At 41.4% G+C, this 70526-nt stretch overlaps 4 protein-coding genes across 4 annotated transcripts in view; 3 read left to right on the forward strand and 1 right to left on the reverse strand.

Annotated features, from left to right (window-relative positions):
• Positions 1-9037, forward strand: part of kalrna (kalirin RhoGEF kinase a) — a 140273-nt gene extending 131236 nt beyond the window's left edge. The window contains exons 58-68 of the mRNA XM_023430817.2: positions 1846-1908; positions 2121-2148; positions 3228-3390; positions 3555-3676; positions 3795-3926; positions 4017-4178; positions 4372-4450; positions 4588-4639; positions 5086-5234; positions 5635-5773; positions 5881-9037. Coding sequence (XP_023286585.1) covers positions 1846-1908; positions 2121-2148; positions 3228-3390; positions 3555-3676; positions 3795-3926; positions 4017-4178; positions 4372-4450; positions 4588-4639; positions 5086-5234; positions 5635-5773; positions 5881-6438 — 1647 coding nt within the window. The 3' untranslated portion in view covers positions 6439-9037. The remainder of the gene's footprint in view (positions 1-1845; positions 1909-2120; positions 2149-3227; positions 3391-3554; positions 3677-3794; positions 3927-4016; positions 4179-4371; positions 4451-4587; positions 4640-5085; positions 5235-5634; positions 5774-5880) is intronic.
• Positions 9038-13499: 4462 nt separating this feature from the next.
• On the forward strand, positions 13500-43042 carry abcb6b (ATP binding cassette subfamily B member 6 (LAN blood group) b). Its single transcript, XM_023430848.2, has 19 exons — positions 13500-13595; positions 15629-15827; positions 18446-18538; positions 18744-18820; positions 19474-19589; positions 19731-19852; positions 20416-20525; positions 20786-20851; positions 21015-21140; positions 22277-22353; positions 22700-22763; positions 25079-25164; positions 26149-26206; positions 26625-26729; positions 34319-34493; positions 34609-34721; positions 35209-35303; positions 40727-40795; positions 42644-43042. Exons 1-19 carry the CDS (start codon positions 13527-13529, stop codon positions 42756-42758), a joined length of 1935 nt encoding a protein of 644 aa, XP_023286616.1. The 5' UTR covers positions 13500-13526; the 3' UTR covers positions 42759-43042.
• A 2142-nt stretch (positions 43043-45184) lies between these two features.
• Positions 45185-56934, reverse strand: LOC111673164 (uncharacterized). The gene is made up of 8 exons (XM_023430841.2): positions 54722-56934; positions 53617-53886; positions 51498-51752; positions 50059-50229; positions 49556-49687; positions 48961-49127; positions 47851-48123; positions 45185-47767 (listed from the first exon to the last, which is right to left on the reverse strand). Exons 1-8 carry the CDS (start codon positions 54972-54974, stop codon positions 47591-47593), a joined length of 1698 nt encoding a protein of 565 aa, XP_023286609.1. The 5' UTR covers positions 54975-56934; the 3' UTR covers positions 45185-47590.
• Positions 56935-58439: 1505 nt separating this feature from the next.
• ttll4 (tubulin tyrosine ligase-like family, member 4) overlaps positions 58440-70526 on the forward strand; it is a 16021-nt gene continuing 3934 nt past the window's right edge. Inside the window, exons 1-21 of the mRNA XM_023430824.2 lie at positions 58440-58562; positions 59355-60678; positions 61230-61716; positions 62420-62594; positions 62702-62778; positions 62895-62958; positions 64792-64910; positions 65267-65377; positions 65725-65801; positions 65911-66105; positions 66441-66523; positions 66615-66743; positions 66831-66953; positions 67325-67423; positions 67810-67944; positions 68044-68181; positions 68363-68459; positions 68707-68917; positions 69104-69171; positions 69296-69366; positions 69733-70526. The exon at positions 69733-70526 is cut by the window's right edge and continues 3934 nt beyond it. Coding sequence (XP_023286592.1) covers positions 60031-60678; positions 61230-61716; positions 62420-62594; positions 62702-62778; positions 62895-62958; positions 64792-64910; positions 65267-65377; positions 65725-65801; positions 65911-66105; positions 66441-66523; positions 66615-66743; positions 66831-66953; positions 67325-67423; positions 67810-67944; positions 68044-68181; positions 68363-68459; positions 68707-68917; positions 69104-69171; positions 69296-69366; positions 69733-69922 — 3297 coding nt within the window. The 5' untranslated portion in view covers positions 58440-58562; positions 59355-60030 and the 3' untranslated portion in view covers positions 69923-70526. The remainder of the gene's footprint in view (positions 58563-59354; positions 60679-61229; positions 61717-62419; positions 62595-62701; positions 62779-62894; positions 62959-64791; positions 64911-65266; positions 65378-65724; positions 65802-65910; positions 66106-66440; positions 66524-66614; positions 66744-66830; positions 66954-67324; positions 67424-67809; positions 67945-68043; positions 68182-68362; positions 68460-68706; positions 68918-69103; positions 69172-69295; positions 69367-69732) is intronic.

Raw genomic sequence — 70526 nt, forward strand, 5'->3', positions numbered from 1 at the left:
AACATGGCTGCCGGAGTCTGTGACCCTGCTTGGTTTGGTACCTCATGCGTTTATGGATCCCTGCGAGTCATGAGCAAAAGCCAAAAGCACAAAGCAGCTGAACCAGAACCAAAGATTTAGTCAGGAAGTGGAACAACGAAATCCATTCGCACATTCTCACAGAACAGAATCAGCTGGAAGCCTGGTGACAACCTGCCCGTGCAAAACTCAATGACATCAAAGTTTAACTTACCTTCTGTGGTGACGCCACCAGTTGCATCAATTTCCATCCATGAAAGTGTTAAAATGCTGGTGCGACCTGACGAGGTGCAGGTTAGGTGGTGATTAAGGTAATAGAAGCGTAAATGACACTTCAACACATGTAAATATTAAATGGTTGAGAATACTGCGTGTTTTTTCATTTTTCTTTTTCTTTTTATGTTTTTACCCCAAAACCTCGACTGCACTGGTTGAAGAATAAACTCAGATTTCTTTTTGTGTTGTTTGATTGATTTCCCCTCCCTGTGCATGGGTAGAAGTAGACTCCAGTGATTTATTGTTTGACTGATCCAAGTTTCCGTTGCTGAGTCTCTGTTAACTAGTGTTTTCTGTGGTGCACTAACATGTAAAACATTTGTTTATATATAACATCATCCCGTGAGTGAGTAGAGAGATGGGAAATGGAAATAATCATCAGTCATAATGGTACCAACATGATACGACAGATATTTCAAAGTAAAAGTCCCGCATGAGAAAAGAAACATGAAACAAGATTCTTCTTCTGCAGCTACAGATGTGGGTGATATACGGAGTTTCATTCTTAAGCTCATCATGTGAAACAAACAAAGCGTCTGTTTGTTTTATCTCTTCCTGCCTCTTTATATCGTAACTACTTTCTGTTTGCATCATGTTTAATGAGCATGAAATCCCTCTGCCCAGCAACTGTCCGGTCTCAAAGGGAGTGTAGACACCGTTTCTACATGACTGACAGATGTCGGCATTTACTGTGACTGTTGAAAACATACTGATGAAAAGTCAAACTGTTGCTCACCATAGTTCTGTACTTTGAAGCACCTGAGGATCTTTTTTTTTATGTGGATTTTTAAAATCAAAAGTATTTGAACTCGGTCATTCAGCAACAGAATAAAGTTGGAATAATTATTTCCGTTGAAATCAGTGTGAAGCAGCAGCAGGTTTGTCATTCACCTTCGATACAGAGTCTGTTATCTTTTAATAAAGCGAGAACATGGATTGTGCCTGCTGTCCAGAGCAATAGGAGAGGAGGTGGAGGGGATCCTACGTTCTGCAGCATCACTCGTATTCACAAAGGAGATGAGTTATTGGAGAAACTCCACTAATGCTAAAGAGGCACTGATGCTGATATTGTAATGATTCGACACTCAGCTGTGGTTGGTTGCTGCTTCATGGACTGTGGGAGGAGCTGACCTGAGAGTCACAGCATGAGGCTGCTGTTATTTTATATTTAATCTCATGAAAAGACCGAAAACCGCGGCAGCTCTCAGGTGAGTATCAGGGTTCTGTGAAGGACGGAGAACGTCAGAGATGTTCCTCAGCAGAACCCTCCTGAAGCCATTTGTCAATAACGTTCACATTCTTAATATTCTCTCAATCCTCCTCATTTTACTCCCTCCCTCCCTCCCTCTCTCCCTCTCTCTCTCTTCAATCATTTCTGTATTTCTTTTATCTGCTTCCTTTTCCCTTCCATCCTTTCCTTCCTCCTTTCTTTCCTCGTTCTCCTCCTCATATCTTTTCTCTACTGCCTCCACCTCATCGCATCCTACACTTCCCTATCTTTTTTTTTCTTCTTTTTCTTCTTTCTTGTCTTCCTCCCTCGTTCTCCACCAGGACGTTCACACTTCAGATGAGTCAGACTGCGATGATGACCTCGACCCAAAGACAGGCATGGAGGTACTGATGCACACGTTATACTTGAGGACCACAATGTGGAAACATGTTCCATGGAGTTCATGTGTTTGTCTTCAAAAAGATGAGAAATGGCACAGAATAAAACAAAAACTTGGTGCAGATGGAAAATTGTTCTGCAGTTGCTGTTTTTATTTGTATCGTGTAGAAAACTAAACCTCACCTCAACTTTAACTTTGACTTCATCTGTTTTCCAGCTTCTCAACCCAAACTTCATCCAGGAAGGTAAGAAATGAGAAAAACCAGCGTAGCGACGTACTCATCAGCATTAGCTTCAGCCGTTGCACTTTGTTTTCTAAAATCTGTGACACATGATGAAGAGGTGTTAGAGTCATAATGGATGAAGCTAAATGTAAAGTTCACAAAGATTACAACCTGCAGATGGTTCTGATGACCCAAATGTTTTTATCTACTATATTTATATAATGATGAATAACACCAGAATCAGCCTGTTCCCACTGGAGGGCTGCTCACTGGGCCAAAGTCCACATCTCCAATGACTAGTGAAATCTGGCAGCCACATAAACCAGACTAACATTTAATCATCACTTGGCTGATTATCTGTCCGGCTTAAATACCACTACAAAGTAAAGGTTAGAGAAAACCTGTGTTTATAAGGACGAAGGGACTGAAATCATGTTCTCAAGCTGCACAATGTGCGGTCCAGTCCGTTGGAGTGTTTGGACAGTTACACATTTGTTCTTCAGGCTCTGAGCTGCACCACATTCAATTTGAAACAAAATAATAGATACGACATTTAAGTGCCAAATGTCAGCTTTAATTTGAGCAGGTTTATGTCAATATTGAAAGAAACCCTTTAAATACACCGTGACCAAAGCACAAGCCGACACCTCATCTGTCAGACACAGTGCTGGTTCTGTTCATTCAGGCGGACTGTGATCCTAAAGACAGAGCCAGAACAACCGAAGGGGTTTTCAGGACGAGCTTCTTTCCTGCAGCTGTAGCGCAGACTAAAGACACAGAGACTCCTCTACAAGGCCTGAGAGCGTCACCGGGGGGAGACACAATCTGTCTTTTCAGGCGTCATTGACTGCAAATGATTTTCCACCAAATATTAAATATGATGATTTCATGTTTATCTGTTCAATTACTTTTGAACCCCTCAAATATGATTGAATATTGATGTAAACCTGCTTAAAGCTGAGACTCGTCAGAGCCTGAAGACCAAAAACTGTCTGAACGGTGCTGTATTGATCAATATATTAAAGTGCATAAATAATAATAAAGTTACTAGAAATTGGAGTAAGAGCTGAGTGGACAGTAGCTTGTGTGTTTGTGTGCAGTGGCTCCAGAGTTCCTCGTCCCTCTGTCAGACGTGGCGTGTGCGTTCGGAGAGACTGTCGTCCTCTGCTGTAAAGTCTGTGGACGCCCCAAACCCTCCGTCACCCTGAAGGGCCCCGACCAGAACCCAGTGACCAGCAACAGCCGCTTCACCATCGACATCAGGTAACGCCAACTGAATACGTTTTAAGTCGTCTTGGTTTTATACAAACTGTGCTCGCTGTAGTTAAATGTTTATATTTCCTTCCTCTTCATCATCCTGTTCCTACTCTCCCTCCTCTTCTTCTTCATCTCTTCTCTCCCTTCCTCATCCTCCTCCTCCTCACCAGGGATACAGGTGACATCTTGTTGAAGATCTGCAATCTGATGCCTCAGGATACGGGGATCTACACCTGTGTTGCCGTTAACGACCACGGCTCTGCCTCCTCCTCCGCCTCCATTAAAGTGCAAGGTAACGCAGTAACCCTGGTCGGCACCAGGCAGTTAATCAGCTGTGATGGTACTGTGAGATTTTAGTTTTAAATTAGCCTCCATGTTTTCTAGACTGTTGATTTTGTGCCCTCTTGCAGGTATCCCAGCAGCCCCAGGGCGGCCAGTGGCTCAGGAGGCCAGCAGCACGGCGGTGATGGTCCACTGGCCGCCTCCGGCTTCATCCGCTCACAGCGCCGTCAGCAGCTACACTGTGGAGTACAGACAGGAAGGTAAGTGTCTGAAAATTGGTAATGGAACCAGAAGAGACAACCAGACTAAGCATCTTCACTTCTCCATCTCCCTCCATGTCTCATCTACAGACTCGTTGCTATGGCAACAGGTGGCCAGCAGCAGGGAGGAGTGTGTTCAGATCGACACTCTGATCCCCGGTGGTCACTATCAGTTCAGAGTGCGAGCCTCCAACCGCTGGGGGGTCGGCCCGCCATCAGAGCCCTCCAATATGGTCACACTGCCCAGCAGCAGTAAGTCTGCACACGCAGTTTCATAATGAGGGAACAAAAACCTCTTTTACCACAGAAAACATCTGCACCTTTCGCTTTCTTTCCAAGACTGAGATACAGATATTTGATAGATGATGCAGATAATAATCACATGGAAGGTTGAACATGAAACGGAGTTAATAATCCTTCCATCCTCTGCTGTTTCTCTGTCCAGACTCTGGCTATGACGGAACAGGAATCCAGTGGAAAGAAAACTTTGACTCCACCTTCTCTGAGATCTGTGAGATTGGGAGGTAAAGTGTCGCCTGGCAAAACAGCGACTTTTCAAACTGATGCTGCTTTTCACAACCCAAACTTGATTATGCAGCCTCTGTTTTTTTTTTTTTAATTCAATATCTCTCAAGTTTTGTCGCTTCTTCTTTTTTACCAGGGGACGATTTTCAGTGGTGAGGAAGTGTCTCAACAAGACAACAAAGAAAGAGGTAGGAGCCTGCAGACTAAGACTGTGTGTAATGTGTTGCAAGTGTGTTTTAAGGTTAGGTTGTTTTTTTTTCTTTGCATTAATCTTTTTATTTAATTTAATTTAATTTATTTAATCTTTTTAGCAAAGTTCTCATTCACTAAATAAGATTATTTTTATATTTGTACTGAATGTATTTAGACTAATAGTTATTTTAACTTGAGTTAAGTTTTAAATTTAACAGGTTTAACTTTGTTATTTTGGGTGTTTTCTTTTGCAGCCACATTTATATTTATTGAATTAAGGTTTCAGAGAAGTTTTGTTGATGACAGGTTTTTATCTTCTTAATGTAGTATATTGCAGTATAATCTGCATTTTCAAGTCAAGAGTTTATTTCCTTTACATATTTTTATTGACCTTTTATCTTCTGTGTCAGTGTGCTGAAGTGTGTTTCACTTTTCTTTCAAGGTTGCAGTGAAGTTTGTGAGTAAGAAGATGCAGAAGAAGGAGCAGGTGGCTCACGAGGCGGACATCCTCCGACATGTGCAGAATCACCAGCTGGTGGCGCTGTTGGACACATACGAGTCTCCCACCTCTCTGATGCTGATCCTGGAGCTGTAAGTCTGACCTAATTCAAGAAACACCCACCTTTAAACTTGAATTAAGTTACTGTAACACAGTTAACGGTTTTGTCTTTAACCCATAGTCTCTTAAAACTTTACATGTGATGAAGTTTAAATATTATATATCAGCAACTAGCTAGCTAGCTTAAAAAAAGTTGCAGAAATTTGAAGCAAAGTTTATGTCCCTAAATTGTTTTACGTCTTTTAAGGTTCATTACAAAGCAGCTATTGAGTTTTTAAATCATTCACAAAGTTTCTGTTTTTACTTTTCTGTAACTTAACTGTTAGCAAACTAGCTAGCTGGCTACATAATGCTATCAGTTATATTAGCTAGCATGATACCTAGCTACGAAGCTAACATTAACTCAACTTTGTCTAAACGTGACTTCATCAGGCTGGAGGATGGTCGTCTACTCGACTACCTCGTCGCCCACGATGAGCTGATGGAGGAGAAGGTGGCGTTCTTCATCAGAGAAACTCTCGAGGCCCTGCAGCACCTTCATACCTGCAGAGTAGCACACCTGGATCTGAAGGTTCCTTGCGCCTTCAATCTTTGAGATTTATTTACGTATCTACAGAAATGCTTTATGAAAATGATTATCTTCCATCTGTTTCTGAATCCTGTTTCTCTCTCCTCCAGCCTGAGAACATCATGGTCGACCTCCACTCTCCCACCCCGTGCATTAAGCTCATTGACCTTGGCGATGCAGTCCAGCTGTCCGCCCACCGTCGTTACGTTCACCTCCTTCTTGGAAACCCAGAGTTTGCTGCACCTGAGCTCATCCGTGGGACGCCGGTCTCCGTTGCAACGGACGTGTGGAGCCTTGGCGTGATGGCCTACGTGATGCTCAGCGGCGTTTCCCCATTTTTGGACGAATCCCCGGAGGAAACTTGTGTCAACATCTGCCGCCTGGACTTCTGCTTCCCGGACGAATATTTCCGCGACGTGAGCCAGGCGGCGAGGGATTTTGTGTCTTCGGCGCTGCAGCAGGATCAGAGGAAGAGGCCAAGTGCCACTTCCTGTCTGCAGCACCCGTGGGTAGGTCGTGGGGGTCCACATGGCGGGGAGTACTCCAAGAAGCCTCTGGACACGACGCGTTTGGCCACGTTCATTGACCGAAGAAGACAGCTGCACGACGTCAGGCCCATCACCAATATCAAAGGGCTGGTGAGCAGCAGCATGGGAAACACACTGTGACGGAGAGAAGATCTGAGTGTCCGAACACTCAGTAACAATCCACCTGTGAGGATACCAATAATAACAGTACAATACATTTTAAGCATTTAATTATCTTTAGTATTTATTAATGTGAGAGTGGGAAAAGGAAACGGATAAGGATCTTCTTGTTAGAACCACTAGGTCACTCTGTCGCCTCTAGACCAAACCTTAGAAACAAAAAGAAATCATTGAAATTCATGGCTGTAAAATATTTAAGTGTTGACCAACATTTCATCTGGTCTTTGTTCACCTACTATCAAACAATACCTACTGCCTAGATGCCCCATAAGAACCCAAAGAACCCGCTCAACTGACCACTGTGAGCAAGCACGATGGCAACATGTTCGGTTCTCTTTACATTAAAATGTTTATTTTTACAGGGAAAAATATATTTATCAAAGGCAACTGATTTGTTAATCCCAGCGTGGAGCTAATCTTAGTCTTTGTCCTTAACTTGGATCTGCAGAAGGTTGTTTCATCTTCACCTGAGTCACAATGCTCTCGCTCAGGGACACTTGGGCAGTACCAGGACTGGCCTGTTGGTGGCCTCACTAGCCAACTGGACGACAGAGTCTGCGCCAATGTGGAGCATATTACCAGCCATGCTCAGTGAATTAGGCTAATATAAGTGAACATATGAAAGAGTTATGAAAGGTTTTTGACCACTAGAGGGCACTACGCCATCCAAAACCAGAATCAAACCCTGATAATAACTGTTATACACTGTGACAAATGTGCTAGTAATGTGTTTGTTGTCATTTAATTTGAGCTAAATTAAGATCATGAGAAACTCTGGAAGAAAGAAAGAAAAAGTCTGATCAATTTAATCAGATTGATCACCATGAAGATGTTTTAGAGTAGTTAGAAAAACTTCGGTTAATGTTGGTACTTAGTGAGTTGAGGTCAGGGTTCAGCAGCACTGACAGGCTTTTCAGTCTTTGCGGACTGAACCTTGGACTGTCGGTAGACTGTAGCTTCAGTGACAAAAAGTTAATTAGGGATAGTGAGTTTGAGGAACAGTGCGATGTTTAATTTAAACAACACCATCAAGAATGTCGTAGAAAACGTCCTCAAGAATGTTTCATTCAGGATGTCTGATGTGATGAGAGATGGTCAGTACAGAGTTGCCGTCAGAAGTAGACGTTTTCTCCATTAGCAAGAATGTTTAGCTAATTGTGGTGATTGTTGAGCATGTGTCCGTTTGGTCAGTTGTGGGAATTTTCTTCACAGTGAAAAATCAAGCAAAACTGAAAAGTTAGATGCTGAAGTTTCTCCTAAACTGCATCAAGCAAGAAACCTGGACTTGTGGATCTTTAAGTTTCCTGGATGATTCCAGGTAACAGGTCCGACTGTCACCTGTAGGTGCGATCTAACCCAACAACATCAAGTTTTTTTTGGACTGGATGCAACAGGATTGAGCGTTGCTGTGATACCTTTAAATTATTGAATGTTAATTTATTTCAGGACGGCGGTTGACATCATATTTGCAATGGTGACCTGGACCAGTCTGGTCTGTGCTGAGTGCAGCTGATGTATTGACTGAATCAAACCCAAATACACTGAGCTGAACTGAAGTCACTGAGCAGCTGCAGAACTGTGCAGCAGCAGAGTTTGCTTTCTGGATATTGTTGTGGTGAACTGCTGGAGTTTACATCAAATCACTGACTGAGCTGTACTGAACCGAACTGGACTGAACCATCATGAAATACAATCACCTGGCTTGAATGGGCCAGAAGCATCACATCAGAAAAAACTGAGGACTACTGGACTTGACGCAGGATTCCCGAGCACAGAAAAGGCACCGTGGAGAATGACATCTGTTCTAAAGGACACACTATTTGTTCGTATCACTGTTTACAAAAACTTGCTTAGGTAGTTTACAAAACAGTAGAATAATCAGGGAAAACCTGCATGTAAAAATCACCAGGGATGGTTTAGAAACCAGGTTAGAAATCTGTTTCTAGAAACAAAAACCTGTGACATTTGGTGTGAAGGTGGGAGATGAACTCCACCCTGAGACTTCTTTGTTTGTACATTCGTCTACCAGCCGCTGTGGCAAATCACCACCTGTGGTGTTTGGGTCTCATTCGTTTGGCTTGTAAATTAGCTCGAGTGGCGGACGAACTGGTCTTGGATTTAGCGGCTGCTGTGGCTGGCAGACAGAAGAGTCTGTTTACTGTCCTGTTTCTATTGATGAATGTAATTTCTTGTAGAATGTGTTCTGCCATTACAAGTGCTGTCCTCTGCTTTCACCAAATGCTTTCAAAGCCCCCCCCCCAGCTATTTTGCTTCCCTCCCAATTCCCCCAATAAGCATTTAGTGTACTACAATAGTAAGCATTTATTTTCATGCAAGTGGGGATGCAGAATGGTGCAAATGTAAGCAACCCACTGTTCGGTAGAAGCAACTATCACCTTTGATGTGTAGTACAACAACATCCATACAAATCTGCAAGTAATGTGATGTAAGCCTGTGTTTATCTGTGCAGCTGTAATGAGAACTATTCAGGTACCACCGGGTGCTGTTCATCTTCTCAGCAGGGACTTTGGATCAGTACTAAGAAATATGGGACATGTTGTTTCTGCTTCATCTTTTGAACTAAGAAGCGTCCTAAAGGCAAAGACCAAACGGAGCAATCCTTCTAAATGAGGTTTTAGGTAAGAAAGACAAGATTTCTCTACCCAGACATTTCTGAGATACAGTTATCTGATCAATATATCAAGGTGTGGGTAAAGGTCTGCTCTTTGAGGGACTTCTTAAAAATCAAAAAAGATTTGCAGGAAGAATGAATTCCTCCTTAACACACACACATAAACATTAAATCTGAACGAAATCAACAAGCTACAAGGAGGAGGCAGGGCTGGTGAAAGGAGCCGCCGCAGGACATGACGTTGGTGTTGGCACTTCAGCAGAGAAACAGTGAAAAGTGTCAGACTGTGTGTAGTATGAATGTGATTGGCTGTTACCTGTCAGCTGAGAAGCCGAGCCGCCGATTGTGAAGCATGAATGAAGCAGCTGATTCCAGTCAAGTGTGACCTGAACGCTGAACCAACGCTGTGCTCCACATCCCCTGAACATACACAGCGTTACACCTCACATGTTTTTAATCCTCACAAGTCACACAACAGCTCGCTGTTAAATGGTTACAACAAAGTATAAATATGAAAAGTACTTAAAGTTAACAGCTTTCAACCTGGTCTTTTGTATGGAGACCCAAAGTGCTCAATATTATAAATGAAAGTTAATTGAATTAAATTAAAATGAAGTCAATCAATAAATTAAACAAATATTCAAATAGATAAATAAAGACAAATGATGTAATTTAATGATGAATTTGTGAAATGATTGTTATCATTGGGGAAAATGGCAATGATAAAAAAAAGATTAAAAACTGTTGGTGTTAAATAGAAATAATGTGTGATAAAAACTGGTTGAAAAGCTTTAAAACTTTACAAGGTAACAACAATTTTCATGTAAAAAACAAAGTTGCAGTAGTACGCAAAAGTAGTATGTAGTTAAGTAAAGCGCAATGAATGAACAGTGCTGTCACATGTAAAGATCTGCCTTGTTTCAGTTAAAAAAAAATAGTTGTAACATGTAAAAAATGTACATTAAACAAATAGAAATAATAATACCTGTTATAATAAAAATAGAAGACAAAAATGGCAGCAGAAATAGCAGCATAGTATTGCTATTATTTATTGAATTATTGCATAATTTCATGGTTATATTACATTTTGTCTGTACTAATTTATATGATAATGTGACATTCCTTTATTTAATATTTATCACTTTGGGTTTCCATACTTTACTTGGTGCAGAAGTGTGGCGCCAACATGGCTGCCACAGAAAACCTTCTACCACTAAACTCTTACTGCCTTCAGTTTATGCTAGAAAAACAGTTTTCACCATGACGATACATCTTTACAATCCTCATCAACACAAAAGTATATACACTGAGGATGAAGACCAGACTGTGAGACCCACAACTGAGCCTATCCTTCAAAAACCAATGAATCACGTACTCAGACTTCACTTCATTGGTCCCACATTATCTTTCAAAGAGCCTGAAACCTTCATTTTCTCTTTGTTTACATTTAAACCGAAGGAGTTAAACCTGTGCTATGTGTTATGGTATTTCAGCGAAGCACTCAGGGTCTTTATGAGGTCTAAGGTTTAACCCCGCCTTAAAATACTTCACATATTCAACTATTCACCGGAATATTTAAGCTCTCCTGAGCTCTGTACTTCTGTCTCTGTGTGCAACCTCTGGAGTTATTTTATGATCCAAATCTTTGACTCTCCAATTGTTTTCCAGTCTGCCCCTCTGGATTTAAGCCGGTGCCCAGTTGACAGCTTGTAAATGGAGAATGGACAAATTAAAGTTTGATAATGCAGTAGCAGTGTACAGAATGTAAATTACTAGCTTTGTCTTAGCGTTTTGGTTTCTCTCAGTTCTTATAACCCGGGTCTGAGGCTGAGTTTTCACTCTCTGAAGAACGGCACTCACCTGTTGTTTGTCTAAACCACATAAGAAAGGATGTTCTAGTCAGTCGGGGACTGAAACAAAACACCAGTAAGTGAGTCAAAAACATGTCTCAAATGATATTGTCACTGTCCCGTCCTCTGGAGGCCCTCTGGTATTCACGTGTGCTCTGTGTTTGTGTTACAGTTGAGTCGGCTAACACGCCTCTTATCCAGGTGTACAACTGCAACCTACACTTACCTTTGAGCTTGGCTCTTGACCGTGGGAAAGTTAGGCAGAAATTCAATCATTTCTTCTGAGTTGAAGGCTCTACAGTCAACTTTAACCAGGTTCAGTAAAACAGGAAGCTCTTTTACTCAACATTTGCATGTTTTGTGGGGTTTGACTGGACTGGGACAACTAGCCATGACTACTTTGTTGGAAGTGAATCAGTACAACACCAGGGCTAAAGAGATACTCAGAAGTCAAAACATCATCATCTCAGGATGAGCCATCAACATCTGTCTTTATCTGTTTGAATATGTGGATCATATCCAAAAATATTGTAGATATTAATGTAAAAATGTAGATGTGAATGCACCCAAGACCCATTACAGTGACAACCAAACCTCCCCCCAGGACACTGTGCACTGAGAGGAGGTTTGTTTGTCAGAATCATCCAGAAACCAGAGAACATTTAACAAGGACAAGAGTTATGAACCTGCATGTCTGGGCAGCTGCAACCAGAGGTCGCCGCTTTATTAAACCTTCTAACAGACGTCTCCCGCTGCAGACAGTCCTCCGGTTCTTCTTCTCCAAAGAGTTCAACTTCAGGCGGCGACTGTCCCAGCGTCGATTCAGTCCCAGTCCCACAATGCATCTGTCATGGCTTGGTGAGCCGCGTAGCACCGTGGTGGCTCCACCCTGTTGAATGCTAGTCCGCGCTGTTTCCTGATCGTGTCCATGCTGAGCTTTGTCCATAGAGAAACGTTATGCTGATGGCTTCATGTCGCTGTGTGAAGCAGCACACTTGTGTATAGGCTGCCTCTTCTTACCCCATACAACCTGCTGGTTTGTTACTTTACTAATAAAGAACCTGCTTGTTTGTATTTCTGCCTTTTACTGTATCATTCTCTGAAACCTTTGAAACCACTGTGTAAGGTTTTCTCTTGTCTTGTGGTGCCATAACATTTTAGATTCTTTGGCTGAACGTTGACATAGAAAGAAAGTTTAACTAGGTCACTTTCATTAATGATTCATTAATTTATTTATTCAATTATCCATTCAACATCTTTTGAAATGAGCAATGTGAGACTTACCACAAACTTTACATTACTCCTTCAGTTAATCCTTATGTATGTTTTAGGGTATTTTCTGAGTTCAGTGAGATTATCAAAATGTTCTGAACATTTTTAAGCTGGAATTAAGCTTCAAGCTCAAAGTTGTTTCAGACTGAACAGCTTTGTAGATTTTGTAGACAGTTAAACTAAGAATGAATGTGCTTTCTTTAAATGGCCCAAAGCTACAAATGTGACACATGAAGCAGTAGCTGAGAGTCCAGACAGTCGTGGTTATATTAGTCTTTCAAAATATTTAACTGGTAATAATAATGAATATTTAATACCCTATCTAGTGAACATAGTGGAGCATTTAGCAGATAGATATTTCCCTCAGGAGTTGGTGCAGACCAAAACCAGAGCTAAAAGCAAATGAATCTTCATCCAATGGACAGAAACACGGCTCCATATCACGATAACATTCCTGTGTATGTGCTGGAGTTTGCTAACAAGTTCAACAAATCCGCTTAAAAGTGATAATTTGTTAATGTTGTATTGACCACTGGTTTCTGCCGCCCCCAAGTGACCAAAGAGAAAAAAACTGTGATTGCAGGTTTTTAAAAAAAAAAAAAGCTGGAAAGTGTCTCCTGGAAATGAATAAAGTGAATGTGTTTGAGCCAAAATGAATCGGTTTAAAAAGTCAAAACTAATTTTCATGTGTGTGAACTGTAATGTTAAAACAAAAGTGATTGTGTCTTCCTTTATGTAATTTAAACTAATTTTAAACTTATTATAAATTAAATAAATACAAGCAATTCAACTTACTAAGCTGTATGCAAAGCCATAAAAAGGCAGTTTGTAGAATATCAGAGAAATATTATTTCACATATTCATTTTATATTTAAGTTTAGTTTAGTTTTTCAATCATTTAGTTTACAACCGTTCTCTTACCACATTGTGTTCATCATAGTTTTATTTTATTTTGTTTGTTGTAATGACCCTGTCACACACAGAAACACACGCTCTCTCTCTTTTACTCACACACACTGCCCTGCTCCCAGGTCAAAGCAAAATGCTGACCACGGCTACTTTAAACTCAAAGCTCAAAACACAACAGAAATGTGTGTGTGCGTGTATGTGTGTGTGTATAGTCACTCTGACTGCTTTTGTAAACCATCACAGCAGGTTAAACTCTCAGGCACTAATACAGCCTCAGTTAATGAAATATTTGCCTGTAATCTTGTAATAACCAGGGTCAGTGTGTGGTTTGTGCTGTGGTTGTTCTGCTGCTGAAGAAATGAGATTTACACCACAGTAAACTGGACATGAATCAGATGGAAGACGTCGGAGTACAGAGTGGACGAGGAGGAAAAGGAGAAGTTGTAAATGTGGAGGTAAGTTATTGATTCCTGGGATTTTCTCACAAACTTTACATTTCAGATGCACAATAGAAACTTAGATTCACTTTTTTCACAGTGAACTTTGTATGTTTGAACACAAAAAATACAACATCTCTGTGTCGCTAAAGCCTCTGTGAGTTGACAGGAAAAAACAGTCCTCTCATATGTGCCTTTGATTGGGTTAAATTGTCAGAAGATCACGTTTCATACAGTTTGTTAGTGTTGAATAGAAAATCCACTAATTTTACACAGTAAAGTGTGTTTACACATCTGCGGGTGTACTCCTACTGTTAAAAACATTATGGAAGCATCAGTGTGCTGCTCTTTGTCTGAGCTGGGAAAGTTAGCTGGACATACATTCGCCAAACCAAACCTACAAGTTCTCATTCTTGGCTTCTCTTTTGTAAACATGACATAAAACAACACTTTAGATATAGCAAAAATTTCACTTTTGTGCGGCTTGTCCAAGGTTTGTTTTCAAGTGTGGAATGGGCTCATAGTTGCCTCTTGTGGCTAATGGGGAAAACCACTACTTCAACAAGTGTCCCCCCACAAGAAGAACCAAAGCATCTGTTGTTGCAGCAAATGCCCAAAAACAGCATGTTGAGGAGACAAAGCCTTTAAGGCCTTCTCTGCAGGCCGTACCATTTTTGAGAGGCTTAATTTTTTGTTAATAAAATATTACAAATTAATAATTATAATGTTATTCAAATAATTTATAAGTTATTAAAATGATTTATTTAAAGAACACGTTTTGGTTCGATTTCAGTTACTGTCATAACCATTAACCCAGTGTCCACTGTTGGAAGTGGAACTGCCGGTTTCTTCACGTTAAACAACAAAATTGGATTTTGTTGTGGACGCACCAGTGTGACGTCATCATAATCCACCAATACGTATTTCTTCGTGCCGTGGGGCACGCGATGCTATCTAGTTGGCATGCCACGAATGGGAACCGAGAAAAATGGCGGTTCATTTTGAAATTGACATTGTGGCTCGGAATCCATTTTCCACGCGGAGTTTTCAAGATAGAAAATTAATATCTCAAAGGGAGAGACCAAAACATGAGCTCGGAGGGCTCACGCAGGAAGGCAACGGCTTCGCGAGGCATTTTACCGAAGCTAACTGTGTACGCTAACGGCTGGCTAACGGTTGGCTAACGGCAAGTGCCGGGAGTATGAACGGCCTAACAAACACTGACTGCTTGACTAAAATGTTGGTATTTCATATGACAAGATGGCGTTGGCATGATACATTTGGAAGAAGTTAGATTTTGGTTACGGAACAAAAGAATTTAAAACCAACAAAATATCAACGTCAGCTGTTGTCAGCCCTATGGCTAACTGACGTTGGCATGACTGACAGCTGCGTGCCTGCAGGAGTGACTGATGGATTTTGTTTTCAAGTGACCGGTGAGTCCTGCTGTGTAAATTATCTACAGGGTTGATTAAGGTTGTTGTTTGTAATACTTGAATTTGCTGCTGTGGTATATGTTTCCTTTCCTTTGTTGTTTGTTGACTCGTTGTTGAGTTATAACTTGGTTTGCATAGCGTCAGCGTGTTGTTGGTTTGAGCCCCAGTCAACAGCTGTCGGAAGGCGATTTTGTGATGTGCTTATTTCGAGAAGTTGGTGACATAGTTTGCTTATTGTTCTGATGTTAGTGGAGCTAACACACACGGCTGCCGCGGCTCAAGTGTAACAATGAGTTGCCATTGATCAATGAAGGACCAGTGGAAGACCCAGTGGAAGACCCCACGGTCAACTACTATTAAAAGTAATTCAAGTCCAATACATATTTACACTCAGGGCACACAACATGAAAATACACATAAACAATATAGATGATGATGATGAAAATAAAATAAAAAAACCCTGTGAAGTCACCACATATTCATGGGGATAGCACATGCATCCCTTTATGTAACTGTTGTTGAAGTCCAATCAGTGGGATCAGAATTTTTTGTGTGAGGGGGTGACGGCAATTACCAGTGCAGTCTTCCTCTTACTTCCTCTCTCTCCATCCTCAGATCCAGCACTCCTCCTCTCCCTCCCCCTCTTCTTTCCCGTCTGCCTGGCGAGGCTTTGGGAGGAAGGTGACATTGCTGCTGCCATACGTCTGGCCCAAAGGCACTACAGCGCTGCAGGGAGTCGTGCTGCTGTGTGTGGGCCTGCTGACAGCAGAGCGGCTGGTCAATGTGCTGGTGCCTGTTTACTCCAAGAACATCGGTAAGCACTAGAAACAGAGGGTACTGCTGTAAATGAAGAGAACCTGATATTTATTGGTTCACATGAATATAGATAGGGAAATTCAGGTATGTGTTGAATTGTTCAAAATCAAAAAATTGGTGATACATAGAAAAACTGAAAGAGATGGAGGCCCATTCCAGAAGAAAAACGTGAGACGGGTGTAAACTAAAATTTGCAATAACTTACTTAATATTAAGGTAAATGCTATTTTGTATGCATCAAAAAGTATTCAAATATAACTTCTAAGATGTCTGAAACCCATAGATATTTGTCTGTGCAATATTTTATTATCCAAAGAAATGAATAGATAAAGCAACAAAACAGCAACTAAAACAAAGCTGTTACCGTCAGACTCCTGCTGCATTATGCTCATAAAACTCTAGATGGTAGTGTGCTCAAATTTTTAAAAGTGTGGTCAAACTTGTCTCCATGTGGTTTTCCTTGTTTTCTTCCTTCATTTGAATCCTAATTAACAGTTTAAGTTCTGCCAGAGCTTGATGAAAGTTTGTCTACATCCAGAATTTGTTGTGTGTTTTAATTGAATACATTTTCACAATTTAAAGCAAACCCCACTGCTTTGGTTGTGATTAATTGGAAAGTTTTTCTTGTTTTTGACCCCTCATCCATCAGTTTATGTGTGTTTGTGTGGCCAACACACTTAATAAAATAAAAATGTTAGTCATGGTGTCTTTAACCGTAACTGCTCTTTCGCAGCTTCTGTGTCTTGATTCAAACCTGATTTGACCTCAGCTGAAAAGTTTCAAACTGAAGATTATTGTCACAAACATTAAGCAGGGTAAATGCAATATAAGGCTTGTGGCTTGACAACCTCCATAAATATAAATTTATGATAAAAAATTAGCTTATAAAATGTACAGGGCAAACAAAAATAAAATAGCAACTGGAGTATCAATTAAGAGGATGCTTTTTTTTCATCAATTATGGTCTGTCCATAACAAACATGCCTGTGGTGGAGACGTGGGAACAGCCACTGTAAAGCTCTACTTGAAAGCAACACATTAGCCTCAGACAGCTAGAATAAGTACAAATGCAGAAAAAGTCTAATGTACAAAAAGGAAATTTATGGAGCAGATAAAGATATAAAGAAATATTTTCTTGGCCACAGATCTGACAAAAAGGTTATTTCAAAGGATGTCAGTCAAACTGAGGTACTGAATAGATGCCAGAGATGCATCGTACATCAACATAAAGTGCAGGCTGGTTTTCTCATTTTTTATAACACATGTTAGCTATGTGGGCTGGTATCTAAGGTCTGGTTTGAAGGCGCAACCAACCTTCATTTTCGTATACGAAGGATGAGTTTTGGCACACAACGGGAGGGTGTGTCATCATTTGCCAAGGTCTTTTGTCCGCTATTTTGTACGCAGGACTGCATCCACCACAAGGCAACGACCCAGAAGCCTCCACTTCAGAGGAAGTCAGCGTTCAGTTTGTCTTCAGCTACTTTTCCTTTGAGAAAACTGCCCGTTTGGCTTTTGGAGCTACATGAAAGTATAAGCCAATGCTGCGAGAATGAGGCCGAGTGCTGCTTTGTGTGATGAGGAAGGCGTGGAAGAGGTTTCAGGGGGGGTGGGTTGCTGTTGATGTGTATGTGTGTGTGTGAGTATGTGTGTACGTGTGTGTATGTGTGTGCAGAGGGTTTTCTGGGAGGTCACCCCTCCTGCCAGTCATGCTTAGCCAGCATTAGCGGCCTTTTTCGTGGAGTTAACACACCGGTACAACAGACGTTTTGTCTCCGGGTCCGACCCCGCCTCCCACCCTCTGACTCCAGGACCCAATGCCAAAGAGTTGAAAATACCCCCTGCTGAAAACACACACTGGAAAGTTAAAGAGTGTAGAATACACACATTTCTTCATTCATTTCTCTCAATCTTTTTATCTCATTTTCTCCCTTCTATTCTCCATGAGTCTCTCTCTCTGTCTGGATCTTCTGTTTTTCATCTTCCTCCCCTCCTCCCTTTATCTCTGTCTGTTTTTTTTTTTTTTGCATTTCAACCTGATTCCCAGCACTTGTACAAAATGGTAATGAATGTGAATGAGAATGTGTCTGTGTGGCAGAAAGGGGAGTGTGTGTGAATGTTTTCACGACTGTGTCTGGATGTTTGGTTGGTTTCCACTGGGAGGACAAGATCATAGACCTTGATTAATAAAATGTTGTGGATTTAAAGTATAATAGATATTTATATAATAACAGTGAATCAAATGAACATGTGATAAAGGTGTTGCTCGTAGAGATGAACCTATGGAGAGTGACCGCCTGAATCTGTAGCTCCCCTCGGCTTTACAGAGCTTTGTAGAGAGTTTCAGCTCATTGTTTAGCTGTTCGCCTGCAACTTTACTGTTCTAAAAAGCCACTGCACACTAGCTGCTCAGCACATAACAGCAGACAGACACAGTTATAGACTAGCTGCTGAACACAGTGGAGCTTTTAGCAGCTAAAGGGCCAAACATTTCCCTCCAGTAGAGACCAAAATAAGAGCTAAAAGAGTGAATTTTGGACTTACAATCATCAAGTGTAACAAACAGGACTTCAAATCAATGATAATGTTGTTCTGTGTGTTTGTGTGTGTGTACAGTGAATGAGCTTTCTACAGGAGGTGGCTGGACTTCGCTGATTGCCACAGTCTGCGTCTACACACTGCTGAAGTTCCTTCAAGGAGGAGGGGCAGGTGCACAAGTGTGTGTTCATATATAGAGACAGATGTGTGTGTGTGTGTGTGTGTGTGTGTGTGTGTGTGTGTGTGTGTGTGTGTGTGTGTGTGTGTGTGTGTACACAAAATAAAAGGTGTTTAATATCACCGAACAGAAGCTCCTGTCTGTGTGGTTTAGAGTGAATATGAGCATGAAGTTCTTTGGCATCTCTCTTCCTTGTAGGTACGTCTGGTTTCATCAGCAACCTTCGTCAGTTTCTGTGGATCAGAGTTCAGCAGTTCACCAGCAGAGGCGTTCAGGTACCGCTCAGACCACCTCTTCTTTTATTTCTTCTTCTGTACGTTTCCTGTGTCGTTGCTGTCATTTCACTTTTAATGTCTAAATTTAATGTCTATTTCCCGCTGTTTTGGCTCAATTACATTAGATTATTCTGGTTTATTACAATCTTGGTCTTATGTTAATAGTTTTGGACTTAATAACAACACTCACCAAAGTAATTGCTGAGAACTTGGAAGACAGAAACCTCACCTATAATAAAGTCTCACGGGGTGAGAAAGCAGATCATAGATGTTAATCCATCCAAGTGTTTACTAGTTTTCTCTTCTATAATCAGAGTGACAGAATTATAATTGGATTGTTAATGCACTCATTGTAAAGACTATGGATCCAGGAGATAATAAAATCCTCTTTAAACACACTATTTATACGCCTAAAATGATTTGAGCACACACTAGTTTTGAAAAATCTGATCTTTTTCCTCCTGAGTTGAAGCCAAACAAGAACAAGATACTTTTTTTCTTGTAAATTTATCTGACAACCTGCCGTATAAACAAAGAGATTTCAGATCTAGCTGTCTTACATTGGACATGGTCTAAGTGAGATATGCTTGTATTCAATGTACATAGCTGCATAACTGGAAGTCTCTCTCTGTCCCTTTCCCTCCACACTTTAGGTGCGTTTGTTTTCCCACCTGCATGGTTTGTCTCTGCGCTGGCACCTTGAGAGACGCACCGGAGACGTGCTGAGGAGCGTCGACCGAGGCACCTCCTCCATCAACAACCTGCTGAGGTAGGACAGGAGGAGGCTGACAGATGGAGACATTTGGCCTCCACACAAATGACCAGGGTTCAATAACCAGAACAGGACATGATTTAGCGGGCATGTACATGTAGCGGGTGAGTAATGACCTGTGATTGTTTCTGTTTTTAGCTACATCCTGTTCAGTATCCTCCCTACCATCTGTGACATCATCATTGCCATCATCTACTTCGTCTCCTACTTCAGTGTCTGGTTTGGACTCATAGTCTTCACCTGCATGGTGCTCTACCTCAGTGAGTCTGTGTGTGTTTTCTTCAATTTTACTTACTTCTTTCATCCCTTTGTGGTAATCAGGACACATTATCTTGAGATAACAAGCTTCTGTATTCATCGTCTATCCAAGTTGTTTTCATCATAACAGCAACAGAGGAAAAAAAGACAGGAGAATGGCAGCAGGCTTTACCAGGACAATAACTGTTTTCTATATTAGAAAATGCAAAAAAAAGATAAATACCAAACCTTTATCTCTATGAATATGAACACAACAAAAAACAGTGTATTAAAAGCAAACTAAATATTTGTATTAAGTCATGGCCTCAGGCACCCACAGCTGCTCCCAGCTTCTGTAGGACATTAGATTTACAATAAACAGGTGTTGAATAGAGACGTTACAATCAAATCCAGGAGCTATTTGATTTGATTATTTCAGCAAAGCTTCATGAATCCTCACTTTCCTAACTGTCAACCCAAGAATCAACTACATTTGGTTAATTGTCTTTTATAAAAAATGAGTGATACATCAGTTTTCGCTTCTATTGATTAAGCTTGAAAATCAGATTGTGCTCTGTCTCTGCAGCCTGCACCATCCTGATCACAGAGTGGAGAACCAAATACAGGAGAGAGATGAACAATCAGGACAACAACGCCAAGTCCAGAGCTGTAGACTCGCTGCTCAACTTTGAGACGGTAGATAACATCACTGCACACCTCGTTTATTTTATTTAGCTGGACACTAGAAAACCCGCTGCTGCTCTGGGCAGGTGTGTCCAGGTGAGATCAGTTGTACTATTGGAAACATCCAGCTGTGATATAGCACCGGTGGAGATGCCAGATGTTTATCCACACTTACATGATAGTGTTTGTAGATATCTCAGTTTTACATCATTTCAGGAAGTTCACGTGATTTCACAGCAGGTCCACCCACTGGATTTGATTCATTTTCACAGGTAAAATATTACAATGCTGAGGATTATGAGGTCCGCTGCTTTGAGGAAGCCATTCTGAAATATCAAGTAAGACTAGCCGACAGTAGACAGACAACTAATACCTGTTTGTCATAAAAAACCCAACATTTCTTTGCTTAAGAAAAATCAAATCAATTATCAATTCTTCTAACACACTTTTTATTCGTGTTTCCTATTTTTAATAAAACATGCTGGTCGTGTTTTTTTATAGCAGTGTGAGTGGAAGAGCTCAGCATCGCTCGCTCTGCTGAATCAAACCCAGAACATCATCATAGGATCAGGACTGCTGGTTGGATCTCTGCTCTGTGCCTACCTGGTCTCTGTAGGACAATTCCAGGTAAGTGTATAAAAACTGTAGAATCCAATATTGAAATCATAAGACGTTGCAGTTTAATGACTGTTGCCTCCACATATGGCGGGAACACAAAAATAAGACTGATACTTGGATGTGCACACTGCAGATTTCAAACCAGATGTTGGCACCATTTCTGTTTTTGGTGTTTCCCAAAGTTTGCACCGGGTTATTTTGTTGGCTAAAAGTATCAGGATGGAACGGATTACAGAGGATTTTAAACCTTGATTGTGCTATGCCACAACCCATTTTAAACTTTAAATCTATGTAATGATGTCAGTGATTGTCTCTGTGTGCTCTTGTGTTATGTCTAACCACGGTTGTTTTTCTTTCTCTCTATTGTACTCAACAATCTCACAAAAGATCTTGACCGCAATGTGATAATCTGATTAAATGAAGGTTACACATCAGATGACACAAAACAGTGTGATGTAATGGATCAGTGAACCATTGTACCAGAGGAAGATGTTACAGTTTAGATAGTGAACTTCACTTACATGGATTTCACTTGGACATGACTTTAGTAACTCAGTTAACCACAATGACTCAGACTGTGACGACTTGGATGTAACCCGAATGGCTCCTGTACAACCTTCGTCACTTGAACATGACCTCTGTGACACTGCTGTTTGAATGACCACAATAACGCAGACTTGACAGTGATGTGGAGAGGCAACTCAACCATGATCTTTACAGCAGACATTGTGTTGGGAACAAGGCTAAGACTTGACCTCTGTGACTCAGATATGGTGGCATGGGTGACTTTAGTTATGACCTCAGTAACGCAGACCTCAGTGATCATGATGACTCGACTTGTTGTGGCTTGGACATGACTTACTTCACTGATTTGTTCGAATTTACTGTCTTTTAGCTTGTTTGCTAACACTTTCTCCACGACAAATTTTATAAAACGATAATATAGTGAGTCAGTTTTATGTTGTCTGCTGGTTCAGCTGCCCCCGAAATGGTCAAAACAGTGTATGAGAGTCTTCCCTCTGAGAGACTAATTAATATAGATGACTTACAGTAACCTTTGCTTATTAGAGGATCAGCAATATTCTGTGGATAAATCTGCAGGTTGCTTCATGTTCAGTGGCTGTACGCGTTTCCCTCTCCCTCAGGTTGGAGATTATGTTCTGTTTGGAACCTACATCATCCAGCTGTACACCCCTCTGAACTGGTTTGGTACCTACTACAGGTGAGATGAGCACAAAGGACAGGAGGCAAATCACTCACTCTGTTATACAATGCAAACAAAGATCTGTTGTATGTTTATGTGTCTGTCTTGCACATGGCATTTACTTGTTTATAACTAGACCTTAACTTTCAACACAGGGAGAAAACACCCTGAAATAGTTAATCAGTGTGTTGATGTGACTGTTATTACTGATGGCAGTAAAGTTTATATATAATTGCAGTATATTAATCTGAAATAAAGATGAGAAAACTGCTAATACTACTGCTCCTAATACCACTTCTCTTCTACTTCTTCTTGTACTGTTGCTGCATCTAATGACACGGATGGGGCATCGGTGTGTCTGCAGGCTGATTCAGAGTGCATTTGTTGACATGGAGAACATGTTGGCACTGTTGACGGAGCAGCAAGAGGTGAGTCACAGAAAAGAGTCAGCCTGTAGAGTGTATCAGGTGTATAGTTTTTAATGTAGTTTAATTCATATTGGTCCAAGTTAATGCTAACATGGTCCGCGGTCAGTGTTAGCAAAATCAATAACTTATTCCCTGGAGCATAACTGGTGTACTTGACTTTGATATTGATATCTATAATTGATATTTTTATAACAACGATGTATTGACGACAATTTGAAAACACTGTGAGAGGGGTGTCTTGAAGTGATGAATCTATGGATCTGTCCACTACCTGCTCAGCAGCAAACAGCAGACAGACTCGGTGAGAGAGCAGCTGGTGAACATAGTGAAGCGTTTAGCAGCTAAAGAGCCAGTTATTTCCCTCAGGTTGGTAGAAACCAAAGACAGAGCCAAAAGAGAGGGAATATTATGGCCAGAAACTCGACTCCAGATGAACACAAATGCTGGCTAGATGTGTAAATTCACAACTGTTGGCTTATTTACACAGCTCCTAACTTGTTTACACTGCCCCCGAGTGGCAGGTTTAACTTTGTTAAAAACTTTGTTACCGTTGATCATATGACTGTGTAATGACAAAAAGGTGTCACCTGAAGTGATGAACCGACAGTAAAAAGGCTCTGATAAGTTTCATGTGTCTATAAATTGTTTCTCATGTTGTTGATTGTGATTGGATTTGCTCATGTGAGCTACAGTGTGTGTTTAATGTCTGACTACAGACCATACTTCCTTTGGAATAGTAACGATAAAGTAAGAATCAGATAATGCTGATAATGTGATAAAAAGTTTTTAATTTCTTTTAGATTTAGTATACATTATATTATATATAGATATATATATTCTTCTGAATTGTTCTCTGAATTGTAACAAATTGCTATGGCTCAGGTAGAGTCAGGTATTTAGGTCTGTCTTTTCTAACTTTGAGCAAAAGTTTATGATTAATACAAAATAAGTATAAAAATTGAAAAATGAATTATAATTACATAAGTGGATAGAGAAGCTAAAATCAGTGAACAGTGTTCAGAGTCACTGTCAGTCTGCTCGGAAACAGAAACTCACAGTCAGAGGTCAGCGGATTAGGAGGTCAACAAGTGTTTGTGTGTGACTGTGTATCTGTGCGCATGCACATACTAAAACACAGAGTCTGTCTGTATGTCTGTGTGTATGTCCGTTTTTGTGTGTGTGTATTTGTGTGTGTTTCGGTGGGAAAAGGCGTCCTCCGGCTGCCTCACTAAAGGCTCCTACATTCACAGGCCCTTGATATGGTAAACAGCCACATGAATGTAGACAAAAGCATTAGAGCACCTTAAAAACACAGCGGCCCTTTTCTTTGCCTTGGGAAGCTGCAGGCGAGGGGAGTCAGGGAGGAGGAGGAGGGAGGTCAGGAAGGAGAGGGGGACTGCAAAAGCTGATGGTGATAAATCAACAAACTGCAATCAAACTTTAAGTCCCCCTGTTTGGCATTTATAAACACAATGTAAATAAACGTAATAATATAGGGCTGAGCAGATATTGTGTGTTTATTAATGTATTTGTCAACAACTATAACTCCGCCTCTGAAAAACCCATCTGTCTAAACAGATAATGAATAACAATATAGTTATAATTGACCACTTTCCCATTCAAGTGAATGAAAATGTTGTTTTAATTGTTGACAAATACTGTACATTAATAAAATGTCTTATATCTGCATTATAGTGTTTTATAAACCATTTATTTGTGTATCTTTGTGTATCCCTTTTATTTTTTCTCCTTAACCACCACCTCCTCTCTCCCTGTCTCTCCTTTAATACGCTCCTCTCTCTGACTCATCCGCTCTTTTCTAACATCTTGTTCTCACCCTGCTCAGTTCTTTTCTTTCAGTCCAATCAAATAAACAAATAGCCTTTTTAATTCTTTCAATATCAGGAATACAAATTCCGAAGAATATTTTTTCTATTGAACCTGACAGTTAATTCTTCCCTGAATTGGCAGTTGAAGTTTTTCGACCCTATCACGTGGTCTTCATCAGCAGATGGGCTTTGCTCAGTTGTCATGGAACTGTAGCTCTTAAAACTTTCCATCAGTCAGTCTGAGCTCTTTCGCTGTTTCCAGCTTTGACTCCAACACGAAGGAGAAGTTACAAAAGTGAACAGAATAATTGAAGTAGAAACATTTATAGTTCTGTGGCAACTGAGGAAATGTCATCTGCTGATTAATAACTGTGTGATATGATTGAAATAAGCAAGTAGGTGAATCTTGAGTTGAGTTTTCTTAGTATCTCTGTTTTGGGCAACAAATTAAGAAATGTATAATAATGAACCTTCTCCTCATCACAGGTTCAGGATGCTGAGGATGCACAGGACTTGCAGCTCACAGCAGGTCAGGTGGAGTTTGACAGAGTCTGTTTCAGCTACGTACCTGGGTGTGTAGCCAACAACTAATCTGTTTATAGCTGAAATCCATCTTTCTATAATTTGATCAGATTTGAATCAATTGTATATATAAACTGTATAAAAACAGAGACTGTTGTTGTTTAAATAATGTGTCTCTAAGAATCAAATGCAGCCTGAAGCTGGTATAGCTGGTGCAGCATACAAAAAGTATCTGACTATGACTCTGCAGACTACTGTTTACATCCCGTTGCCTACCAACAGTCTGTTTGTTTTAACCATAAACACAACTTTCCCTAAACTAAACCAAATGATTTTATTTGGGTAAACCTAACTTCATGTTAACCACAGAGGTGGTAGATCATTAAATTAGTCATTTTATACTGGTTATATGCATTATGGACGCCAATGGCAAACAATCTGTTTGGTCTTACAGGTTGGAGGACTTGCTGAAAATATAAGAATAATATGAGAATGTTTACAGAAAGGAGAAGCCAAGACATTTACAATGAACCTTTCCTAAAATACAATATGAAGAAACGTATGATACGTGATGTTCAGTTAGCTGTGTGAAAGTTAAAATAATTGTGATACATGTTCAGTAACAATGATATCATTTAAAATTCTAATGGGTATTCTAGGGGCTTTTATTTTTACATACAAGAAGCAGCACAGCTGGTGACCATCACCTGCTGTCTGTAGGACGACAGACACTCTAAAAAACATGTTGACTTTTATTAATTGGAAGTCTTGGCTGACCTCCTGTGTGCACTGGCATTTATCTTAAAGTCTGAGCCAGAAGGACAGGCCAGGGGAGAGTAGTGTTGGTCCATTGCACTAGAATGAACCTAACGTTTATTTCTCAATTGTTCATGTTCTCTTTTGATTTTTCTCAAATCCACAAACTTTCAGGAATCGCAGTCAGAAGAATCTCTGGCACGAATAGGGTTGGAATGAAGTTTGTTTTGATCCTGACTGTTGTTGTTTTGTACATGTGTGTGTGTTTGTGTGTGCAGCACTGAGGTTCTCAGAGATGTGACTTTCACAGTGGAGGCAGGACAAACAGTCGCCCTGGTACGTTGTCTTCTGTTTGCACCTACATTCCTATTGTTCTTTCAAGTGGTATTTAAAGGACCACTTCTACCAAATAAAAACAAATTACAGTATTTTGTTTCTGTACCTTTTTTTTTTTTTTTTTTTTTTTTTTTTTTTTTTTTTTTTTTTTTTGCTTTATTTGAGATATCTGTCTCTGAATTTTTTTCAGTTTCATTGCAATTACTTTTTTATTAAAGGAACAGTCTGTGGTGGATGAAGCATTCAGATTGTTTACTTAATAAAAGTACCAAGTACCACCATGTGTTTAAAGATAAATCTTAATCTGGAATGTAAATATAGCTTTAAAAGAAAGGTTACATATTATTTGTATGCTTTTGAAAGGTAGTAATATAAAGTAGCAGAAAATGGGAATACTCAAGTAAAGTTGTGTGTGCAGGTTGGTCCATCAGGATCAGGGAAAAGCTCCATCCTGCGTCTCTTGTTCAGATTCTACGACCCTCAGTGTGGCTGCATCCGCATAGACGGGCAGGATATCTCCAAGGTACACACACACACATGCACGCACACACACCCACGCATTCACATGCACGCAAGCGCACACACACACAGTATATATACAGTATATATTTCCATCCACATTCAGTTCAGTTCACTTAAAATCAAGCAGTTTTGAGGACCATACTTTGGCTTGTTTTAGCTCACTAACTACAAGTTTTCACAAGTTTTTAGATTTATTTGTGTCCTTCCAAACAACCAATACAATACAGAACATTTGTGAAAATTTGAACATGTATACAACATGTGCATGGACATCTCAAGAGTCAGCAGGTGACCAGCATACTGTAGAAACAAAGTACTTAAAATGACTGGCAGCTGTTGACAGGAGCTTTTTAAAATAGTTCTCAATCGCATTATGTTTGGTTAGCTCAACCTGGGTTGATTGTCTGGGACGGGCAAAACTGTGGTAAAAAATGCGTAATCTGTGCTATATACTTAAAGGAATAGTTCACCACTTTGGGAATTATACTAACCCTTCGTTACAGAGAATTAGATTGATTACACAGACGAGAGGCTGTGTTCAAAATCACTTCTTGTTCACTCATTTACTTTACTTACCCCTCATATGAGATAGTTTACTCAGTAGTGAGCAGTAAATTGAAGGCACTATAAGGTGGATAAATTTACACACTCAGAACAGTGAATAAGAATATTTCCCTCTTCTCAATATCTCTGTCTTGCTTTTTATTTCTATCTCTCACTCTTTCATTGCTGTTTCAAGCCTCTGCTTCATGCACTTTGACTTCCACTTTCCCTCTCACTCCACTTTCTCTCACATGCACACACACATACGTGCACACAGCTGGGCTGAGTGTGTGAGCTCCAGTCACACTGTGAATAAATCATAGTAAAAGGTTCCTGAATAATGCAGCAACGGGTCCAGACACCAGATGTGTGTGTGTGTGCGTGTGTGTGTGTGTAAAGATAGCTCATTTATTGTACTTGAAGTAACTCTGTTTATGATTTGCCAAAAGTCTCAATAAAAACCAAACAGCACAAACACTCTCTCACACACACACACACACACACACACACACACACACACACACACACACACGTACACATACACGTACACATGTTTTCACACAGCAAACATACTTGTTCAAATGAAGAGGCTGGTGATGATTATGAGGTCGCTTATTTGTAATTACACAGCAGGAGGGACGTTTAATCAAGACACATATACACATGTGGTATTCTTTTAAAGTCGATTCGGACTGTTGATCAATCTGAGGAGGAGGTAAGGAAAGAAGTGGTAAAACTCTTCATCCAGTCTGTTGTTGTGCTAGGCAGCATCAGGGCCGGCCCTTTTCTGGGAGCCACAATGAAACGCACAAAACTTTGTTCATCTACCAGCTCTCATAGTTGTATATTTTTGCCATTAAATTGTATTGTACTGTAATTGAGTATCATATTAACTTACTAAACTTTGAAAAAATTGCTTATTGTCATGCTTCAACATACTGATCTTGTCAATGGTAAATAGTAAATGCCCTCTCAGTAAAGGTCATATGAAGGCAAACCTGCTTGATGACGATAGAAAAAAACCTGTGTGGAGTTTGCATGTTCTCCCCGTGCCTGTGTGGGTTCTCTCCGGGTACTCCGGCTTCCTCCCACAGTCCAAAGACATGCAAAATGGGGACTAGGCTAATGGGATACTCTAAATTGACCATAGGTGTGGCTGTGAGTGTGAATGGTTGTCTGTCTCTATGTGTTTGCCCTGCGATGGACTGGCGACCTGTCCGGGGCGTCCCCCGCCTCTAGCCCGAAAAGATGCTGGGATAGGCTCCAGCCCCCCCGCGACCCTACTAGAGGATAAGCGGTAGAAAATGGATGGATGGCATTTACAACACAGTACATAGGCGTAGCCCTGCTAATCACAAATAGATCCATGAAGTGTGTGGCATCGACTTTTAATAGCCTCATGATATATTACATGAGCTGTGAGTGAGAAGTGAAAATGAGAAGCTTAAATGTAAGTAAACTCTTAAATTGGGTGGTAATTCTCTGAAATGCCTCAATCACATTTGAAAATGATGAGTCAATAAAGAATTTTGATTAGTAGCTGGCCATAAACTCTCACCTTTATTTACAGAGTTAGAGTGAGGAGGAAGAGGAGGATATTGAGCTTTGGGTTTTGATGCCAGCAGTTTTTACACACCATCTGTTTCACATGTTGCCTGTTGTCACTCCATTAAAATCCACCAAACCTTTCATGTTGCACTATATAAATACTTTTTCAGTGTGTCACTATCAAAGGACTCATTGGCCTTTTTTACCTTGTTAAACAACGTCCATCTTAACAAGTCGTTCAGTCTTACACCCAGCATTAATTTATGCTTGCATGGTAAACTAGAATGGGATTCAGTGGAGTGAGTACCTCTGTGAAGGCCAAACAATCCTACTCATGCCTGTGAGATTGCACTATTTTGCCAAAGTCACAGAACTCAACACCATTAATGTATCTTGATTTTTTTAATATCAAGATTTATTCATTATTTCCTGAGAAATTGACGAAAGTAATTTTTGCAAATCTTGAAATGTCAAGGAAACTCCTGAATCCACTTGTTCTAAAGGAGCTATTAGTAAGTTTTCCTAGTGCTACAAAGCTAATGTTAGCGTTAATCGCTGTTTACTTATCAGTCTAGAAGAAACGTTGTGAGTTCAGCACAAAACTTCAGTCCTTTACTCGCCAAGAACTTTCTCCAAGCAACCTTTTTTTAATTTTGTTTCTATTTCCATAATTTCTTCTCTTCTACTGAAGTTAGCATGCTAACCAGCTAGCCCCGTCCCGGTTGGGCCATCTCGTCACTTTCCGATACCGAGTCACTGTAGTGTCCAGCTCTGCCCTGAAGGAGTAGAGCTACTCAGAGGACGTGTCATTGCCTCTTGTATTGTGATGACTGAAGCTTTTGGCGAGACTGGTAAGGAAACGGCTGTTAATGCTAACATTGGCTGTGCAGCAATAGCAAAACACACAAATAGCTCCTTTAATTGAATCTGACTGAAAAAACACTTCAATGGTTTCCTCATATTCTTCACTGAATGCAAAAAAGGAACAAACATTTCAGCATGAGAAGATCGATACCACTCCTGTCTTTATATGCTACTGTAGTGATTAGCTTAATTTAGCATGAATACTGCAAACAGCCTGACTCTGTCCAAGAAACAATCTCATTGGAATTTCTGATTGTGTTGTGACACATATTATTTCAAATTTAAAGTAATTTTTAAACCTCTGAACAGAGCCAGGTTAGCTGCTTCCCTCTGTCTCCAGTTCTTTTCTTAATATTTACCATACAGACAGCGGCATTGATCTCTTCAACTACCTCTTGGAAAGAAAGTGAATAAACATATTTCGTAAATTGTCAAGTAGAAGTCTACTTTTTGCAATTTTTCAGCTTTAAAACAATAATTCCCCTGCTGCTTTAAAAATGTGGTACACATTTGAGGTACACACACAGCCATCTCGAAAAATCACAAATGCCTTTCATGTCGTTTGCCAAAATAGTCTTAACCTCAGGGGCCATTTACTAGAATTTTCCCATGCTTGAAACTTAATCTCAAGATTGTTTTTCTTCCAAGATCTGGTTAACAGCTCACTTTTCTCGTACGTAGAGCTTCTTTCACTTTTCTATATATTATTTTAATCTACTGCAGTTAGTTTAACATGTGATTCTTATCAATGATTTTTTTTCCAGCGGAATCTGGAAATTCTCAGGAAGATGTTCTGCTCGTTGCACACAGCTGCTTGGAGATTGGAGGATCATTTCTTTTCCCAAGTCTATCTTAACATATAGATTTGAGAGAGTTATCGGTGGCTGTAATAATTTCTCCTCCTCTGACCCATACTGGCCTTGAAGTGACCTGAATGCGCTGTAACAAATAGGGGACAAAAACTACAGCCTTTGTTCTGTGCAGAAATGCATCCTAACATCAGCTGGAGCTAATATTACGTGGTCTGGGTTAGCCAAGTCAAGTCTTTGATTTAATACTGTTGTTAAATTATTTGGAAATGAGTGGAGAGAGTTGTAATCTTGTATCTTAGTTTCTAAATGTGTGAAGTAGTGGCTTCACAAGGTTACAGGAGGTAGAATTTCAACAGCAGAGATGCTTGTTGACTCTTTTACATGTGAGTTTTGCTACAAAAGTGCGTCCAGTTCTTTCGCAACACAGCGAACACTGCTCAGCCTCTTGGACCTCTGGGTTTGTTTTTGGCCCATCTGTCCTGTGCTGTTCTGTTTGTCCCTGCATATGGCAGCCACATGTGGTGAAGCTGTGATGAGTCCAGCTCTGCTGACCCTCATGCTGATGGCTGGTTGCTGAATGCTGCTGTGATTCATCTGTTTGTTTTTGTTTTTTTTAAGGTGCCAGTCAGGTTTCCTTTTTCAGATTTTAGGGGATATAAACAGCAATCTCAATTTAGTTTAGTTCCTGTTCAGCCATGTTGGCATCACTGCTCGTAACTACCCAGTTTTTCCTGTTATTCTATGACACACCTTCCCGTTGGTCAGGAAGGAGTAGCCAGGAAGACCAGTTTTTATTAAAGCAAATGGACAAGCTTCACCAACTCTAGATGAATCATTGCTGGGTTAGAGCAGGACAGAGGGACACAGAGGGTTACTACTGTAGAGCCAGATTGTTAAAGGAATAGTTTGACATTTAGGCAAATTGATTTTCTTGCCAGTTAGCTTAGCTTTGCAAAAAGACTGGAAACATGGGGAGACAGCTGTGTTGAAATTTAACAAAGTCAGCCTCAGCAGCTTGTATAACTTGTTGTCCAACTGCGTCGGAGGGGAAGATGTTCATTGCTAACGGTCACACTGGGGTGAAAAGCTTGCTGAAATAGAGAGGGAGGCACGATAACCATTAAAATACGGAGATTATGGGCCACACTTTCAGACTGTCTCTCCCAGAAGACGTTCATGTTGTTGCCCTTGGTTGTCCATGTGAAAAATAACAGAGACAGCAGTGCAAAAAGGGAAGAGTGTCCTTGAGAGCGAAGTTCAAACCCTGCTTACTTTCTCACCTCTGCACAGCTGACCAATCGCAGTGTGACAAAGGTGTGAATGTCAGATCGTTGGTTTCAGAAAGTTAAAGAAATTGTCGAACACATATACTATGGCTGTCAGTCACCAGATCTCAACCCAGTTGAACATTTATGGCACATTTTGTACAGATGTGTTAGACAGCACTCTCCGACACCGTCATACACCAAATGAGGAATTACCTTCTGGAAGAATGATGTTCATCCCTCCTGTAGATTTCAGAGAGTTGTAGCACATGGTCGCCCAACACCTAAGACACTTTATGTTGGTTTTTCCCTTAATTTGCCACCTGCCTAACGATGTTGGTGGCCAGCTGCATGCCTGCAGCGTTGACTCAACCTCCTCTTTATGAGCGATTATGTTTACTGCTGAGTGTATTTGGCAATGCAGATTATATGAACATATTTTATAGAAAATAAGGTTTGTGAAGAAATATCTCACTACATCATCTTACAGATTTACTGTAATGGTAATCATTATCTCCTGTGAATGAGGACAGCTGTCTGACAATAAGACTTCCTCTTTTGATGTGATGCTTCAATGAAAAACATTAAAAGCGCCTTTTTTTGTTTTTATCCCCCTTTTGCCTTTTTCCCCTCCATCTGTCTCTTTCTCATTTTATAACATTTGGTGTTACAGCTCTGTCAGCCCGCCTCTATCAGAAACAGATGTTGTGTTGTTCTCAAGTGGAAGAAATAACAAAAGTAAACAGCAAAGATCAAATTAAGGGAAAGTGAGTGATTACCAGCCAAACCGAGCTGGTGCAGGAAATGGAATTTGTATTGTTGTGGCTGCGGAGGAAAGCTTTCCACAGGAAAGACTCAAAGTACTGCACACTGACCAGAGAGTCATTGAAAACCGGAAATTATTTCTGGAGAGATGAAGAGCCAGATTCACATAATACTGAGAGGTTTATTCTTAAACAGGGGAAAAACATCACGACCATTTCACTCGTACCCGTTTGGACACTGAAGCGTACTGGTGTCGGTATGGTCTGCCTGCCTCTTCTGCTCCCAACAGTCTCTTACCTCCTGATCAAATGTGGTTGATCTTTATGATGTGGCAATGGATGTAATAAGTGCACAGATCAAATCCTTTCAACAATCAAATTGAAAATAGCAATCTAAAAGAAAATAATGTGGAGTGATCGTAGTTGTTATTTTATAAACCAATTCCTCCAGGTTTCTCTACAGTTCACCACCTTTTCACTCTGCAGTGTTAACAGTCCCTCTAGCCACATTTTTTCCACCCATCGTTTTAATTGAATCTCTATTTTTCTACCGATAATTGCAGCCTAAATTAGCACGGCAAATTATTCATTGATGAATGAATTGTTTATTGACACGTGAGTAAAAGAAGGCAAAGACCACATTTTTAATGAGTTACTGTCACCTAGTTACCACGTCTTATAACAAGATGAGATGTGTTGTTAATTATAAGAAAGATGGAGAAGAAGCTAGAAGCCTTGTGGATAAGGACAGAAGCATAAAAGCCTGAGAGAGACACGCAATGATAGACATGTACAGAAATCAGTTTAGGACATGTGTGCTGTCTGTGACCTAGGGCAGCATGCATTATATAGTATAGGATGAATTTAGCCATGCAACATTTATGTAGATGTATGCTGAGTGTGTGTGAGAGAGAGAGAGAGAGAGAGGGAGAGAAAAAAGACGACCAAGTAAAGAGAGAAATTTTCCCGGCTCATAGACATATCTGTTAGAACTGTGACCTGCAGATCTGAAGATCGCTGATACTCCCTTCATACGTAGAGTCACTACACGTATGAGTCTTGTGGTGACATTGCAACCAAGAAGCATTTGAGATGGACTGAAAACCTGTTGTGAAATGCTTTCTAGCCAGATGTTGAAAAAGTTGTGAACAAAGCCACATAAGTCAACTTTTGTTTTTTGTTTAAAAAGGAAAGACATTTTGTGCTGTTGTTTTGTTTTGTTTTGTTTTTTTCTTAAATCCCTGATCAGTGAAACCATGTGATTATTCATGTGGGTGATTGGGCAGTGTGAGATGAAGCAAAATTTTATTCTAATCCGTTCATGTGATTCGCCCTTATAGCTAAACTGGTGATGTTGTTATGAAAACACTAAATCACACAAGTTATTTACCTTGCAGCCTTTTTTGTTTTTAGCTATTTTCCAACAGCATCATGTGTTACCACTATCCTCTGGACTGGTTTCCTCTGGACCCTGATTTGTATGCAGCTTGGAAAAACCAAGACAGATACAATCAGATTTGCAATCTGGTCAAAGGAGATGGAACTGGATTTTATCTCAGACTCTTGAAATTACGTAAACTGGTACATGTTACAACCCAAGTGCCATGCTGTACCCATACATGTTTGTTTTTTTAAATTAAGCATGAATTAAACACTTAATGAAAGTAGGTTCCAAAGCTGGTTCTACGTTAAATCCAGGTTAGCAAAATACCTGGAAAATACCTTGCTAAGCTCCACAGAACATCTGGTGTACAACGGTAACCACTCTCCCTCGCTGTCTTTACTGTGTCTCAGGTGCGTCAGTCCTCTCTAAGGTCGTACATCGGCGTGGTTCCCCAGGATACCGTTCTTTTCAACGACACCATCGGCAACAACATCCGCTACAGCCGAGTCGCAGCCACCAACCAGGAGGTGGAGAGAGCTGCCATGGCTGCTGACATACACACCAGGATACTGGAGCTTCCTCAGGGTCAGTCGTTTCACTTTGACTTTGCTGAAGCAGACCTGTAATATTATGTTTGTCAATTTGAATCCTGATGTTAGAGCCATCTCTTTCATTATCAAAATTATCTGTGTTTAACCAGGTTATGACACAGAGGTGGGGGAACGAGGGCTGAAGCTCAGTGGCGGGGAGAAGCAGAGAGTGGCGATAGCTCGAACCATCCTGAAAGAACCTGAGATCATTCTGCTGGATGAGGTGAGGATGGAGGTGGAACATGAAGTTGAACACACTTTGCTGCAACTGAACACATGCACCTGTTCATTCCCCTTTTAATAAAAAAAACATAAATCACATAACTGACACATGTCGCCTACTCCAGTGTGTCCATGTTAAGTCTTCTGCACTTCTCAGGCTGCCGGATTTTAATTACTTTAACGTGCCTGACCGTGTCCAGCTTTGACTGCCGTCCTAAACACTGTGTCAATAAAGTTCTGTGTCCAATTTTCACTGAGTCCAACATCCCTTTTACAAGAGAGGCCCAAACAAATTAAATCCCAAAGACAATTCAGTCACGCAGCAGTCATTAAATGCACTAGCACACTTAATAAATTCACAATAAATTCACACATTTTAGCAGTTAGTAGCTAAAATGTTTCTCTGCAGTGGAATATATGTCAACAAATAGTATTTAATTTCATTATACTACTTATTACACTCATATATACTGTGTTTGGTCCATCAGGCCACTTCTTCACTGGACACCCAAACTGAGAGGAACATCCAGGCTTCACTGGCCAAGGTCTGCACCAACAGGACGACTATAGTGGTCGCACACAGGTGACATTACTACCAAGCTGTGTCTTGTTAGGAGGGAAGTTTCCTGCTTCCTTTCTTTATAACTAGGAATCTTCCTGATAAGTTTGCTTGTTTTACTTGAGCCACAGTGTTGTGTTGAAGGAGCTATTTGTAAGTTTTGCTATTGCTACATAGCCAACGTTGGCATTAACAGCTGTTAACTTACCAGTCTGGAAGAAACGTTGCGAGTTCAGTATCAAACTTCATTCCTTCAATTGGCAAGAGCTGTCTCCAGTGGTGGAAAGCAATGCCAACTCTTCTCCTTCACGTCTTTTATTCTGCTGAAGTTAGCATGCTAGCCCTAGCCCATCTTATCACTATCCGATACCGAGTCACTGTAGCCTCCAATCTGCGCTGAAGACGTAGCGCTGCTCAGAGGATGTATTAAGCTCCTGACAAGAAACCACATTCTGTGGCAGAGAAAACATACAAATAGCCCCTTTTTAAAAACACTACAGCAGCAATTAAAACTTAATATCATAGCACACCAGTTTTATCCACACATCAACAGAGTGACGATGTTGTTGTTGTAATAATGGAAAAGAGAAAAGCATCCGTCAAATAGTAACATCCACTCATCCGTGGACAATCAGGTGAGGCATGGCTATGTTTGTGAATGCACATGGTCCTTTCTAATACTGACTGCAAGTTGTTGTGAGCAAAAAGATCCTCCAATGTGGAACTGGAGCTGGGTTTCTGTTCTTTTGACACTGAGTGAATAAACAGACATTCTGCTCTATAAATGAGAGTGGTCTGTTACAGTGTGGTTACAGTAGCGGTGGTAATACAGGACCGAACCAAAAAGAAGAACCAAATGTGAGTAGAAGAGATGAAAGGAAAAGAGGGATGTGGTGAAAGGAAAACAGGATTAGAGCGCACACAAAGAGAAGGATGGAGAGATTAAATGGAAAGCTGATTGGAGGATATGAGGTGACGCGTGATGACAGGTCAACAAAAGTAAAAGAAACAGATGTCTGGTTATTCATCAGTCGGAGTGATATTGAAAAAAGACTTGAAAGGCTGTGACACTCGCAGACATTAGAAGACATTAGGAGCGAAGCAGCCTGTGGTACTGATGCCGGCTACACGGCACGGACCCAGTTATCATCATTTCCTCTGTACAATGGATTTTGTGTTTTTTTTCTCTTTCTTCTTGTTCCATGACTAACATTATTAAATCACGGTTTCTGTTGTACAGAAGAAAGTTGACTAATTTGATCAACAAAAGCAAAAAGCTAAATGTGTTTATTTGTGTATATCAAATTACCTGTGAGGACAACCTGTTCTTTCCACATCCTGCTCTTTTTCCACATCAGGCTGTGTTGTCTGCTCCAGTAATTATAGATCTGGACCTAATGGCTTTTGGAAACAGTCAACAAACCAAAAACAACAAAACTGTAAACTTGGAAATCTCACAGTGTGTAACCCAGCAAAAATCTTTACATATAAAAACGACTTTTTAAAGCGTGAGGAGTCTTATTTTTCACAACCGAAGAATGTGCACACCTGTATGGAAACTCTGACCCATGCAAACAAACATTGTCCACAGATGTTGACTGTAACTAGTCATCTGTGACTGTTACTGACACCGAAGCTCTGAGGCATTTGTCAAACTTGCTGTTTTTATACGACTGTGCTAATTGTTGCTCCGGTAAAGAAAACCACTCATGAATTTTTGAAGTAACAACAACAAAATGAACATTGCACAAACTGGCATTGTATTGTGTTATTGAATAACTGTCCATACTCGAGATTCATTCATGGAGAAAACATATTTATATTATCCAGCAGCAACATTTTGTTTAACTGTTTTTGTTTAACAGTGTTGATACTGAGACGTTGTTCCCAGGTCTGACAAACAGACATCATCTTATCATGTACATTAATTGTCTCTCTCCTAAATCTGATGATTATTTATTGATCAGTTGTCTTTTGAATGAGTTGATCCAGCAGCTTCTTAATCTTTGAATAGCAGTGACAGATGGAGTCTGGTGGCAGGATCAGGGCTGTTTATTAACTGAATCAGTCTGGCCTTAAATTAAATTAAAACACACAATCACAGCAGACAGATGAAGATTTAGACTTTGAAGCCTTTGAAATCTCTGTTATTGGGAATTTATTGTGAATTTTTCCCTTCTACTGAACATGGCAGCAATCTGCTGCTAAAATCAAGCTCATCTAACAGAATACTGAAATGTATGTGGCAATGACGCAGTGTCGAACTCTTTGGGTAGACCTACTGCATGTCTAAAGTTTCATTGCTTTAAAACCCTCTTTATCTCATACTGTACTCCTTTCATTCAGATTATTTCCTGCCTACTCTTTTGAAATGACACTGTCTTAAAAATACAAATAACGAGTCTTAAAAACAAAAACTGAGGGAAGTTCGTTTCCTTCAAAAAGTAATAGGAGGTGATTTGACTAGAAACAGGAAGAGGAGAACTGTTTGCAGTTGGGAGTAATTAAATGTGTAGAAGATGCACAATTTTGAAAAACAAGTATATGATGGCCTACCTGAAAGAGGAGGGGATTTCCATTCTTTATTTACCATGGTTATATTACTTTTTAAATTAAAGTGTGCAGGTCAGGCAAATGTTTGGCCAATGTAAATGGTAATTCTATGGACCCAAAGCTTGACAGTAGAATCTAAATTGTACACTCGGAGTATAATAAATTATAAGTTTAGTATCAGTAGGTTGTATTTTAGGAAAAGCATTAACAATGATCCCAGGGATCTCTGTCAGTGAGCCACCCTGCATCGTACGTGGGCTCTGGAAATGATGCGTCTCCATGTAAACCAGCCGTCATTAATGTTATTAGTAACACCTGTGCTTTTCCTGCCATGAGGTGTCAAAACGGTCTGCAGTCAGGAAGGCTTCGTCCTAACACATGACACCAAGTTATCAGCTGTGGGTGAGTCTTCACTCATTTAACCAGGACTAAAACCTCAAAGGTTACACTTGTATTAATGAATATAAAACTTTAACCTCAACCTAAAAACAGGACATGAACTGTATATCCTGAATATAGTGTCTGCATGTAAACACACGGGATGTTTTCTTGGTGGTGAAAAGCCTGAATGAGTGGAGAAAAAACCCGTTGACGTCTGCAGTCTCTAGAGAGAGATATTTCTACCTGTGACCGAGGTTTTCTATCAAATATTGAAGGTGGACGTCCAAAGATGGTCTTGATGACATTAAAGCAGAGTGGTGGCTCAGCTGAAGCTTTAAAGTGACATGCAGCAGTTTGGAGAGGCATGAGGTCTGAACCTTTTTTTTTTTTTTTTTAATGTTCAATATCCTTTTTTCAGATTCGTACATTTACATGAAAGAAAATTCTGAAAATTAGAGAAAACTTTCATCTGTGCATCTTACAACACCTTGGGAATAATTTCCCTGATTCCCCACTGCGTCACATCACGAAGCTGAGAGCCATTCAGATAGCTGAGTGTGGCTTTAATCAGACTCTCATCAGGGAGTGGTCATAAATATTAACTTTAATAATTTACAGACAAGTTCATTCAGAGTTCCCCAACCCAGAGTGACATATTCAGCTCTCTTTCTGTGTGTGTGTGTGTGTGTGTGTGTGTGTGTGTGTGTGTGTGTGAGAGCTTTGGTTGGTTGAACATGTGTGACAACTGAAGTGTGCTTGTATGTCTCTGTTAGTGATTACTGAGGAATGACTGTGTATTTTTTTACTTTTATAGGACAGCTGAATATATTTAACATCAAACCACACATTATGACCACCTCCCACTCTCTCTTTCTACAGATACCGTACGTCTCAATCTTTTCCCATTTCCTCATCTTATCCCGCTCGTCTCAACCTCTGACACCTCTGGAATTACTCTCTCTATCTCTATCTCTGTCGTTCCACTCTTCACACGTGTGTCTGAAGAATATTTCCAGTTTATTACTTGGATCTTGTTTCTGTGGCTGTGGCCATCGTTTCTGTTGTTACTAATAACATTATTACGTTTGTGGCTGTACACTCACAACACAGCAACATCGCTGAGAAGGACTCTCACATTCAAACCGATTTCAAACAATCTCCGGGGCCTCGTTTCCCAAAAGCATCTTAAGGCTAAGATGGTTGTAAAATCCATCTTTCAGACCTCCTTAAGCTGAACAGGTGTTTCCCAAAAGCATCGTAACTGCAGACATTTTTATTGTAGATTAACGAGAGCCTCCTACACACTCGCAGGAGGTCATGGGAGGCTTCTTAGGAAGTTTCAAAACCTGCGGGAAGAACCAAAAACTTCAAGTTTTATTTAAGGTTATATTGTTTTTGTTCATTTCTGAGTCTGTATGTTTTTTCATCATGAACACAAGTTTTTAAGTGATGTGTGATGGAAAATTAGTCCTAGTGTTTTGAGAAAATAAGGAAAGCCACTGAACGCTTTGTGATGTATATGTTTGTAATATATAGACAGTTAAACAGCATCATCCTCATCAACATAGACGACTGATGTTGTGAAGCTCTTAATGGCTTCTGCACCTGCAGCAAAGTTTTCCTTTGGGAAACAAGTAATGTGTGTGTGTGTGTGTGTGTGTGTGTGTGTGTGTCTGTGTGTGTGTGTGTGTGTGTCTGTGTAGAAATACTCTTAGAAAACACTTAACTTCAAAGGTCGACTGTTGCTGGGAAACAGGACACTGGTTAGTTAAACTGATTTAGAAGAGGAAATGGAGGTGAACAGTGAAATTATTACCCAAATGTCTGTTAAGCATCCATCAAAGTTTCCTTACACAGTTGTGCTCACAGTTTTCATGTGAACTAGAGGAATTAGTGTCAACATTACATGCCTGCTCACTTTCAGTTTAATCTCTGAACGAAGTGGTTTCCAATAGAAACACTGGCTGAAGCTACAAAAAGGTGCTACTTCTACATCTGGGCCAATTCTGGCTGTTATCCGCTGGTGTGGCCTAGCAGCCGGCAAGATTAACTATGTGTTCGCTGAAGTTGGCCCAGATGTGGAAGTAGTAGCTGACAATCTTGCTGTATATATGGGCCAAACTGGGGCCAAGGACACAGGCGTATAGTGGGCCAGAGAAAACACAAATCCATGAAGTCCCAAGTGTTCACAAGAATGATTTTGCGCAATCCCGTCTGTGGTTATAACCATGAGAACTCTCCCTTTGTACAAAGGCTACCCACCCCAACCACCTCCGGGCAACTCTGCTGCTGCTAATAAATGAAGTGCGTCATTCATTCAAAATAAAGAAATGAAAAGAAGAAGAAAATAAAAAAAGTAGCCTCTGACCATGATCCAGTAAGCGATCACGACATTGTAATTAGGACCAGCTAACGGTTTAGCAGTGTATGACTTGTAATTTGTAGGGAACATGGTTGAAGCGACAGGCAGTGACATGAGGGGATTGAGGATTAATGATTGTGTGATGTTGCAGGTTGTCCACTATCGTCGAGGCGGACCAGATCCTGGTGGTTCACAATGGACAGATCGCAGAGAGAGGAAGGTGAGGTTGTTTTTTTTTTTCCCAAGTGTCTTCCTCCATCTCATCCTCCAACCACAGCCACTGGTAACTGTGTATGTGTGTGTGCGTGCGTGTACGTGCGTGTGTGCGTCAGTCAGTCACACCTGAATGTCTTTGTGTGTCCTAAGTGCTTGCAAATTTGTTATCTGTAGATCAAAACCTCAGAGTGTGTTTTTGTGTGTGACCCTTAAACCTCCTGCTATCTGTCTTAGCCCCAGAGGGTGATGGACCACACCACACACACACACACACACACACACACACACACACACACACACACACACACACACACACAAATGCAGTGGAGCCGTCACTTTACTGCTGATGCATACCATCTTTTGATATAGGAGCTGGCTACGAAGACTTCCTTTCTCACACACCGAGGTTACAAACACACACACACACACACTGAGCTGGTCACATCCAGATGCATGCAGGTGTTTACCCATCACTCACTGCAGAGCTTGATTTGCCCCTGCAGGCGTGTGTAAGGAACACCGTCCAAGAACCATTCATCTTTTGATTGACGCTGTGATGTAAACACAAAGCGGCCCATTTAACCTCTGGTGTCAGAGTACACACAATCTCTGCCACAAAGTGCGAGAGTGCATCATGAGACAAAGACAGGAAGAAGCCTCATCCTGTCCTGGGGGTTTACCTCCGCTCAACATGCTTTACATGGACTATCCGCTAATTCTGAAAACGCTGCTAAGGCTGTGAATCCGATCCTCCTGCTCTCTGTGGTCACCTATACTATGTGTCAGTGTAGCCAAACTCCTGATTTAATTGTTCTCATTTTCATATTTTTCTATTTTTATCATTACACAACTGAACAAGTAACACGTTTTATGAGACTGAGACAATAAATAAAGCAGTAAAATAACAATTTGTGAATGAGAGCTCAGTTTTTTGGGTGTGATGAGCGACCAAAACTGAGAGGAAAAAATGTGTCTAGCTGCCTCAGCGTGGAAGTATTTATAGGCTCGAGTGTGATATCACATAATTTAGGAAAAGCCTCAGCATCACTCTTCTCTCTCTTTTTTTTTTTTTCTCCTCCATGTCCCTGGTCAGATTGACCACTTGACCTCCTCTTTCACTCGGCACCCAAGTTTCTCTTCATATTCCCTTCATTTCTTTTCCCATCATCCCCTCTCTGCCTTTCTGTAGCTTCCATCTGTTCATGAACCTGCTCTCTTTCTCTCTCTATCTGTATCTCTATTTCTGACCCCCTCTTGCTCTCTTGCTCTCTCTCTCTCTCTCTCTCTCTCTCTCTCTCTCTCTCTCTCTCTCTCTCTCTCTCTCTCTCTCTCCGTCTGGCAGTCCAGACAGTAACAGACTTGTGGTTTTATTAATTCATAGTAAAGTTGGTTCAAGTCTGCGGGAGGATTTCAGACAGCTCAACTTTGCACTTCTTGGAGCAGCTCTAGTGTCACAAGACATTATGAGTGACCCACCTCCTCCTCCGCCTGCTCTCCTTCTCCTGTAAATTGTGTTTCCTCGTGTTTTTTTTATTTTTTGTCTCCGACAGTAACATCTGAAATGTCACTTTTGTCACACTATACTGAAGGTGCTGCTGGTCAAGTGAGTGGTCAAATGGTGAAGCCAACATGTTGTTTAAGGGACTGTAAAAGCTATTTCTGGAACATGAATGATGAATGATGAGGTTCAGATAAAGATGATTCTTTCTATTTCCTGACAGGTTTACTGGATGCCTCACCCGAGAAGCTGAATCAGAGACTCATACTGATTTTTGATTTTTTGATTTTTAAGATGCAGTTTCTCATCTCATTTTCATCCCCTTTGCTCTTTTCATTGTCCTGTTCTGTTCAGACACGAGGAGCTGCTGGTCCAGGGAGGTCTGTATGCGGCCATGTGGATGAAACAGCAGAAAACTCTCGACACACCAACAGAAACACAGAGCAACAATCAGACTCAAGAAACTTGAGTATGAATATTTTTTTGATCCAGTACCCACCACATACTCTTTTGTCATATCTGTTGTATCTGCAGCCCTGACTGAAGTAAAGTCCGGAGAAACTGAAACTCTGCAGCTGGTTATAAAATCACATTGACACTGGTGTCGTCATTCATACACTGAGGCTGAAACGCAGTAGGAAGTGTTAGCAACATAACAGAACCTTAACCCCACCTGTCCCTCCCAGAGCAGGATTTTCCATTAGAATTAATGATGCATCACTTCTAATACAATGTATTTAGTATTAGGCAGTCTCTAACTTTAGTTGCTTAACCATAATTAGCTAAGACACACACACACACACACACACACACACACACACACACACACACACACACACACACACAGATGAGCAACATGGTCAGGTAGGATGAAGAACAAAGCAGCTATTACTTTCACTGACTCCAGGTGGGAGCATGAATATGCCTTTATCTGCAGGTTTAAACTGCTGCTGCTGTAACTTTCCTTTCCTATAGGTGGCGCAGGTTGACATGTGTAGAACTGGTGTGACAATATCCAAGTGCAATTTACAGCTAATGCCAAAGGACACGGATAATTGTGAAGCTGTAGGAAACATTAATGTTAGCCAGCTAACAACCGTATGGTAGAAATGCTGTAATGAACATTGGGAAGAATTTACTAAATGTCAAGGTGAAAGTTCCTCTGCAGCAGAAGCTGCTGGCAGTGACCAGACAGTCTGTGAAGATTTAACCCCAGTCATTAAAAACTGAGGCGATTATGTTACTGTGATTGTTTTGGTGAAAACATCCTGGATGGGCTGAAAGTGCCGGTGTCAGAGGTGACTGTTTAGAGTAAAACTATATCGGCAGCCTGAGGCCCAGAGAGAGAGAGAGAGAGAGAGAAAGAGAGAGAGAGAGAGAGACAGATGGAGAGAATGTTTCAGAGAGAACTGCATCTGGTTACAAATAAAAACCGGAAACAACAGCTGTGTCATGGCTTTTCTCTATAAAAGACACGGTGATACACAGCAGAATCCAGCTGTATCACAAGCCCCTTTCAGACATAGACTTGCATTTATTACATAAATGTGTTTTTAATTTTATGTAAGTTTTATGTTCAGATAACTTTTCTGTAAAGGTCGAGGCAGCAGTCTGACTAGTAACATTTCCAGAAGACTTGCAACCGCAGCAACACAAGTTCAGTGGCGACTCCTCTACCGTCATTATCCTTAAATCAACAATTATCAATATTTTTATTGCAAGGTAAATCTGTTATTACAGGTATTAAATTTTGACATTGACAGAAAAAGAAACTGGAGGTTGTGGACGTTTTGTTTTAAAACTTAATTAGAATTATCAGCTGACAAAAGCAGTGGGCTTACATTCAGTGTTCAGCCCCGACATCACGACCAATGGCGTAGCTCGTATGTTTAGTGGTTAAAACATTAAGTTTTAATAGAACATAAATAAAATCTGTCTTCACAGCTTTAGTTGCTGTGAATGAGTGTTATAATAGTTCCTGGCCCCTGTTTGTCAGCCAGAGCTCCCCACCGAGCACTTTATTAGGAACACCTGTACACCTGCTTATTCAATCAGCCAATCATGTGGCAGCAGTGCAATGAATAAAATCCTGCAGATACAAGTCATGAGCTTCAGTTGTTGTTCACATCATCATCAGTGAGTTCAGTGACCTGCCCCTGTCTCCAGAACAACGCCCCTGGGATGTGCTAGAACAGGAGATTGGCAGTTTGAATGTGCAGCTGACAAATCTGCAGAAATGATGTGAAGCATCACGTCAACATGGAGCAGAATCTCAAAGGAGAGTTTCTCGTGGAATCCACGCCACAAAGAACTGAGGCTGTTTTGAGACCAAAGGGAGGAATTAGCCGGTATTGGTATGGTGCTCAGTGTGTGAGTGTATATGATCCCTGCAGCTGATCACAGAGTAATTCATATGGAGACAATGCAACTGAGCTTCCAGCTTTTTGTGTGTTTTCTCTCTCTTCCTTTGGACAGTTTTTGCTGTGAAGAAAATGCAAATAAAAACCTGTTGTAGTTGGATTTAAACATTTACTTTTAATTGAGATTCTAATGTAAAACAACTTCCTCTGAACATCACTAAGATAGAGTATAAATATCTCAACTCTTTGTTATGGCTAACAGCTCCAAAGCTTTACTGACTGGATGTTGTGAGCAGCCCACAGTAATATTCAGGTTTCTGAATAGATGCTTCTTGGTAGTTGTAGTTGTGAAACCCTGGAGCCAGTCCAGCTTTGCTGCTGTATCGCCTTTTAGAGTAGGGTTTACATCAAAGCGGTTGCTCAAGAATTCCAGTGCTAACTTGGCCCGTGTTGATTTTATCTTGGCAACAACTTGAACTCATCACCATCAGGACGGAGCTTAAGAAGTGGAAACCAGATGAATAAATCTCTTCACTGCTTTCTAAAAGTATTTTATTGACTAGATTTTTGTGATGCCGCATGCAACTAAAAACATTTCAGCTAAATTACATCTCATATTCTGTACAGATCATTACACAAACTGTGAATATGCACATGTCAACCTGTTGGACGCAGTTCTGGTCCAAAATGTCCCACACGTTTGGGAAAAGTTGTTCCTCTGATCAACCCCCCATCTTCATCTTGAATAAACGAATCTCTACTGTAAAATCAGTACAACAGCAAACATCTGTACGGAACACAGCTGGGGAGGGAGGGAGATGCACACTGGGCTGTGGTGTGTTTACTGTACTGTTACTGGGATGAAGAAAGACGGGAGGTAATGTACTCACAAGAATCACAAAGTACCAGCAAAAGACAGCACATACGTTGTTAGTGTAAGGGCGGGTTAATATTAGAACATGTGCATGTTTCATGTGATGGACCACACACACACACACACAAACACACACACAAACACACATATACACACACCCACTTGCAAGTTGTGCCTTTATTAAAATGCCATAGAGAGTGTGTGTAGCAGTGAGGGCAGTCTCAGTGCTTCATATCTTAATCATGATCACTGCCAACCAATCTCTCTGTCTCGGTGTGTGTGTCTCTCTGTCTCTCCCTCGTCCTCAGAATAAAACGTCCTCCACCTCTAAAGGTTAAAAATAAACCTCCTCACTTCCAGATTTTTAACTCCTGGGTGTTATTTTTATAGGGTCGGCCATCATTCCTTTATGATAACATTTTATTCGTCAGATCTGGGATTTCGTGACTCTGCGGGGCAGCTACGATTAATTTAATGTAATTGCGTGTTCACAACCAAAAGAGCTCTTGATAGAAAGTAATATTGAACTAATTGAGTATAACTGTGAATTTGTTAAAAACCTGATCTGGTTGTCACAGAACTCTGTTGATTGCCAAGTCGTATTCAGTGCAGGCTGTCCTCTCCAGTTACAATAACCTACAGTATATTTCCTTTATTTGGGTGTAAAACTTATTTGATTTGACACTGGAGACCACTGCCGGTCTCTCATCGAGTCAGTGTTGCTTTCATTTAAAGGATAAGGTTTGAAATATTCTGTTCTGTATGATTCTGAAATTACTCAGTAGGAAAATGATCAGGGGGTTGAATTGTACTGATTGATGGAATAACGCACTGTTGGCTTTGGTCTTTTCAATAAGAAAAAAAACAGAATATATTTTGGAAATAATAATTCTGCTTGGTTAATATGATGCACTGAATAAACATGAGGCAAACTGATTTGAAAAGAGCAAGCAGTAGTCTGTGTGTCACCATATTCTCCCAACATACTCAATACTGACCTTCAAATCTCACTCTTGTCCTTGGAAGGAAGTTTGACAACTAAACAAAAATGTTCTTTTGTCGTCATTCATGTTTTCTTATAAGAAAAAATTCAAAATCCACACAACACATGGATGGAAACTCTGTCTCAGTGTTTTCGTCACTTCTGATGTCGTGTGACTAATTCATTCCAGTATTCAACTGTTTAAATGTGGTCAGAACAAGGGGAAAGAAAGAGCGGGACAGCCAAGAAGGAAAGACAACAAGGTGCAGAAAGATAAACAAAGGGGAAAAGTAAAATGATGGAGGGAGGAAGAAGTTGAGAAAAAGGTGTAAGTCGAGCAGAAAAAAGGAAAAAAAAAGTGGGAGAGAGAAGGGAAAAATAAATGGGGGGGAAATGGAAAAGGATGGAGGCAGTTGAGGGAAATAAGAAATGCAAGTAAAGGAGGGAAGGAAAGGAGGAGACGAGAAGGAAACATGGTAGAGAAGAGGTTAGAGGAGGAGATCAAGAGAGGAATGGAGGAGAGGGAAGGAAGACAGAAATAAAGAAAAAATAACTGTCGTAAAGATTAAAATACAGGCGGATGATTGGCTCTGAAATGTTAAAGTGCCCAGGAGATGTGGCGTGTACACACACACACACACACTTACACACACACACACACACACTTACACACTGACCCGAGTGTAAGCTAGCAATTGTCTCCAAGAGTGGTTGTCCTCTTGCTGAACTCACAAACACACACACACACACACACACACACACACACCCACACACACACTGTTCACATGGTGTTCAGGACACTCCCATTGGGATGAGCTGTCATCGCCATGGTTACAGTCTTGAGTTCAGAGTCAGGACACAAAGCACACACATCGGTGTCCACCAAGCACACTGGAGCTAAAGTCCTAAGTCAACACACACCGGCAAATATGCATGTGTGTGATGCAAATGTTTGTGTATGTTGTGTGTGTGTGTGTGTGTGTGTGTGTGTGTGTGTGTGTGTGTGTGTGTGTGTGTGTGTCCATAATTAATTTGTTTCCCACTCAGTCGCTCTCTCTCTCCCGCTCAGTGTCAGTGTCTCTCTCTCAGTTGCTCCTCCTGTGTTTCTGGTGCCACAGCGCGGTCGGCAGGTTCTGGCAGCCCTGGTACTCTCGCCGCATCTCTCCATCGGTCAGAGGTGGCGTGGCGTTGCAGGGAGCGCCCGCCAGCGTCACGTTTAAAAGGCCGGCCCACGGCTCCAGGAGGCGAGATATCCCTGCACCCTGATAACATCATTGGTGGAAGAGGAAATTAGAAGATCATTTAGAAGATTAAAGGGGGCAAAGGGGGAAAAGTGATAAATTACCTTCCCCAGGTGGTCCAGCAGGCAGACTGCAGGGCTGATGAGGGACCAGCTGCTGTCCTCCGAGCCCGGGTTCAACCTCTGGTTCTGGTGGTTGTGGGTCTGCCGGGGTTGGCTTTGGATCAGCACCACGTTGAGGTGTTTCTGGGACCCTCGCAGCCTCTTGGACAGAACACCGCTGTAGCTCTGATCCACAAACAGCAAAACACGAGTCGCCCTGCAGCCGGCGAGGTCGGCCAGCAGCTCGTTCACCGAGTACCGCTCCTTCAGATCAGCCTGGGAAGAGAAAGGGAGGAAGAAGGGACCAAGTGTCAAAAAGATACAAGTATATATATTATATATATATTTTTTTTAGAGGTGAGAATACACAAACTAAAGAGATACACCTTCATCTGGTGAATCGTCTGAGTTGGAATAATGGGATATATTTCTCTGGTCTTCCTGTTCCACCAGCCTTAGCATACATCTGGTTAGCACAATAGCTAACATGTTAGCAGTAGCACACACAGTCAATATGCACTCTCAAAACTAATTGCTCTGGATGAGGTTAACATCATGTAACATTGATCTTCACCAAAAGAGGAGAACTGTGATATTTGAATACTGTGCGTTCAAGGCACATTTGATGGAGCTGACAGCTGAAGAACGAAGGTAAAACAATGAGTAGTGGAGCTAACGTATCAACAGAGTAACAAAAAAACAAAACGATAAAATCCTGATTACGACCACGACCTGCTGGACTCAGTCTGACTGGCTGATTGGCGTAATGATCGACTTTAAAGATGAGCTCATATCCTCATGTTCAGAAACTTGTATGACAGAAATACTGTTGTCTGGGTGGTCCTTCTGTGTTTGTGTGTGTGTGTGTGTGTGTGTGTGTGTGTGTGTGTGTGTGTGTGTGTGTGTGTGTTCAATGGAACCATCTTATCAGTCTGATAATGGCTTCCATGTGTGTCCAATCATTTTCCGCTGTGATCTGCTCTGAAGACACCAGTCTGTTGTTTAAAGTGTGTACACGTCTGTATCTGGGGAACTTTACACCCACTGATTACCCACAAACCCATTCGTCCTCGGTGCCTGATTCACTGTGTACTGTGTGAGAGTCTCTCTTACGATGCCGTTGAGGTTGGCGTCCCACAGCAGCATGGTGCCGTCGTTGCGTGTTGGCGAGTTCAGGTAGAGAACCAACGTGTCGGCGCAGTGCTGCTTCCTGCAGACGTACGACACGTGGTTTCGGATCACCGCTTTCTCCGTTGCCGAGTACACACCCTCTATGTCGTCTGTTGGGTGGAGATGATGAAGATTGTCAGATTAAATCATTGGTGGAGTTCTTTTTGTTGTTTTTTTTCCCTCCAACAACAGAGAAAAACCAGCTCACAGCCAGTTCTTCTTTATCTACTTGCAAAGTAAATCATATTTCTAAAAATGTAGCAGTTTTAATAAAGTGGTCGGTCTTTATGGATGTTTTTGTGGCGAGCTGCAAATTAACAGAAAAAGTCTCATAAGGTTTTTGGTGCAAAATATGTTGTATGTGGCCGTGGAAAGAACTGAAGTAGCGCACTACATTTCAGAAGGAAATATTGTAGTTTTTACTCCACTACTTCTGTTTAGCTATTCTGAAGTGTGTACTTTTACTTGCCATGTTGACCTGAGATAGCAATGAGATTTTTTGCTTTAATTTGGTCAAAGAGAGAAAACACCGTCTCACCAGGAAGTTGTCCACTGCTGGCAAAGAAGGTCTTGATGTGATCTTTATGAAAACCGTTGTTCCGCAGCATTCTGTAGAACCTCTGAAGGTTCTGAACATGACGCTGGAACGTCATCTGCTGCTGCCAGCCACCTACACACACACACACACACACACACACACACATACAATAGGTAGGTTTAGATACAAAACCAATTTTGTTATAATAGTTAGAGTCCACCCCAACATGTGCCAGACTTTAAGCTCCATAACATCAGCTGACTTCCTCCTTTACTCCCATCATACTTACTATGGCCACTACAGGGCTTCGTCACTTGAACATAAGCATCGTCTTCTCTCAAATTTGAGCCCTCTGCATCAAATCTCATCTGTCCGTCGATTTTTTTCTTTTTTAATGCAACAGTACAGATCACCTCAGCCTTTCTGCACATTACTGGCACTTGGAGATACAGGTGAGAGCTATTCATTTATGCAGTTATTAAGTTATAGACACAGTGTCCTACCTGAGATGAGCACAGCGTGGTCACAGGTCTGGTAGAGTCGGCAGGACAGGTGGGTGGCCAGCGGCTGCTGGTGGCAGCGTCTGGTGTTTTTATTCAGCTCACAGCTGGAGACGGGTAAACTAGGAGAGCCCATGGGCAGAGGCTGAGGACACCTCGCAAACTCTGCATGGTCTGTTGGAGGCAGGGCCATGGAAGATTTCAGAGATGAAGAAGTGTCAGCATCACAGAAAGCGCTCAGGTGCTTGTCTTGGAAACGACTTCTAAATAAAGTGGAGCTTGAGCGCTGAAACCTGCTTACTCAGCAGACGGTGGGTTTAAATGGGACACAATCAAAAGTTAAGGAATACTTAATCTCTTCATACTTGCAGCGTGCCAGAGGCTGGTTTGTGGGTTTATCCCGAGGATTGTTTATGTTTGCCATAACAGCAAAAATAACATTTTCCCAGAAGTTTTTCTCATGACGCCCAGGTTGCTGGCAGAGGCTGCAGGAGTGGGTGGTCTTGGCAGAACATTAGATTGAGTCTACATCTCACTCACAAAGTCTCCTACTGGGAGAAGTGAAACCACACAACCCATAAAACTCAGGTGGATTTGAACAATCCCAAGACTATTTGACATCAGATTATTTAACTTTTTTTCTGCGCCCAACCAAAATCAACTTTCAGAGACATGGATGAGATGGATACTCTGAAACATGCAGGATGAAAACTGATGTCTTTGTTTTATTCCCTGACTTTTCATCAAGCGCAACCACTGACATTTTCGGTCTTGAAAGTGTGAAATGTCTTTACTGCTGGATCGATTGGCATGAAATTTAGCAAAGATTTTCAAGCCACCTAGAGGGTGAATCTTATTGACTTTGGTGATGCATTGATGTTTTATCTAGCGCCATTTATAGGTCAATATATTTTAATTTGTCTAGTATTTTGTTTTATATGTATGTTATATATGTTTTATTTTGTTTTAGATTAAACGTATACTTGCAAAACTTATGATATTTTATCAGCCAGTGCTGTACTTCAGTGTTTAGTGGTAATTAACAAATATCTGCATGCATAGACTAAGATGGTTAGCATGCTAATGGTAGCATTTAGCTAAAAGTATGAGTACAGCCTCACAGAGCCACTAGCATGCCAGGTGAAACTTTATTCGGTGGTGCGTACAAGGATCTATCTTCCATTAATCAAGAATTCATGTTTGTGGATGAATTTAGTCAATTTAGAGACTCAGGATATGTTTAGCCTAGCTTAGCACAAATACAGAAAGAAGGGGGAAATTGCTAGCCACCATCAAAAGACTAAAAAAAAAAAAAAATACAAGATATCAAAATGCACCTTCCCACTACTTAATGTTTATCAGTCAAAAGTATGTTGTTGGGTTGCTGTTGGGTTTTGTTCAGACAGGCTGAGACCCAGTAAACGTAGCGAGTTGAGACTCACCCACACATCGGAGTCTCTGTGTTCGGTTGCTGTCTTCGACTCCCACCACCAGTGGCAGGAAGTGGACTTCACAGAGCCCCCCGATGGCCCGCTCCACCAGACGGCTAGCACCGCTGGTGGTAATGGTGCCTCCACGCAGCGCCCCACCTGCCAGCCGACTATGCCCATTACCCATGAGCCTCTCTGGCCCGGCTTGCCGACGCTTCAGCTGGTTCTGACAACGACCCTTTAAAGCCAGAGTCAAACACTCGTCACCTGAAGACGCAGAGAGCAACAGCAGTTTAACTTCCTGCAGTTTAACTTCCTGTAGTGCAGAATAAGATCAGTGGTCGACCACTGAACCTGGACAATCCTGAAAAGGTAAAAATGTCATTGTGCAGGTGTAATGTCATCAGACTTATGTTTTACAGGTGTATGCATGTAGATGACTACTTGCACTCCTGCACTTTATCTTTTTATATTGAAACGTTTCATTATATTTCTTTATTTATATTCTTTAAATATTTGCATATATCTTTCATGTCCTTGTTTATTCATTGTTGCCGTCCATTGCCATCAGTGTGTTGCTGTGACCTCTGCAAACCAAATGTCTTTTGGAAAGACTGAAGTTAATCATTTTGGTTTACAGTATCCTGTGCTTATATCCCTAAGTAAAGATGAAGAACCCGGGGTCAGGTAATATTCCTAGCACAGGGGGGGGGGCCTGATGGATGTGGAAACTAAAGTTTTGGGAGAGATTAGGAGCCTCAGATCATTTTATAACCTGAATAAACTGCAGCTCCACCATCCTGTGGAAACATCTATCATTTATCCTCTTCCCTTCCTGAGCTTCCAGTTGACCTCCTCACATTTACTCCTCTCTTCTTGTCTTCTCCTCCTCTGTGTACCAAACCTCCCCTTTGCCTCCTCCTCCTTCCACTCTCTCTTTCTCCTTGTGCTCTCCAGGTTAAATGAGGTCTAAAGAAAGTTTCTCTCTAAAAGACGCTGGTTAAACTCCATCTGCAGGAACCCAGCAGGGGGCACAGTGCTCTGTGTGTGTGTGTCTGTATGAATAATTGACAGGTGTGTGTTCGTGTAACACAAGGCCAAATTCACCTCAACATCTGGCCCTAACCTCTCTCACAGCGGGAGGTGAATAACTTGCACTTTAACACGCATTGCTTTTCCAGAACCTGTGAGGACCTTTGCAGAATACACTTACTTCCTGTCCCCTTAGACCATTTCTACATGAGTAAAGCACTTTGGAAACACTTTATTCACAGTGAGGCTGCCACCACCAAAAGTGGAGCTTTTTGGGGTTTTTTTTGTTTTGTTTTGTTTTTTTTTAGAAATGCTGATGTTTCATGGTTAACCCTCTCACAAATGAAATTTCTACTATGAATGCTGCTTCTACTAAATTTAACTTTATTTAATTGAGCAGTCTCTTTGAAACTGAGATGTCTTTTTCAAGAGAAACCTGAGAAGAACAAACATTAATAGTCAGACAACCAGCGACGGAAACAACATACTGCATATGAGGCCAGACAACCAGCAATCAAGTGACAGATACGGTCAATAAAAATGTTTACGAATAATAAAAACTTCAGATAACTAAGCCTTAAAATCTTGATGGGGACTGAAAGAATCTGGTTTGAAGGTAACTTGCAGTTTATTCCATTTGAAAGGACCTGAAACTCTTCATAATATGAATGTTGAAGTACAGATTTAGGAGAATGATTATTACTAGGTACAATGTAAATAGAAATGGACCAAGAAAGGATCCCTGTGGCACACCGTTAGTCATTATTATTATGACTACTTTTGTAGCTGTCTTGCTTTACCACCACTACTATAACAATATCACAACTACTGCTATTACTAGGTTTTTATTATTACTACTGCTAGTGCTATAAGTTTAAAGCTTCATCACGCCAAAAAAAACAGCCCTTTTTTCAGTTATGATTAGCTGACAAATGTTTCTGTTGTATTCTATAAGGATTAATTTAGTCCGAATTTAAATGTCCCAAAAAACCTAATGATGAGACATTTAACAGTCGAATACACCTGCAGGTAATGACTAATTTAAACAACCATGAGTTAAAAATACATGCAAAGAAAGACTGAGTGTCCGCTGACTCACCCAGGTAGTAACCATCCAGGTGGGAGCATCTCTTCTTCGTCACGTTCACGTCGACGTAGAAAAGGACCACCGGATGTCCAAAGTTTTCCCCGGGGCTCGGATCCAGCACCAGCACGGCATCATGGGCCGTGGAGCCGGGAAAAGGCTGCTGGTGTCTGTGGGGACCCTCCCCTCCATTCAGCACCTGGCTGACGCCGAAACCTGCCCGCGGTTTGGAGCTCACCACCCCACCTGAGTCCGGCAGGATGGCCAGAACCTTGTCTGAGGTACCTGAAGGGGTTTACAAGTAGTAAACCAGGTTAATGCTACATTTAACAGATATTAGAATATAAGAGAAAATGTGTCTCTTGCATAGATGACTAAATTTATTAGGTAAAATGACATCTGACATTACCTCAACACACTTTAAAAGTACCAGAAAGAAGTAGAAGTCAAGAGTGCTACTGAATATAAACACCATAAAGGGCAATAAAGACAGCGCCTGCTGTTCATAGACACAACAGACAGACTACTTCTATTTTTCATCTATTTAAAATGACTTCAGTTCATATTTATAGACTATCTAATAATTTAATACATGTACAGAATGTAATATTTTGGATTTTGAAGACATCTTGATGTTTTTGACTCATATTTTTGTTAATTACATTAATATTAATTCTAATATTCAAACTAATCCACATAGATCTAATCTGTTCATCCAGAAAACAACAGTTTTGAAGATTTTATATAATTTGGTCAAATCTATAACATTTGATCAATGTAATTCTCAGTTTGATATGAGACAACAACACAAATTTATTAAATAAGTTTCAAACAGACTTTCACTTTTTTTTCATGCAGAATTTACACCTATTAATCAGGATGGTCTCATTCTTTAGACTGATATTTATATTAAGATATATTGATTCTGCCCTCTTCACTCCTTCATTATAAACATGATTTTAGTGTATTTCCTCTATCTGGATGAACATTTAAACATCATCTTGGAAAAAGTTTGACTTCAGTGGACACGCATACAAATACATTATTGACAGGTTCTTTCCACAGAATAAGGATAAATTTAAAAAATACTCCAGTGACATGTGACCTTTGCCCTCCCTACCTGCAGCAGTGCGAGGCTCCGACACGTAAACGGCCACGGCGGACAGCGGCAGGTGGGCGAGCTGCCTGCACTCGGCCTCAGAGAGGGAGGACATGCGGAGGCACCGGTCCAGCTGGTCCCACTGCAGCGACTGGAGGCCTGAGCGCACCCAGCGCTCCAGCCGGCCCGGGGACATGCTGCCCGCGGAGGCCGCCACCAAAATGTGGAGGACGAGGATGGAGAGAGGAGCTGCGAGAAGCACCAGGAGCCTCATCGTCACACCTGCGTTCTACTTGATCCTTACTTCTGGGTTTTGGTTTCAATTGTTTTCTCTATTTCAGGATTTTTCTATCTATTCTCTTTACTCTTGCTTTTCCTCTTGGTTCATCCTTTTTCTACCTTTTTGCCCCTTTTTCCAGTTGATTAGTCCTTTTCTTCTCTGTATCTGCTTTTTTCCTCTTTTCTTTCCAGATATTTGTCTTTTCGTCTTTACGTTTATCCCTCTGTGTCCTTTTTATTCCTTGATTTGACTCCTCACTCCGTCATTTCTGTGGTTTCCTTTGACTTTTCTTTGCAGGTACTTCGGTACGTCTTTACCAAACTGCAAATTCAGGTGGTTTCACTTGTTTTCTTTCCTTCTCTTTCAGAATAATTTATTAAAATATCCCAAAACTAAAAAACAGACTCTTTTCCTAGATTTTTTTCTTCTGTATTCCCCCTTTACTTATCGCTCTTCCTCCTTTATCCAGACTTGAGAGAGTGAAGTTCACACAAATGTTGGTCTACAACATCTTTGTTGATTAATACAGTGACAGCTTTCTGCTTTATTTCACCTTTTGTCTTCCTTCCTGTTACTCTGTCTTTATTTTCACCTTTAAATCTCCTCCTTGTCTTTGCATCTGAGTGGATGCAGTAGATCCCAACATCCTCTTTGGGTTGATCTTACAATGAAAGTTTTCCTTCTTTTCTTGCTTCACTTTTTCTTCTTTATTCCTCTTTTCCTCTAGATTTCAGAAGGGGCAATATATCCAAGTTGTTTTGGTTGTTCTTGTCTTTTGTAGACAGACTGACTTTTCCTCCCCCTTCTCTTCTTCTTCTTCTTTATTCCTCTGTCTCTCAGGGGAATGATTTATTCTGCCGAGCTGGAGCAGCTTCAGGCTTCAGGCTCTGCGCTGGTCTGGAAGGTGATAGATCATCCAGAAGTAAGAAGGTTTAGTCCTGATGAAGGAGACTCAGAGGACAGGTCCTGCTTCTTGTTGTGGGACCATCAGTCAGTCCAGTCCTGCAGACTCTTGACTCTCAGTGACACTTGAGACTGGATCATCCACGGCTCTGAGGACAGACGCACTCCTGCTGCTCAACCCGCTCACTGCTCAGCTTCAGTCTGCTCGCTCTCTCTCCTGGTCTCTTTATCTGTCTGACTCTCTCTCTCTCTCTCTCTCTCTCTCTCTCAAACACAAACACACACACACACACACACACACACACACACACACTTACTTCTCTCTCTCTTCCTCTTTCTGAAAGCTCTGACATGCCAGAGGGAAAGGAGGGAGGATATGAAGGGAGAAGACTCCAGGAAGGAGGAGAGGATGAGTGGAAGAATGGATGAGGAAAGAGAAGGAGCGAGGAGGGGAAAGGTATGAGGAAAGGAACTAAGAAGGGAAAGGGAGAGAAAGGTAGAAAAAGAGGGGACAGGATGAAAGAGAGGAAATGAGAGAGAAAGGATAGAAAAGTAGGAAGAAGTGAAAAGAAAGGAAGTTGAGGAGGAGAAGACATGTGAAAGAAACAACTGAATGAGAGAGAAAAGGATTGGAAACTGAAAAGAGGTGAGAAAAGGAGGAAAAGAAAGGAACAGAGGAAGGAAAGGGAAAAGAGAAGGAAGTGAAAAGAGGGAAAGGAAACGGAGGAAGAGAGATAGTGAAAGAGGAAAGTAGGATAAGAAATGTGAAAAGGGGAGAAAGCAATGAAGGGAAGGAGAGAGGACATAATAGGAAATTGAGGAAGTGACAAAAATATGGAAGAGAGGAGAAGGAGAGGGAAAAGAAAAAGACAGGAAAGAGGAAAGTTAACAGGGAGATGGAGAGAAGACGAGGGAGGAGATGGAGGAGAAGAAAAGAGCTGGACTGGCAGGAAAGAGGAAAGTAGGAGGGTTGGGGAGGAAAAGTGAAGAGGAGGGAAAGGATGACGGAAAAAAGGGAAGGAAACTGAGGAAGTAAGAAAAAGAGGGAAGAGAGGAGAAGAAAACGGGACATAAGGAGGTGAAGAAAAGGAGGAAAACCATCGGAGCAGGAGAGGAGAAGAGGAAGGACAGGAGCAAAGGCAGGTGGAAGACAGGGGTTTGTCTTTCAGTCTCTCCTCCGGTGAGCCCTCTAGTGATGGAACGAGTGATGTACAAGCTTCTCCGCAGAGACATGAAGGCGAAGCACCGAACGAAGCTGAAACCCAGAGACCATCGCCACCAATAAAATAAAGTGTTGTCATAACAGATTTCATCAGTTTGAGTGGATAAAAGCACTTAGGTCGCTGAAAGTTTTGTTTATGGTTCAAGCTGGGCTGAATAAGTGAAGACAAATAAAGTGCTTTGAAAAGACTGAGCCTGAGAGTCAACAACACTGACATTATATGAACTCATGTCTGACCTTTATTGAACTGTTTTTATTTATTTTTTGTGCCTCAGAGTAGATGTGAAGCTGCTATAATACACCTGCAGTGTCCCGTGCAACCTCTCACTGTGGTGGATTGTGGGATACACACTGCAAGAAAGTATTATAAAGCAAAGCAGAGACAAGTTTTTTTTTTCTCTTTCTTTTGTTTTCTTTGTTTCCTATGTTATGTCTAGTTATTTAATCAAATATATTAACAAAAATACAAATACAAGCATTTTACTGTAAGGAAACTTGTTAGATGTTGCACTGGTGGAAGAAGAATCCCTATCCTTTATTTTCAATAACAATGTAAAAATAATCATGTTAAATCTATTTAAGTAAAAGTACAGAAGTATCAACAGCTAAATGTACTTAAAGTATTAAAATCCAGTAATTGTTTAGCAGTAAATCAGCCCCTGTGACTGATACATTATAATAAAAGACATTATTGTTACTAATGCATCAATGTGTAAGCAGCATTTTACTGTTGTAGATGCTCAAGGTGGAGCTAGTTTTAACTACTTTAGGATAATTACAGTTTGGTAGTTTAGTCCAGTGGTTTCTAACCTAGGAGTCACAATTCATAGACATCTGGAATGTGATAACGAACCACGACTACACAGGGATCACAAGCCAAAAAGGTTGGGAATTACTTGTTTCATCTTTAGAAATGTGTTGTATTTTATAAATTCATCATCATTTTTTTTATGTAAGATATTAAACTGAAAAGTAACAAATAACTTAAGCTGTCAAATCAATGTAGTGGAGTAAAAAGTACAATATTTTCCTCTAAAATGTAGAGATCTAGAATTATAAAGTAACATAAATTGGAAATATTCAAGTAAAGTATAAGTGCCTCAAAGTTGTACAGTACAGTAGTACAGTACTTGAGTAAACTATTTAGACAATTTTCACCAATGGCTGTATTAGAAATAAATAAATAAATGGATCAATAAAAAAGAAAACACAATAAAATAATATTCAATACTTCTGAGTGTTGGTGCAGTGACTGCTGTTCACCACTGGGGGGAGCTCTGACTCCGAGGCGCAACCTGAAGCGTGCCGGAACATCGGCCCCAATAGACGATCTTCGGCCATGATGTGTCACTCGGACTTTTCAGCTAGCAACTACTGCAATGCAAGAAACTCGAATGTGTAGCTGTTCGTAAACGCAACGAAACAACATGTTCGGGACATTGCAGGATACAAAGCGGGTATGTATATATTTTTTTATAAACTGATAGCAAGGTCGTTTTTTTATTGTTGACACTCGTGGTCGAACTGGCGGTCACTGAAACACCCGGTGACAGTCGGTGTTGTGCTGGTCGTTGTTGCTAAGCTAACGCTATCTGGACGGTAAACAGAAACGCATACATGCTAGCCGAAGGTATTTGCCAATTAACTGTGATTGTAAATGTGCGTGCGCTGTTTGTAAGAATACGATGGCCTTAAAGTCAGTCTTGGCTTGAGTTGTAGGTATTATTATAGATACTTCCAACAGACTTGTTAGTTAGTTAGTTAGTTAGTTAGTTAGTTAGTTAGCTAGCCAACGTTAAGCTAAGGCGGCATGTGGTGGAAACACACACGTGAAACTAGCTCCGGTCCATGCTGAGACGTTGACAGCAGCGAAAAGGAAAAAAAAACCGCAATTGAAGAAAAATGGCAAACTACTGGCAACGTTTGTTTATACATGTTTTGCTTTAGTTATACAGCCGAGCTAACTCACCTCATATAGTCAAATGTAAACAACAACAAATACTTAATAGCTATTGTTGAAAAGAGACATTAAAAATTAAATGAAATGCTCATACCAAGCCATTTCCCCCTCAAACAATAATTTATAATAATTAGTTGTTTTGTAACATCTGGTGAAAGGCTACCAAGTTATTTCCAGCTGTTCTGTGTGACTTATACTCAATGGTTTGGTTTACTGCTGTGATAGTTTATCACTCATCAAGAGACAGACTTGATTCCCTCATACTGATTGTGTTTCTCTTCTTGTGTAGTTTCAGTGGTGAAAGCTGGCAGTTCATTGCCTCCTTGGAAGCAACTGAGGATGAGAAAGAGTACTCGGTGTACTCTGCTGTCTCCTCCAAGGCGAGGTGTCTTCGTGTGAGCCAAGTATGCAGTGTCATGCATGAGACTCAGATTTCATCCACAAAGTAGTTAAGAAGAAGCTGCTTCTGAACGAGTCTGCATCAGCTAATAACATCAAGACTTCCTGACCCAGCCTCGGCTTTGTACCAAGCTCTTGAGTGTGACTGTTAGTTAGAGTGGGAACCACTTGCCTCAGGAAAAAAAACAAAACAAATGTGCCTGCCTGACTGAAGACCAAGAGCTGACGGTGTCCTGCTCACCTGCTGCACAGGTGGAAGGTCAAAGTGTTGTACTGCTGTCACTCTGCAGTGGCAGTTATGAGTGCTGTTGGTCAGGATTTATTAAGAACTTGTAGTCCATCTACAGCGACCAACAGAAAATTTACAACTCTACTCAGCTGGAGCTGACATTTCAAAAGTAATTCCAAGTGAGGAAGCACTCACTGAGGGGGGGGGGCCTCCATCTCAGGCTCATTGGGCATCCTCTCGACTCTTACTTCCTATCCTGCCTATCAAAGTCCACCCAAGACCCTTGCCCTCTAAACTCAGCCCTTCAGAAATAACCACATCTTTGTTAGGCAGTGCCATGCCCACCAACCAGTCCTCCCCCTGGGGTGGGGGGAAGCTACGGGCTTGCTCTAATGCTGACGGTCCTGCCACTACAACACCTGTCAGTACACACGCCAAGACAGCTGCGGCCACTAAGGTGCCTTTTAGTCAGACTTCCCTAGAGTTATCCAGGAGAAAGGACCAAGCCAAATCTCTCTCCTCTGCTGTTGCCTCCTCTGCCTCCCCGTGGAGGCAGACAACAGTCGCCCCCTCTGGGGCTTCTGTATGGGACAATGGGGACGGACGTAAAACCAACAACCAGAGCCAATTCACCGCTGTGCCAGATCGGTCTCCAACCCTGCCACAACAGCTTAATGTGATTCAAATCCCAAACCAGGTACTGGCAACAGGACTGAAGCAGGCTGGCAGCAGCCTCACAGAGACCAATGCCCCTTCCTCCATCCCCAAGAAAGAATGTCATGCTGGGTTTAATGGTCTGCTGATGGGTAACATGCAGAACTGGACGTCGCTCCAAACCTCTCAGCCTGAAAACGGTTTAGCAATGGGCAGACGTCTGGATGCCACAGGTGATGCACCGCTGGGATTGGAGCCTCTTTTGTCTGTTTGTCATCAAGAGCTGTTTGTCAGAGGACAGTCCACCCTGCAGCAAACTAACAAGTCGATGGTGAGTACTAGTATCAGACCATATATTGTTATCAGAGTGTTTCAACTCCTAAATATTGGTATAAGTATGAGCCTCAAAAATCCAATATTGGTTGGGTAATAGTTTCATATAAAATGTATTGAAATGTTTTTGTGAACTCAACTGAATATTAACATTTCTGTCAGTAAATCATAGTTAGTATTTTTAATTATTACACAAACCCCTGCTGATAAACTCTGATGCTGATACTTTCATTTTAGATAGATAGATATTTTATTTATCCCCTAGGGGAAATTCATGTTATCATTTTAATATCAGTACTTAAAACTGTGCTGTCTGTGTCGTATGGCAATACCAGGCAATTACTGCTTGTGTTGCAGTTTATATTACGCTTAGGATGATATTAGATAATCTTGAATATTGCAATATTTCCCACCATATTTGGGCTGGAATGTATGGAGATATTAAATTTTGTATATCGCCCAAGCCTAGTTTAGATTATGTAAGCTTGATGAGAGTCCACTTCCTGCTTCCTCCTCCACATCTGACCTTTCCTTGTTTTGTCCTCCCAGCTTGAGGCCGCAGACTGTCCCTCTTTGCCGTCAGTGCCTCCTCCATGCCTTACTCTCTGTGAACATCGGGGGGCAGCATTGGGAAAGGATGCCTCCGGCCTCGACAGCACAAAAGCAGAAATAAGAAGCACAGCGAGAGAAACGACTGCAAGGAGGTGCCATTCAGCTAAACCAGCAACAAAATGCAGTCAGACACAAAACAGTTGCACAATAATAAGTGATTTAAACAGTCTATTGCAAGTAAGAGGTGGTCCTCCTGCAGTTTTGGCAGCAACTACAAACAGCAAGCCACAAACAATGACATCACTAGACGTAAACAAGCAAGTCCCAGAAAGTCAAAATCCACCAGGAAGCACCCTGTCCACATGTAGAAGAACTGGTCCTCCAGAGGTCAGTCCCTTTCCAAATGGCCCCATGCCAACTGTGCTCAGTGCCAGTGTCAGTGCCAGTCAAGAGCAGCAGCCCACACCGTCGGATATCATCCCAGGTAATCAGAAATATTGGTTTACTTAATATGCTCTGTAGCTGTCGGAGGAAAACCTAGAGCGAGAGAAAAGTAGATTAGGTGGTCATTGAATCTGCAGAACCTCCAGACAATTCCTGAATAAGGTGGTACAGTATTCATGAGCTGATAATACAGCTCGTGTAGTGATACTGTTAGTTCAGTGTTTGATCAGAGGAGTGATAATGTTAATAAAGGAGCATCCAAGGCAACGTGTTATCTCTGAGAAATCATCTCGCTGTAGCTCTTGAGAGGATGGTACTTTGTTGATCATAAATATTTTAGCGTTAGCCGCTATAAACACAATACAGCAACAGTTTCACTTGGTCAGAAGCTTTTTGTTACAAGAGCAACAGATCTAAAAGATAAGGCCAACATGTGAGCTTGAGAGAAGGCTGCAAATTATGCTGTTAGGTGTGTAATTCCATCTGTGCCGCGCGTCCAGGCCTGCTCCTTTTGAGCCTCTATCAGCTGACATGAAAAATGTATTGTAATGTGTGGTCACACTGAGGAAAAGGTGTGTGGTTAAGGTACAAAAACACGGAAATATTGGTAGAAAATCAGAACATACAGTCATAAAGTGGAAATCATGGACTTAGTCATCACATATATGACACGTGTAGTTAGCTCGAAACCAGAAATGGTCAGAAACTGTGTTGGATGTATGACTGTTCTTCCTCTATCGTAGATGTGGCCCCCTGTCCTGCGGGAACCCTGGTGGGTTCTGTGACCACTCAGATCTCCGCTATCCACCTGACCAAGCAGGGGCAGCCTGCCTCCATGTCATCTTCATCCTCGTCCCCATCTTCTTCCTCACCCTTGCCGACAGAGGAGTGTGCGGTTGGCGAGACTCAGCTGTCCGGGTGAGGAACGGCTGATCGCTGCTCAGTCAGTAGTTGCAGTTCTGTTTTGCCGCCCCCCGTTCATGTTCTCATTCTGACCGTGTCGACGCGTGTTTATTGTTTCCCAGCCGGGAGTGTGTCATGCAGGTGGATGGAGGTGAGGAAGAGCTGCCCGATGAGCTGGAAAACGCCTGTAGTGACGACGGTAAGATGTTAAAACAAACGCAAACACTCGGAGTGCTTCATCACACAATCACAATCAACTCTGTCAATGGAATAAACAATCCGTTTTGTTTTGTTTTGTTTTTCTGTCGTCTTCAGATGATTCAGACTGTTCATCCAGCAATGGCGCTTCATCTACAGCATCCTTCGCTCTCCTCTCTGGGTGAGACTACTGTATCACCATCATCTATCTTTAGATTATTAGGGACCACAGGGCGGTCCCATAACAGAGCATATCCGACAGTTTTCTTCTGAACACTCGTCTGTTTTTGTGTCTCACAGAGCAGGTAGATTTCTATTCTACAGGTGTGTGAATCCACACGAACTCTGAGTCTCTGTTATTAAACGCTCAGTCCTTTTTAAACACCACGTGCAGCTGTAAATCATATCAATATTCTACTTTCAATAAGTATCTTTCAAGCCCTCCTGTCGTTTCACTATGTCCATATGAATCCCTGGTGGCCTGATTAAATAGATTTTAAAAAACAGTGTTAATTTTCTTCCTGTACTTCATTAAACTGACCAATAGATTTAAAGCCCATTTATGAGCCTGAAAAGACAATTTTAGTTTGTTTTTTTTCCTCAGCTTCAGCAACTTGCCTTTCTTTGACTGCCTCACGTCGAAGCGCGGTCTCTAATTGGTCTCCGAAAGTGGCGTAAAATATACATCCGTCAAATCCTGTGGACTCTCCCTGCCTCTCTTTCATTCTCTCTCACCGCATTGTTAAAAGGGGCTGAAAGCAGCAGAGCGTGGTGGAAAGGTCTGCTGCATTGTGTGCCACATTGTTCTCCACTGTGATGGCCTCAACAGTAGAACTCCCTACCAAAGACTCGGAGCTGATTCTCCGCTAAAAACAGCCTGGATAGGGACCGCTATTGTCGCTTTTTATGGTTTTTTGTTTTTACCCCCTAACCTGCTGATTTGTTTATGTGTTCATTTACATACATACCTCCGCCTCCCCCACCCTTTCCTGAAACCTGTAGCTCCCCGTACGTATAGTGTCGTGGTGCTATAGTGGCCTGGTCCAGCTGTAAGTCTATATCTGTCGGCGGTGGAAGGATTTTATTTGAGAGAAAAGATCTGGAAGAGGACACCATCATCCCGTTCGTTCGTCCTTTTAGCCGTCTCTCCTTCCTTCCTATATGACTGTCATGTGAGTGTTTTTATTTATATTTTTTGGATTTGTGTAACTTTGTGTTCCTCAGATGTTACTGTGTCGATTAGCTGCATAAAAGTACATGTGACTCATACGACCGGCTCTCCTCTTCCTACAAGCAAAGGTGTAATCTCGTTGTGAACTTCTTGGCTTTCCAGATCGGTTCCTTACATGTCGGTGTTAAGGTCGTCGTTTGTCTCGGCTCCTGTGCTCCCTGTGCGATGTGTCTAACCCCCGAACTCACACAGGCATCGCGTTACTAGGACATAGTGCAAACGACTTGTGTTACAAACCCGGATGTCGGCTTCTGTTATTTAGAAGTCAGGGAGCGTAACTCAAGATGCATTACTTTTTAATCTTGTTGTGAGACTTCAGTTCGCTTGTTTAATAGTAACAAGCTGAGAGGAGAGGAACAGGGAAGTCCTCACCTCTGAACTTACAACGATGTTTGCAACACAAAGAGAGAAAATATGTGTCACTGAAATGTCTGTAGATTTTGTTCTTCATTGTGTCGGCAGTTCCATTAACTCCACGATGCTCCTTCTCTTTCAGTTGATGATGTTGTTGTTTTCATCTTCAGTAAAAATGGAGGACGATAGTTAAAAAGAGTCAGAAGAAGTCGACACACAGGCATTTTATTCAGTGATAAAAACATAATTTGTCATTGAGGATCGTAGATTTGGGATTCAAAGAAATTCTAGATCACAGTTCCTGATCTGATTATCTATCACGTACAATCCTTTCCCTCTTTGAAATGAACTGCGGTGATGTCGGCACAGATGTGTGATTCTACATGTATGTGACTGTCTGCCGATCATTAATCTGTGGCTTTCCCTCAGTGTTGAGGAACCGATGTTATTGGGGGCCGAGGATGATCGAGAAGAGCATCCAGCGCTGGTTCCCAGTTTGTTCCCCCTCATCCCTCCAACACTCTACTTCAGCACCGCCAGTGAGAAAGGTCAGGACACGCTTCTGTTGTATAAAACACAGTACTTGTAAACCAACACTCAAAAAAGGTACAGCATCAGTTTTCAGATCATTATCAAAGAGTCAGAGTCCTCAAACACCTGTCAGGTGTCTAAGAAATAACATTTTACATTAGATATTAGAGGATAATGAGCTTGAGGAGACAGTCAGAGAGAACCTTGACCCCTGAACTTACCACTTCCAGGAGCTCGACAGGTCTTTATGAAATTGAAAAACAGTGCATCGAACTGTTTCAGTGTTTGCATTAAACCAACAGTCTGTGATTATTGTTGGTAGAAAATTTTGTCCATAAAATGCGTCCAACGTTTTGTGTCGTGCGCTCTGCAGTGGAGCTGCTGCCTGCGGAACAAAGACGACTGTTAAAATGGAAGATAAGCACCGTCACTCCCAACGTGGTCAAACACACCATCGCCAGGTCCCACTTCAAAGCCACCAAGAGTAAGTCACTGTGACTGTGTGTGTGTGTGTGTGTGTGTGTGTGTGTGTGAGTGACAGCTGCTCCTCAGATAAATTTTCACTTGCAACACACCTTTCAGAAATCGCAGACAGACTGTGATCTGAGTGTTTATGTTGTGATTCATGATGAATCGGTTCTTTAAAACTCTGTCTGTATTCAGTCTCTTGCACAATGTCTGATTTCATGCACGTTGTCACTAATATTGCATATTTTATTGTCAAAATGTATGCAAGTGCTTTTGAACAAACCATATCTTTCAGAAATATAAATCAACACGTGACAGAAAAAAAAACTGATGGAAATCTGTTTGTCTCTGTTGTTCATGTAGAAAGCCACGACTGGCTCGGCTGCTGGGGACACCACATGAAGTCTCTAGGCTTCAAGGCGCTTGAGGAGCACCAGAAGGTGAGAGACCGTGGATACACTAATCACCCCAGCTTGAAGCTTTAACTTTAAGAAAGATAGATCTTCTGAATAACGGTTAACTTGTTTGTTTTTGTCAACTGTGTCCTAGTTGAACCACTTCCCAGGGACGTTCCAGATTGGCAGGAAGGACCGTCTGTGGAGGAACCTGTCCAAGATGCAGGCTCGCTTTGGGAAACAGGAGTTTAACTTTTTCCCCCGAACCTTCATCCTTCCTCAGGACATCAAGCTGCTCCGCAAGGCCTGGGAGGACGGTGGCTCCAGGCAAAAATGGATCATCAAACCTGTACGTTCTGAGAATCATTTTGTCAGTTTAGTCGTGACTTACTGAACTAAATCTGTGAAGACGAATCAGTCTCAAAACACAGGAGAAGTCAGTAATGTCAGTAAGTGTTGAATTACGGCCTTATGTTTTCTGTGAGGAAACCAATTATTAACTTCAGATGCTGGATGTTATTCCTTCTATCTAATGATGATTATTATAATTGTCTTTTTAGCTGCTGTAAAAGGTGAATAAGTTAGTTGTTTGGTAATTATTGATCCAAAGGAGTCATGTTTTTATATTCTTCAGTTCAGTATTACTTTGTTTACACTGTCTCTTTCTCCTGTCGTCTGCGACAGCCTGCATCAGCCAGAGGAATCGGTATCCAGGTCATCCACAAATGGAGCCAGATGCCCCGTAAGAGGCCGCTGCTGGTCCAGAAGTAAGTAGTTCAGATGATTCTAGTACCTGACACCACATTACTCATCGGCCTTTGGGATCAAACATAATGATTCCGGTTGTGTTTTTCGCAGGTACCTTCACAAGCCCTACCTCATCAGCGGCAACAAGTTTGACCTGAGGATCTACGTCTACGTGACGTCCTACGACCCGCTCAGAATCTACATCTTCACTGACGGACTGGTTCGATTCGCCAGCTGCAAGTCAGTTTTAACATCAGTGACCAGCAAATAGTCCAAACAGATTCGGACGGAATATAAAAAACGATCTCTATTTTTTCCCTCTTTCAGATATTCGTCTTCCATGAAGACTCTGAGTAACAAGTTCATGCATCTGACCAACTACAGCGTCAACAAGAAAAACTCTGAATACCAGACGAACAGCGACGACAAGGCCTGCCAGGGACACAAATGGTAACAGAAAGAGAAAAGGATGTGTTGATGTTTGAATGGAAGACGCATGAAGGGAGGGAAGGCGGTTATTGGACGAAGTGAAGGGGGGGGGGGGATTTAGGTCACAGCCCGACTGAATGCAGCCAGGCCAACACTTGGTATCAGGAAAGAAACCTTGAGGAAAAAGAAGGAAGGAGTTAATTAATAATTATGTGATTCTGTTTATTTGGCCTCTTTCAAAGAGTTTAAATAATCCGACAACTATAGTTCTGTTCATATCTATAAAAGTTAGACTCAATCTGCAACACATCTTTGTGACTAATGTACTGTATTTATTCTGTCTCTGCACGAGGCTTCACCGACTCCAACAACATGTGTCTCTGTGTTTTCAGGGCTTTGAAGGCTTTGTGGCAATATCTGGGTTCTAAGGGAGTCAACACCACTCTGATATGGGAGAAGATTAAAGACATTGTGATCAAAACCATCATTGCGTAAGTTTCAGTCAGTCATTCATTGATTGGACGCAGGAGGTGCTCACACAGGGAGGAGCTCAACTGCAATATTAAAACATTTACTTTGGTTAATAACAAATATCTTGTCATTGATCCTTTACCTGAATGTAAAATAGAATTGGCTTGAATGACACTAAAATATAAAAGTCCAAGAACTTTTTAAAGTCTCTCGCTGTCATCCAGATTTTCCAGATCCAGTCTCTCTGAAATGAAACTGTAGAATCTTCTTTTGCAGAAGAAAACGAAACTTGAAATCAGTTCAGTTTTTGTATTGTGAATACAGTGAAGTGGAGACATGTCATGAATTAATGACATTATAATGATTATGACATAAGCAGTGTGTCTCCTTGTGTGTTGGTCATCAGGTCAGAACCGTACGTCAACAGTCTGCTGAAGATGCACGTCCGGACGCCGTACAGCTGCCACGAGCTGTTCGGCTTCGACATCATGCTGGACGAGAACCTCAAACCCTGGATCCTGGAAGTTAACATATCACCCAGGTAACACACATGCGCGTGCACACACACACACACATGCGCACACACACACATTCAGGTTTTCAAACTGAATCCTGTAACCGTTTGTGTTTCTGGTTCCAGCCTCCATTCCAACACAGCGCTGGATGTTTCCATCAAAGGTCAGATGATCAGAGATCTCTTGAACCTGGCTGGCTTTCGTGTTCCTCAAAGAGATGATGTGGTCGCTCCCTGCAGCAGCACCTCCAGCTCCACCAGCAGGTAGGGAGGAGGTACTACACCTCACAGGCAGAGGCAGGGATTGTAGATACTAGGTCCTGCCACTGAAATGAAACCAGATGGTGATAATGTAGGAACAACTTTATTAAAGCAGTGCGATTCAAAGTGCTGCCTCTGAAACGACCTTATCGTTGACTGTGTGTATGTGTGTGTTTGTTTGTAGTCTGTATGGCGGGAACAGGGAGAGGAACAAACAAGATCTGTCCGCTGATGAGAAAGTTAAACGGGCATTTTACCTAACACAGCGCTACGCCGACCAGGTAAACAAATACAAACAAATTGGAAAGAAAGTGAATTTATGTTGAATCGCAGGTAAAAAATGTTTAAAGCTAAGTGCTCTTAGTTTAGTCGAAAAAGTTTGAAAGTTTATTCAGTTAAATGGAAACAAAAGCGGCTCGATGTCAAAGGTTTTTGGTGCTGCTGCTGGTGATGTTTAGTATTGGTGTGACTTATTATTATTAAAAACAAAAATAACGTTACAACTTTGTTTCCTCTCGTCTCTGTCAGGACTTCCTCCCGACAGTGTTGGATATCTTGACTCCAGAGGACGTTCGCGTGCTGGCAGAGACCGAAGACGAGCTGAACCGCCGGGGAGAGTTTGAGCGAATTTTCCCGTCGCCGTCGTCATCTCGCTACCTTCGCTTTTTCGAGTGTCCAAGATACCTCAGCATCCTGCTGGATCAGTGGGAGCAGAAGTACTGGAACAACAGGACAAAGGGTATGTGTCCGTCACAAACGCACTGAGAGCCGTGCATCCAAACGGAGAATGAGGCCAATCTCCGTGTCTAATCCGTCACACTCTATTTGAAGGAAAGAATAACACAAAGAGGGAAACACTCGATCTGTTTCACTACTTAACCCAGATTTTATGGATTGTGTGTGAAATGCTCTGTCCTCTGTGCAGGTATCAGTCTGCTGAGGACTCTCTGTCAGAAAGGAGTCCATCTGGGAACCAGTGACCCTGCTCATATAGTAAGGAACTGTGAAAAGATTAAATTAATTTGTCCGAATAAATTATAAATGTGATATTTCTGTAATCATAAAACCAATGGGTTGATACGAAACATTCTTTTTGTCTTTTTGTGGTTGTGTCTAGTGGTCCAAGTGCAGCTACATCTCCAGGTTCGAACCCCACAGACAAGACATTGTCAGCCCATCAAGATCCAGGTACACACACACACACACACACACACACACACACACACACACACACACGACATGAAAATAAAAGTCAGGTGTCAGGAATGAACAGATACTTTTTAATCCCTAACAGATACAGAAAACAAATGATTATAAAGATATTGGCCGATACAAGTACAGAACTAAAATATTATATTACTACCTAATATTTAGTTAAATGGATAATGTGTAAAAATTCTTCTTGGGATCATCCATGAATGTGAAAAAATATTTTCATAAATAGAAACTAGTGTTAGGATTAAGATCTCAGAGCAGATTAGAACAGGTTGGCACACTACACAGAAGATCAAGTTAATTAATGTCCCTGTTCCCCTCTCCTGCCTGTTTCTCCAGGGTGGTGGTCAGCCATCGTCACCGGTCCCATCGTGATGACAATGACGACGGGTCGGACAGGGAAGTTGCTTCGGTCTCCAGTCTGCCTGTTTCGCCAAGTCCTGGATCTAGTGTCACCAGCAGTGCCTGTGCAAGTCCTCAGCCCAGCCTCACCCAGAGCCTGCTGCCCCAACAGTTTGCCTCGCTCTGATGACCCGGTTTGCTAACATGACGCTCAGCACCCAGAACAGACACAAAAGCTCACAGTCTTATTTAGCCCTGTCCTCTTCCCAAGCACCCATCTAATGTGTGTCTACTGGCTCTGAAACACTCACTCTGGATTAGAAAAGTACGTAGACCTGTAAGCTTGAAGCCCAGTCTTAACAAACACTGTAGGAGGGCAGTGATTCTGGTCTGTAACAGATTTGTAAGTTGCTACCAAAATGTGCTCTTTTAGTGCTAAAATCAAAAAAGCAGTCAGTTCATGGCGGCTTCTGCTTTCTGGTTTTAACATAAGTGAAAATATAACATTTAAAGCACCAGAACAATGTTTTTTTTTTTTTATGTTTTATCCCATTTAGTGCAAATTACATTTATGCCAATCATTGTCCAGCCTTTTAGATGGTTGAATTTTTTTTTTTTCTGAGCAGCCGGTGGTTTCAGTTCGTTTCTTTGCAGTGTGAAAATCATCCTGCAGAGACTCGAACCATGCTGGAGACACATATAGTAATCCGTAAAACAGTGAGCTTTACGTCTGCTTAAATTTGCGTTATTATATGTCGATGCAGTGCAAACTTCAGCTTCAGCATAACCGT

The sequence above is a fragment of the Seriola lalandi genome, unplaced genomic scaffold (assembly GCF_002814215.2).
Source record: "Seriola lalandi dorsalis isolate HSWRI2012SDOR001 ecotype SW California unplaced genomic scaffold, Sedor1 jcf7180002054912, whole genome shotgun sequence".
Lineage (NCBI taxonomy): Eukaryota > Metazoa > Chordata > Actinopteri > Carangiformes > Carangidae > Seriola > Seriola lalandi.

What these genes read in the sequence shown, in the direction of transcription:
- abcb6b (XM_023430848.2), top strand. Translation starts at nt 13,527, where the DNA reads ATGAATCAGATGGAAGACGTCGGAGTACAGAGTGGACGAGGAGGAAAA. An exon ending in CTGCATGGTGCTCTACCTCA is followed by an intron (nt 19,853 to 20,415) that starts GTGAGTCTGTGT and finishes CTGTCTCTGCAG; the next exon opens with CCTGCACCATCCTGATCACA. An exon ending in AAGCCATTCTGAAATATCAA is followed by an intron (nt 20,852 to 21,014) that starts GTAAGACTAGCC and finishes GTTTTTTTATAG; the next exon opens with CAGTGTGAGTGGAAGAGCTC.
- LOC111673164 (XM_023430841.2), bottom strand. Translation starts at nt 54,974, where the DNA reads ATGAGGCTCCTGGTGCTTCTCGCAGCTCCTCTCTCCATCCTCGTCCTC. An exon ending in CAGCAGTGGACAACTTCCTG is followed by an intron (nt 49,128 to 49,555) that starts GTGAGACGGTGT and finishes TCCACCCAACAG; the next exon opens with ACGACATAGAGGGTGTGTAC. An exon ending in ACGCCAACCTCAACGGCATC is followed by an intron (nt 48,124 to 48,960) that starts GTAAGAGAGACT and finishes TTCTCTTCCCAG; the next exon opens with GCTGATCTGAAGGAGCGGTA.